The sequence below is a fragment of the Chiloscyllium plagiosum genome, unplaced genomic scaffold (genome assembly GCF_037043375.1).
Source record: "Chiloscyllium plagiosum isolate Xiang-an unplaced genomic scaffold, Cpla_swu_hap1 HiC_scaffold_16, whole genome shotgun sequence".
NCBI lineage: Eukaryota > Metazoa > Chordata > Chondrichthyes > Orectolobiformes > Hemiscylliidae > Chiloscyllium > Chiloscyllium plagiosum.
In genome coordinates, this window is record NW_028270154.1 from 19,779,279 (window position 1) to 19,851,367 (window position 72,089).

The 72,089-nt window shown below is 40.5% G+C and overlaps 1 protein-coding gene across 1 annotated transcript; it reads left to right on the forward strand.

Moving 5' to 3' along the window:
• Window positions 1-22,713: 22,713 nt before the first annotated feature.
• Window positions 22,714-53,779, forward strand: sparc (secreted protein, acidic, cysteine-rich (osteonectin)). Its single transcript, XM_043703238.2, has 10 exons — window positions 22,714-22,785; window positions 34,947-35,020; window positions 35,565-35,609; window positions 38,921-39,011; window positions 39,886-40,007; window positions 41,551-41,671; window positions 46,480-46,616; window positions 49,120-49,268; window positions 51,451-51,599; window positions 52,899-53,779. Exons 2-10 carry the CDS (start codon window positions 34,964-34,966, stop codon window positions 52,925-52,927), a joined length of 900 nt encoding a protein of 299 aa, XP_043559173.1. The 5' UTR covers window positions 22,714-22,785; window positions 34,947-34,963; the 3' UTR covers window positions 52,928-53,779.
• Window positions 53,780-72,089: the final 18,310 nt, after the last annotated feature.

The following is a 72,089-nucleotide window of genomic DNA, read 5'->3' on the forward strand; positions in this document are numbered from 1 at the left end:
TAAGGACCCCATATCTCAGGAAGGATGTATTGGACCTGGAGGGTGTTCAGAGGAGATTCATGAGAATGGTCCCAGGAATGAAAAGCTTAACAAATGAGGAACATTTGAGGACTGTTAGTTTATGTTTGATGGAATTTAGAAGGATGAGGTGGGGATCTAATTGAAACACAAAACAATACGGAGTGGCCTGAACAGAATTGATGTTGGGAAGATGTTTCCATTGGTCAGAGACACTAGGACTTGAGGACACAGCCTTACAGTAAAGGGAAGACCTTTTAGAACTGAGATAAAGCGAAACCTCTTCAGCAAGACAGTGGTGAATCTATAGAATTCATTGCCACAGAAAGCTGTGGAGGCGAGGTCATTGAGTATATCTAAAACTGAGATAGATAAGTTCTTGAGGATCAAGGAGATCAAGGGTTATGGGGAGAAGTTGGGAGCATGGGGTTGAGAAACTTAGCCATGATTGAATGGTGGAGCAGACTTGATGGGCTGAATGGCCTAATTTCTGCTCCTATGTCTTATGGTCTAAAAGAGAATTGGCATGCAAAATAAATGATGAAAATGAAACAAATTGCATTTAGGATTGCCCAGAGATTCTCATTCTAGCCACCATGCATTGTGACATCCCTTGACATAAGGGACGATCTGAACTTCTATGTAAATGAAATTCAAAACAGATTGATCATGGGATGCTCCTTCTTTATCACATGAAATCAAGGTCCACCACTTAACATGTGGATATTAGAGCCAGACAGGTTCAAGTTATGATGTAATGTCTTTGTACAGTTGAATAACTAACCAACATTCATTTTTAGGCTATTCGAATGAGGTGATTGGTATTAACACATTGCGTCAAAGCTTGTGGTTGATGGCTGCTGAAGATGGAGATGGGAGGAAAGTGTAAATTAAAATTATTGAAAAATATTTAAGAAATATCTCCATAATTTAGAAAAAATAAAACTCTTTAAGGATAAGAAAGAACTCTGGCAAATGAATATACTTGTTCAACAGTGCTGAGCTTAGTCGCCTCCTGTGAGATTCAATAGTGTGTCTAATTCCTTATGTGGTACCACCTAGAAGATCCTGTATTAACAACAGGCAAATATATATCGGTTCCAAGCATAATTATAAGCCAACCAGAGCATTCTTAGGTAGGAAACCACTTCCCATTCATTGCCAATGTTCAGAAATCTACATCCAAGTATAATATTTAAATAATTCCTGATCTAACCACAAAATGTTCCACGACTTTTAAAATTTGTTTCATTGAATGTAATCGCTCTACTGCTGTCACCTGGAAAATATAGCATTTTTAGATCTGTTTTCTCTGAACACTATGTTCCCTTATAGTGTGTACTATCCTTGTTTAGACTTCAGGAAGAAAAATCTACAAGTTATCTATTTTGGGCATAGTTTACAGAAATCATGATCTGAGCTAAATATTTCTTTGCAAACTGCACTTGTGCTGAAAAGGATTAAACCAGAATACGCATGAAAATTCTATTCCACCCATTAGATTAGATAGAGAGAGCCTATGGATGAATCTTTGACTTACTTATTAATTTTACATTGGTGTGAAGTATATGTTTCTCTGTTTCAATTCTTTTATCATGGCTTTGAGACCAAAATGAGCAATCTTCTGAGAAAACGTTATCATTTGCATCCAGATGCAGTCAGACTAGCTGTGCGTTGTCAGAATGTTCAACTATCTTGTATGTTTTGCTGTTCATCATTATTCACAAAAGAACATAATGCTTGCTACTTGATTTTCTGCACTGAGATGGATTGGTTTCCATGGATACTGCATTCTCACTAAAATAACAAAGAGGCTCATTGAAAAAAGGATAGTGTGGCAGGTTGCACAACTGACCCTTTACCTTTTGGATTCGAATTGCCAATTTAAAATAAACCAATAGATTTCCCTGGTGTCAGCAGCACAAGTAGCCCCTCAATAGAACTGGGTTGAAATTCCACCCAGACTAATAAGAAAGTCTCTTCTGTGTGTTGGCTGTAGATGTTACATATAAATGAAATTAAAGTCTGAGTTGCTGCTATAATTTGGAAGATCTTTAATTATAAGCAATCTTAATTTACTATAAATACATGTGTCTACAGTAGAATCAAATGTTTGGCTTGATTACAAAACAATAAATGCACTCTGCTATTTCATGTGTGTAGCCATTACTATATTTGATGTTAACTACAGATTATGTGTGCAGTAACTATAAACAGTATGATACATATTATCAATATGTATACGTCTCTATAAACATCACCAAATTGATCAGCTGGTGGAAGATGCCTGCCCTAATTAATGGTGACCATAAGGTCATAATTACTGTCCACTTTCTTACTTCCAAAGCATGCCTCATTCTATTCTGCAGTCACATAAGTTCAAGGGAGAGGCAAATAAACTATGGAAATCTCAGAAATAAAAACAGAAAGTGCTGGAGAAGCTTAGCAGTTTGGCAGCATCTGTGGGAGAGAAACAGAGCTAGCGCCTTAACTCCAGTATGGCTCTTCCACAGAAATTCAGAGGAAAAGTCATAGTGGACTCAACACATTAACTCTGCTTCCTTCACAGCAGTTGCTGCCAAATTCCTTGGATCTCGCCAGTATATTCAGTTTTTATTTCAGATTTCCAGCAGCTGTGGTTGTTTGCCAATTCAAAAATTTTTCTGCAACCCCGCCCCCAGCACTTAGCCGATCTGAACATTCAGAATATCACGTGGACCGAGTATTATTTCGAAAGATACCTCTATGTGGCGCAAACTCTGTCCACCTCAACAACCACTTCAGTCTCTGTTTCAAGGGAGCCAGAACCGTTGGTAGAATGGTATTCCAATGTCTTAGTGCACTGGAAGAAAAATCATACTGCCTAACATCCTTTCCCCATGTCTGTGTGGGTTTCCTCCAGGTGTTCCGGTTTCCTCCCACAGCCCAAAAGTGTGCAAGTTAGGTGAATTGGCCATGCTAAATTGCCCGTAGTGTTAGGTGAAGGGGTAAATGTAGGGGAATGGGTCTGGGTGGGTTGCTCTTCGGAGGGTTGGTGTGGACTTGTTGGGCCGAAGGGCCTGTTTTCACACTGTACATAATCTAAACTAATCTAATCTAATCTGATCCTTCTGTTTGTATTACATCAATAGAGCTAAGAGCGAATTGCTCCTGAGTATATTTCAGGCTTGGTATCATCTATAGAATTAGCTTAATATCTAATTCCTTTGAAAAAAATAGTTACAACAGCAACAATCTAGGTGCTTCACTAGAAAATTAATAAAGACCAAGCTCCATAAGGGAAACTTTGGACAGATGACTCAAAACTTGGCCAAAGTCTTAGGGAATGTATTAAAGGAGAAAAGATGTCTAGAGAGACTCAGAGGCTTAAGAAAGAACTTAGGGAGCAATGTCATCAAATCTGAGGTTGTTGACACACTAGAACCAGGCTTTTCAACATAAACCATTCATACACAATGATGTAAGTTCATCCATTTTTCAGTGACATTGCCTAGTCCTTTGAGAATATTATAATTTCCTGATTGTTGGCTTGTTCTCATCATTTGTTTCATTGATGAGCTAGGAGAAGCTATAAGTTACATAACCGGTCCAGAACATTGCTGCTGCCCCACTAATTTATGGGCTTTAGCAATTATTACTTGTTGTGTAGCAGAAAAAAAAACACCTTAACTTTTATCATTAAGACATCAAGTTTAATAGGATGACCGAGGGCATTATCTAAGGAAAGCAATATCTTCATGTCAATATTTTCTCTGGAAGAATATTCCTTCTGACCAGGGATGGCATACAGAGTAAAACATTCTTGAAAAAGAGCCCCTGTTTTCCGGGATGTCATATTTGAACATCAAACAAAACGCAGATGTTTTTTGGAATAGCCCTTCAGAGCAGTCGGTGCCTCCAATAGTGCAGCCTGATACACTGACAGTATTGTTGTAGAGGGAGTATAGCAAACAATCTCCATCAATTCGTGTCCAACATATGGGGAAATGAGATGAGGCAAATCTCAGTAGCGGAAATCTTAGGGAGCCATAAATCTAAAATCACTTGTTCTTACCAAATATGATACTCTTACCAGAAGGCATGTCCCAAATCAACTCAGATACCGTATTTCTTGTAAACCACATTTCTCTGAGTTGCATTTGAAAAAAAAATACTATGTACTTCTTCAGGAATAAAGTGAACTCCAGGAGACAGCTCATTCTCCTCAATGTTTTAATGAATCCACAAATAATATATTTTCATATATTTTCAGATTCATTGTTTAGAACTGATTATAAACTTTATACAGGGGTGATTTGACTAAGGGAGCATCAAATATCAATTCATTTTGAATAGTTTGCAGGTGTGTGGCCATTAGGAACTATGTCTAATCTGCTCACACATTGCACTGAAATAGAGGGAAAAAATATGCATCCTGTCAATTCATTGGGATACTTATCTGCCATGACATCCTTTGTCCACAACGTTAAGGAGTAATATGCAAACATATTATGCTAGCCAGGTCATTTGAACTAATTATTAATTTGAGCTGGTGAGGGGAATATTTAACATTTGTTAAAAATAAAAGCATAAGTGCTGAGAAATAGGGTGATAATCAGGAGAAGCAATTTGGGAAAATGGAAAATATGGGGAAGAGTAGAAAATTATTGGTAGATTTGATTTTGGGATCCTTGATAGGTAACTAAATAAAAAATCTTATTGTCATTATAAACTTACAATCTATCTCTCCTGCAGATGGATATTCCAACCTGACCTGACTAGTGCATATTTGCAGAACTAAGATAGTATCTATATGTATGCAGTAATTAAAGGAAGCATTATATAAAGTTGGTCCTAGTGTCTGGAATGTGTTTGCTTTTATCACTACTGCAGTCTCTAAAATAAGCTGGAACTAATCTGTCGTTCAGAACTCCCTAATGTCATAAATTTTTATAATTTAATAAGTATGTCCACACACTGGTTTTATGAACTGCTGTTGCTCAGCCATATTAATTGAGGTATATTTCTACATTTATAATCTATGTCTGACCTAGACACTCTCCTTCAATGTGATAGACAATTTACGCAGCATTGAAAAGGAATTCATTATGTTGAAAGTCATCGATGCCAAAACAAGCAATAGCACTACATGGTGTGCCAATTCAGGTTAAACTAGATCTTATTAACATATGATTCTGTTTCAATGAAGGACATCAACACTTGCAACAATATGTTAATGTGCCCAATGTGTCAGTGATAGGATTAATCTGGACAAAAGTATTCTGGGTAAAACTGAAAGAACTGCAGATGTTGTAATCAGAAACAAAAAAGAGAAATTGCTGGAAAAACTCAGCAGATCTGGCAGATTCTGTGAAGAGAAGTCAGAGTTAATGTTTCAGGTCTGGTGAGCCTTCCTCAGACCCTTCCTTGGAATGTTAACTCTGATTTCTCTTCACAGGTGCTGCCAGATCTGCTGAGCGTTTCCAACAATTTCTGTTTTTATTTTTGAAAAGTACTCTAGGATCTTGCACCATAAAATGAGATGGGAGCCCAGGTATGCCTTTATCAAGGCTTATATACAAACAAAATTGCATTTACTGTATGCCTTTCATGTCTTTATAAGGGTGTGAGTGACATGGGGTAAGATGTGATTTATGGCAGTATCAGATGAGAAATCCAGTAAGACTTACATTGACTTTGGGAACATCTCACACCATCTTTTATGTTTTTGCCAAGTGGAGTGGTGAGTTTCTTACTACACAGTGACAAATTGCCAATTAAAGAGGTCTATGGCTCATGAAAAACCTTATTAATGGTCCAGTTGTTGCATTAATATTCAGCTCCCCCATTTTCTAAACATGACAAACAAGCTCGATATCGGGTAGCCTTGAAACAGAAGTCAGAGTAGGAATTGGCAACTTCAGATTTGCTCCAAAAGACATCCCTGTTGGATTGCAGGCATTTGCCTTTCAGGGCAGACTCCCTGGACACCAGTCACACATTAGCTACATCTGCAGACCATGGAATCCAACATGTACCAACATCTACGATCCATTAAGGCATACCTGCAATCCACTTGCAGGATGCTACTGGATTTCAAAGCTATACATTGAGTTACGCTGGCAACTACTATTTTAATGATACTGCAAGGTCACTGTGTTCTCAGTGACATGCACTCAATTCATGGACTGGGTCAGACTGCATCTCCAGGCTCCTTGTTTGCTGTCATAATGCTCATTTCTTCTGAGCTTACCTGGATGCATCCTGAGCTTGTATGATCTTTCTTTTTTGCACTTTGTCCCTTCAGACAAAGCTACCAACTCACATAATTTCTGTCTTTCCTGGCTGCTTAGTGTGGACACAAAGCCACGAAGTTTGACATGGTTGAAAGCAGGCCTCAGTTAAGTTTAAGAGGGATAACCTTTGCTCTGCAAGTCTTGACACTGTAAGTTAAGGGCAGCCTTCAATACCAGTCCAGAAGCTTGAGTTTAGTTCGATTCAGAAAGAAAACTCACTAAGCGCAGCAGCAAGAATCCACCTATAAACCCAAAACATTAAATTCAGCCTTCGTTTTTCAGTTCTACGACCTATCATCAGGGCAATGACAAATTATGAGTAGCTGAGGCAACCCAATGAGATTTGGCTATCAAGCTCTCCACATAAAAGTGAACAAGCACTTGCCAAGCTATCATTATTGCTGTAATGAAAAGTTATACCACACTGAATTTGAGCAGCACGTATCACTTAGCCTCAGGCTCCAATACAGGTGTAATATTTGCACCTGCAAGAGATTGCTGACTTACACAGATCAGCCTGAGGTGAAAGCTTTGGTCCAGCCTCTGATGTTAAAGCACTGATAATCATAAGTGTTCCCAACAAATTAAAATTTCTGAGCTTCACCTTCCAATTCATAGAAAGACAGATAATGATGAGGTTTATGTCTACTGTCTGGAGTTTTCACAATCCAACTCACAACACACCTGCTCGAAACTTTTGGAGATGCACTGGTCAAAATGTTTAAATTTGAGGAATTGTGCTACGGTTTGCTCCGTTAGTACAATTTCTGTAAATTCAATTTCAATGCACAGTTCAAAAACAACAGGATCATAGAAAATGCCAGAACTTAAAAGAAAAAATGCAATTCTAAAGAAACGCAACACCCAATTCTGAGTGCATTGTTCCATTGTCTTAAACTGATTAACAAGGCCAAGTTTTAATTTTGTATTTACTCAAACCAAAACACAGGCTTTGGCTTTGTAATACAATGTGTGCAGAAACTGGAACAGCTTTAACAAATAATATTTTTCAACATAAGTGTGAAATTCTTGTGGAATTGGTCAGCATAGCATAAGACCCACCTCGCCAGAGAAACTATTTTCTTTTTTGCTCTGGAAAAACTCAGTGAAAAATTAATGTATAACATGTACAAATACTTAACTTCAGAAGCAATCATCCCAACACTCACAAACGGAGCTGCATCAAGACATTGTTTCAATGAGCTACATCACACTGCAGCACCCAAGAACTACAAAACGCAGAAGAAAAACATCTATACTACGTTTTCAAGAAAAATGGATACCCAATAAACACAATCTGCCAATTCCTCAGAAACAAACCCAAACAAGCAGACACAAAGCAACTTAAAACTATAGCCACATAACCTTACATCAAAAACATATCAGCAATGACTTCCAGACTACTCAGACCCCTTGGCATCATGGTAGCCCAACACACAAACATACCAACACACTTAAACAGAGACTAATGAACCTAAAGGATCTAATAGATACCACCAGCAAATCTAACGTCATTTACAAGATACCATGCAAGAACTGTCTGCATGGGTTTCCTCCAGGTGCTCCAGTTTCCTCCCACAGTCCAAAGATGTGCAGGTCAGGTGAATTGGCCATGCTAAATTGCCTATAGTGTTAGGTTTATTAGTGAGAGGGAAATGAGACTGGGTGGTTTACTCTTTGGAGGGTTGGTGTGGACTTGTTGGGTGGAAGGGCCCGTCTCCACACTGTAGGGAATCTAATCTAATCTAATCTAAACTGTAAAAAAACACTACATCGGACAAGCAAGCAGGAAACTTGCCACCAGGATACATGAACACCAACCAGCCACCAAAAGACACAACCCACTATCACTAGTTTCCATTCATACAGACAAAGAAGAACACCACACACATCTTAGAACAGGTAAAACAAAAACACGTATGTGAATTCTTAGAGGCATGACATTCTAACTAGAACTCCATCAATAAACACATTGACTTAGATCATATCTACCTTCCCTTGAAAAAAAAACCGGAAATGACATCATCCACCTTAAGAAACCAAGACTTATAAATACAGAGGTAAGACATACTCTCACTTCACCAGCGACTCACACTGATGATATTAACTGGTCATGGTGACAAAATGTCTGAAAAGAAATCTTCCAGCTCAGCAAGCTAACTTACATACTTAACATCAACCAGAGCTACAAGTCTTCTCAAAAATTGCGAACATGTATAATTCACAGAAATTTCATGATCTGTTGGATAAGGCTTCCATGTTGACATTCCTATGTTGAAAGGATGGTGCCTTGTGTACCTGTATACAACTGTTTAGTGAGATTTCACAAACAGCCCTCAGCATGAGGTAAACTAAAAGTGACCTTAAACTGAAATGATGAACGGGGGGAGTAGAGACCCACCCAATTTCTGGATACCTTCACTGTATTCATTAGCAAGAAAGGTTCAAATAAATGATTGACATTCGTTAAATGACCAGTCACTAGAAATAAAAAAAACAAATGATTGGAGATAGAGAGTGGTGCTTGTCAGGCAATCACCTTCTTTAGGAATGTAGAACACAGAACAATGTATAGTGCAACATAGGAGCAGGCTCTTTGATTTACCATGTCTGCATATAATGATGCTCTTCTCACTAATTCCATCTGCTTGCGCATGGTCTATATCCCTTTACTCTCTGCCTGTACATGTGTCTGTCTAAATGCCTCATAAACTTTGCTATTACATCTGCTTTTACCATTTTCCCTAGCAGGGAGTTCCAGTCATCTACAACCCTCTGTGCAAAACATTTTCCTTTAAACTTTCCCCCTCTCACTTTAAACCTATGACCCCTACCATTTGACATTTCCACCCTTAGGTAAGAGAGACTGACTATCCAAATTAACCATGCACCTCATAATTTTACATCAGTCTATCAGGTCGCTCCTCAGCCTCCGATGCTCCAGTGAAAACAATCAAAATTTGTCCAAGTCCTCCCTATAGCTAATGCATTCCAATCCAGCCAACATCCTGGTAAACCTCTTCTGCACATCCTTCCTAGGGTGTGGCAATCAGAACCATGCACAGTACTCCAAATGTGGCCTAACAGTGCAGCATGACTTACCAATGTTTATACTCAATGCTATGAGCCAACGAAGGCAAGCTTGCATATGCCTTCTTTACCACCATATCTACTTGTGTTGCCATTTTCAGGGAGCTATGGACTTGGACCCCAAGATCCTTCCGTATATCAATACTCCTCAGGGTCTGGCCATTTACTATATACTTTCCTCTTGCGTTTGTCCTCCCAAACTGTATCACCTCATGCTTGTCCAGATTAAACTCCATCTGCCATTTCTCCGCCCAACTTTCCAAATGATCTATATTGTGCTGCTTTCCTTTAGATGGGAGATAGTCAAGGGAAGATGGAGGACAACCAGATGAAGAGCTCGTAACAGTTCAGCTAGATGACAGAGCGCTTAATCACAAGCTTATGCAATCAAAATATTCTGTGCCAAGTGTCTGTTTGTCTTCTGGAATCAGTGAACCTCACTCAGTTGTCACACTTGTACACTTTCCTGTATATTTAGCTAATGCATCATATCTAAACTGTTCCTACTTAATAAAATTATTTAGGAATATTTGACTATCCATTCATGGATCCTCAACTTGAAATGTGCAGGTGGTACAAAGCTCACTAGCAACTGGAATTGGTGATTGTCTTTGGAGCATTAACTCAGCTAATCCACAAGATGTACTGTATAAAAGACTGAATACTATGAAATCATATTAGATTAGTTTAGATTACTTACAGTGTGGAAACAGGCCCTTCGGCCCAACAAGTCCGCAGCGACCCGCCGAAGCGCAACCCACCCATATCCCTACATCTACCCCTTACCTAACACTACGGGCAATTTAGCATAATTCTAACATAGAGTTATAGAGTCATAGATATGTACAGCATGGAAACAGATCCTTCACTCCAACCAGTCCAAGCCGACCAGGTATCCCATACCAATCAAAGTCCCACCTGCCAGCACCCGGCCCATATCCCTCCAAACCCTTCGTATTCATATATCCATCCAAATGCCTCTTAAATGTTGCAATTGTACCAGCCTCCACCACATCCTCTGGCAGCTCATTCCATACACGTACCACCCTTTGCATGCAAAGGTTGCCCCTTAGGTCTCTTTTATATCTTTCCCCTCTCACCCTAAACCTGTGCCCTCTAGTTCTGGACTCCCCAACTCCAGGGAAAAGACTTTGTCTATTTATCCTATCCATGTCCCTCATAATTTTGTAAACCTCTATAAGGTCACCCCTCAGCCTCCAATGCTCCAGGGAAAACATCCCAGCCTGTTCAGCCTCTCCCTATAGCTCAAAACCTCCAACCCTGGCAACATCCTTGCAAATCTTTTCTGAACCCTTCCCAGTTTCACAACATCTTTCCAATAGGAAGGAGACCAGAATTGCATGCAATATTACAACAGTGGCCTAACCAATGTCCTGTACAGCCACAACATGACCTCCCAACTCCTGTACTCAATACTCTGACCAGTAAAGGAAAGCATACCAAATGTCTTCTTCACTATCCTATCTACCTGCGGTCCACTTTCAAGGAGCAATGAACCTGCACTCCAAGGACTCTTTGTTCAGCAACACTCCCTAGGACCTTACCATTAAGTGAAAAAGTCCTGCTAAGACTTGCTTTCCCAAAATGCAGCACCTTGCATTTACCTGAATTAAACTCCATCTGCCACTTCTCAGCCCATTGGCCCATCTGGTCCAGATCCTGTTGTAATCTGAGGTAACCCTCTTCACTGTTCACTACACCCCCAATTTTGGTGTCATCTGCAAACTGACTAACTGTACCTCTTATGCTCACATCCAAATCATTCATGTAAATGACAAAAAGTAGAGGACCCAGCACCGATTCTTGTGGCACTCCACTAGTCACAGGCCTCCAGTCTGAAAAACAACCTTCCACCACCACCCTCTGTCTTCTACTTTTGAGCCAGTTCTGTATCCAAATGGCTAGTTCTCCCTGTATTCCATGAGATCTAACCTTGCTAATCAGTCTCCCATGGGGAACCTTGTCGAACGGTTTACTGAAGTCTATATAGATCACATTTACCGCTCTGCCCTCATCAGTCTTCTTTGTTACTTCTTCAAAAAACTCAATCAAGTTTGTGAGACATGATTTCCCATGCAAAAAACCATGTTGACTATCCCGAATCAGTCCTTGCCTTTCCAAATACAGGTACATCCTGTCCCTCAGGATTTTCTCTTACAACTTGCCCACTACCGAGGTCAGGCTCACTGGTCTATATTTTCCTGGCTTGTCTTTACTGCCCTTCTTAAACAGTGGCACCTCTTTTGCCAACCTCCAGTCTTCCGGCACCTCACCTGTGACTCTCGAAATCCTTGACCAAATATGCTTTCTCTGTCCAAGGTATAATTAGAAGAATATTGATCACACCATTTGATTTCATTTGTGTGCTATTTGGGAAAGCTATTGACCAGTAAAGAATGATCACTTAGTCAGAAGCACTAACTTTCTTTATACCAACTTAAAATCAAAATGCATCAAGGATAATCTTGGAGATGTTTCGAACAGACTGTTCTACATTCTTACTTAAAACAGTGACAAGTATGAGAATTATAAATACATGGTAATGTTTGATACAATTCCATCAAAAGAAATAACAATGTGAGTGTCTCATGTTCTATAAATAATAATCAGGCTATATTGCCACTTAATTCATAAGAAGAAGATCAGTAACGGAAGCTAACTTCCACTGTGCTCAGTTCAATCTAGTCATTTTATTTTAAAACAGAACAGACGGCAGGAGACCAAACATTACTTTAACTAACTCAGGTAATGACCACCTTTCAAACTCTGAGCATCAAAACCTCTGATTCAGTTTAAGTGAAGTCTCTAGGAAGGTGTTAACCTATAATTTGATCATCATTGGTTTTTATTCATATGCTTATGGCTTCTTAGCAGTATTATAGTCTAAGAAGGATGTCTTGAAGATTAGAGGTCTGTAGCTTTCATCACAAGTAATCCTTAAACCCTATCCAAAAGCAGCTGCATCACAGAAGCATCTAAAGAAAGTTTTAGGGTTCTCCTTTATTCTATTTGCTAAAGACTGCTCGTGTCCTCTCTTTGCTCTTCTTAACTCTCTCTTTAAATCCTTCCTAGCTGATTTGTAGCTCTCCATCGCCTCATCCAAAGCATCTTGCCTCATCAACACATAAGCCTCCTTCTTCTGGTTAAGAAGAGATGCAACTTCTGCAGTAAATCACGGTTCCGGTACCTTATCACTTCCTCCCTGCCTGACACGCATCAAGGACACGCAATTCCATTCCTTAAAGCAGCTCCACATTTCCATTGTCTGCATCCCCTGCATTTTGCTACCCCATTCTATGCATCCTAATTCTTGCCTAATCCGAGTTTGGTACTCTTGGATATAGATCCATTTGTATTCAGTAATGATTTGTCAACATGTACAATGTGCTGTTTCTAATGATCACTTTGTGCTTTACTGGCACTGTTACCCCAACTAAAAGGTTATACCTTGAAGAGCATGCACTGGGCTGTCTCGAATATAATTGAGGCTGTGAGGAATTCCCAATAGAAGGCTGATGTGTTAATGTTGTTTTGAATTCCATACTGGAAGAGGGTAAAATGGGTTAGTTTTGAACTTATAGCAAAAGAAAAAGATATCAAAATTATCCTTCAACTTCTGATTGAATGTCAAAGCTGAAGTGTGTATCTCAAAAATAGCTTGTTACATGTCTTTGGATTAGACTGTTGCGTGTTGCCAGGGCTCTAATTTGAAGGGGGATAAGCACTGAAGGACCAACATTTCCATCTGGCTGATAAAACTCTGAAGTGGCCTTGATCTGAAGTTGGAGCTGAAAATGTGTTGCTGGAAAAGCGCAGCAGGTCAGGCAGCATCCAAAGAACAGGAGAATCAACATTTCGGGCATAAGCCCTTCTTCAGGAATGAAGAAAGTGTGCCCAGCAGGCTAAGATAAAAGGTAGGGAGGAGGGACTTGGGGGAGGGGCATTGGAAATGCGATAGGTGGAAGGAGGTCAAGGTGAGGGTGATAGGCCAGGGTGGGGTGGGGGCGGAGAGGTCAGGAAGAAGATTGTAGGTTAGGAAGGTGGTGCTGAGTTCGGGGGATTTGACTGAGACAAGGTGGGGGGAGGGGAAATGAGGAAACTGGAGAAATCTGAGTTCATCCCTTGTGGTTGGAGGGTTCCTAGGCGGAAGATGAGGCGCTCTTCCTCCAACCGTCGTGTTGCTATGGTCTGGCGATGGAGGAGTCCAAGGACCTGCATGTCTTTGGTGGAGTGGGAGGGGGAGTTGAAGTGTTGAGCCATGGGGCGGTTGGGCTGGTTGGTGCGGGTGTCTCAGAGGTGTTCTCTGAACCGTTCCGCAAGTAGGCGGCCTGTCTCCCCAATATAGAGGAGGCCACATCGGGTGCAGCGGATGCAATAGATGATGTGTGTGGAGGTGCAGGTGAATTTGTGGCAGATATTGAAGGATCCCTTGGGGCCTTGGAGGGAAGTAAGGGGGGAGGTGTGGGCGCAAGTTTTGCATTTCTTGAGGTTGCAGGGGAAGGTGCCGGGAGTGGAGGTTGGGTTGGTGGGGGGTGTGGACCTGACGAGGGAGTCACGGAGGGAGTGGTCTTTTCGGAACGCTGATGGGGAGGGGAGGGAAATATATCCCTGGTGGTGGGGTTCGTTTGGAGGTGGCGGAAATGACGGCGGATGATACGCTGTATATGGAGATTGGTGGGGTGGTAGGTGAGGACCAGTGGGGTTCTGTCCTGGTGGCGGTTGGAGGGGCGGGGCTCAAGGGCGGAGGAGCGGGAAGTGGAAGAGATGCGGTGGAGGGAATCGTCGACCACGTCTTTGGGGAAATTGCGGTCCTTGAAGAAGAAGGCCATCTGGGTTGTACGATTTGGAACTGGTCCTCCTGGGAGCAGATGTGGTGGAGACGAAGGAATTGGGAATATGGGATGGCGTTTTTACAACTTGATCTGAAGTTGGGTGGGAATGCTAACAGCTCTAACAGGAGAAGGATGCATGTGTCATCTTAAGAAACCTAATAAAGTAGCTACTAAAGAGTGGGTTTGAGCTACCAGCCAATGGCAATAAACTGGATAAAATATTTTGGAGTAATCCAAAGCCTTTGAGTACTGGGAGGTGTGTTGGGGTGATTCGCAGCTCCACACAGACATAGTATGTATGAAAGAGGTTTTCAGCCAGAGGAAGCAATGCTATTGAATCTAAGTTCCTGAGGATGAAAATGTACTGAGGTTATTCTATAGACAATGCTGAAGGAAGATATAAAAGCAAAATACTGTGGTAATGAGAAATCTGAAATAAAAACAGAAAACGCTGGAGAAACTGGGTTGGGTAACATAGGTTGAGAGAGAAACAGAGATAACATTTTGAATACAGTATGCCTTTCCTTTGGATCAATGTTGGGTCATTCCTTCTCTCTGTCAAGAAAGGTCTGTTAAGGTAAATCACTTGTTGGTCGATTCTTAATCTTTTTCAAAGCTGAGTCCAAATGAATTTATTTAATAGATGAGAACTGCACATGTGATTGTGATTGGTTTTAAGATTGCTGCAATCCAGTATGTTCTGTGCAGAATATCCCAAGTGCTACTTTGTATGTAGCCCATCAAAATTCCCTTGAATGAGAAAAAATGAAGAACATTGGAAGAGACCAAAGTGGATTAAGCAACATAGACAACAGAAAGAAATATTTAGCAGAAGAACATTAAATTTTATTTCTGTAGCACTTCTAATTATGAAGTGATCAGACAGGTGGTTCTCAGTCAGTCATTATAGTTCTTACCTTGTTACTTGATCCATATAAATTGTGACCATCAATTATCACACCTGGAAAGTACTCTACCCTATCATTTACGCAGCAAATGAGAGGATATTACTGACAGGTAGTGGTGAACTTTATATTACCCTCAAGGAATGGACCCTCATAATATGGTAAAATTGACTGCTTCCTTCAGTAACTTTCATCAATCACTGTTTGCTACTAATTTTTATATAGCTGTCAAATTTGTGAAAGCAGCTCTCATGAAGCATTGCCATTTGAAATCAAGCAGAGGCATTTGTTTCCAAATGAAAATAAAAGTCAACATAACATTAGTAAGTGTTAGTGATTCAGTGGCCCTGATACAGATGCATTGTATATGTTTCAAGTGCTATTTGCTTTACTATGTGTTTCATACGCCATGTATGGGCTGTGTGATATGTGAAATTCCGTGTGTTCGTTGCAATTGTTTCAATCCATTCCTTGCGATCTCAGTAATTATGGTTATATGTTTTCTCAAATTCCTCAATAAATGAATCCTCCAACAAGCAGCAGAGTGGAATAATTCAATTACCATGGTCAGCAAATGTTTTCCTTCGTGGAAAGTGCTGTGCCTGATAACAAGATGTGAGTATAATAAGACTGGACAAATGATAATGTTGTATTTCCTCTATGGCCCCTCCAAAATGAGTAAGCTTGTTCAGCATAAAACATCAGCTGAGGCAAATGAACTCTACGTTGTTGTGGTTCTGTTCGCCGAGCTGGGAATGTGTGTTGCAGACATTTCGTCCCCTGTCTAGGTGACATCCCCAGTGCTTGGGAGCCTCCTGTGAAGCGCTTCTGTGATCTTTCCTCCGGCATTTGTAGTGGTTTGAATCTGCCGCTTCCGGTTGTCAGTTCCAGCTGTCCGCTGCAGTGGTCGGTATATTGGGTCCTGTCACCTAGACAGGGGACAAAATGTCTGCAATACAAATTCCCAGCTCGGCGAACAGAACCACAACAACGAGCACCCAAGTTACAAATCTGCTCACAGACTTTGAACTCTACGTGAAGATATGGGAAAATTTGATCAGGGGTTGTGCACAAAGTAATGGGTTTAAATCCTTCTTTTTCCATTTCTCTCCTTTCCTGAATGTTACATTATAGGTGCTCACATTTCACATTCACACCAGAATTCTCTCAACATCGGAATCAAAGTTGCCATCCATTTTGTGACCTTGAAGGACATATCTGTCAAATCTGATCCTTTTCTCAGCCAGTATAAGTACTTTTGAGGAAATGTTTCAAGTTACCAATTTAAAGCAGCAACACTAGATGATATTTCCTCAGCCAAGGACCAATGAAGTTAATTGCAGATGGTAATCACTGTCTCAAGAGAGATCAGTCTCATCAGCACAGAAATATATTCTGTTAAATATGGTTTTAATGTCACTCTGAGGAAATGTTTGCCCCAATACTGGTGGAGCTCAGGTATGCATTTACTGTCAGCTCACAATGTACAGGATATGCTAGCTCCTCCGATCAGTTCATTGAATGCAATATATGTTTCATTTTAAGCATGCATCTTCCTGGATAGAATATAAATAATGTGCTTATGAATACATAGGACTGCTGCATTCACACAGAACATGGCAGAAACAGTAGTTCAAACATTTACTCAATGAGATACCAAAACTCGAGCATGAGTAAACACACATTTTTTGTTTTATTCATTTGTGAGATGTGATTGTTGCTGGTTAGGCAGCATTTATTGTTCATTCCTAGTTGCCTTTGAAAAGGTGATGGTGAGCTGCTTTCTTAATGTCCTTAGAGAGAGAATTCCAGGATTTTGACCCAGTGCAGTGAAGGAACAATGATATATTTCCAAGTCAAGATGGTGGGTGGCTTAGAGGGGAACTTCCATGAGTTGAGTTGCCAAGTATCTGCTGCCCTTGTACTCCTAAATGGAAGTGGTTGTGGGTTTAGAAGATGCTGTAGATAGTGCACATCACTGCTACTGAGTGTAGGTATTAGAGAGAGTAGGTGCTTGCAGATGTGGTGCCAATCAAGAAGGCTGTTATTTCCTGGAAGGTTTCAAGCTTTTTGAGTGTTACTGCAATGGCATCCATCCAGGCAAATGGGGAGTATTCCATCACATTCCAGACTTGTAGATGATGGATAGGCTTTCGGGAGTCAGGAGGTGAGGTACGTGATGCAGTATTCCTAGCCCCTGACTTTCGTGCTCCCGCGAGGAGGTTGAGCAATTCATCAACTTCACCAACACATTCCACCCTGACCTTAAATTTACCTGGACTATCTCTGACACCTCCCTCCCCTTCCTGGACCTCTCCATCTCCATTAATGACGACCAACTTGACACTGACATTTTTTATAAACCCACCAACTCCCACAGCTACCTGGATTACACCTCTTCCCACCCTACCTCTTGCAAAAATGCCATCCCGTATTCCCAATTCCTCCGCCTCCGCCGTATCTGCTCCCAGGAGGACCAGTTCCACCAAAGAACACACCAGATGGCTTCCTTCTTTAGAGACCGCAATTTCCCTTCCCATGTGGTTAAAGATGCCCTCCAATGCATCTCGTCCACATCCCACACCTCCGCCCTCAGACCCCACCCCTCCAACCGTAACAAGGACAGAACGCCCCTGGTGCTCACCTTCCACCCTACCAACTTTCGCATAAACCAAATCATCCGCCGAAATTTCCGCCACCTCCAAACAGATCCCACCACCAGGAATATATTTCCCTCCCCACCCCTTTCCGCCTTCCGCAAAGACTGCTCCCTCCGTGACTACCTGGTCAAGTCCACGGCCCCCTATAATCCACCCTCCCATCCTGGCACTTTCCCCTGCCACCGCAGGAACTGTAAAACCTACGCCCACACCTCCTCCCTCACCTCTATCCAAGGCCCAAAAGGAGCCTTACACATCCATCAAAGTTTTACTTGCACATCCACTAATATAATTTATTGTATCCATTGCTCCCGAGGCGGTCTCCTCTACATTGGGGAGACGGGGCGCCTCCTAGCAGAGCGCTTTAGGGAATATCTCCGGGACACCCGCAGCAATCAACCACACCACCCCGTGGCCCATCATTTCAACTCCCCCTCCCACTCTGCCGAGGACATGGAGGTCCTGGGCCTCCTTCACCGCCGCTCCCTCACCACCAGACGCCTGGAGGAAGAACACCTCATCTTCCGCCTCGGAACATTTCAACCCTAGGGCATCAATGTGGACTTCAACAGTTTCCTCATTTCCCCTTCCCCCACCTCACCCTAGTTCCAAACTTCCAGCTCAGCACTGTCCCCATGACTTGTCCGGACTTGTCCTACCTGCCTATCTCCTTTTCCACCTATCCACTCCACCCTCTCCTCCCTGACCTATCACCTTCATCCCCTCCCCCACTCACCTATTGTACTCTATGCTACTTTCTCCCCACCCCCACCCTCCTCTAGCTTATCTCTCCACCCTTCAGGCTCACTGCCTTTATTCCTGATGAAGGGCTTTTTCCCGAAATGTCGATTTCGAAGCTCCTTGGATGCTGCCTGAACTGCTGTGCTCTTCCAGCACCACTAATCCAGAAATTACTTTTTACCCATTGTGTTTATGTGGCATGTCCAGTTGAGTTTCTGGTTAATAGTAACCCCAAGGACGTTGATAGTGGAGGCTTCATTGATGATAACACCATTAAATGTCAAGGATTGATGGTCATTTACTGGCGTGAATTAGCTTTTGTTTCATCTGATAAACCTGATGGAAATATTTTTCTCAAGTTATTATCTTTAATGAGCCATGGAAGTTGACTGAGTGAGGTGCTATTCCTATTTTCAGTTTTTAATCTGTGACTGCCTACCAAGCCTTTCTATTTTTTTCTTGACAAATACAATACATTTCCCTCAAGTAATCTCAAGTCAGGTAGAGGTAGAATACGCAGAACATAAACATATTAGAAAGAAATGCAACAATATGCAAAGTATGACAAAGAAAAAATAAACATTGCAATATGGAAAGCTACAAAGACTCAGAGAAAAGTGCTGTGACATAATCTGCAATGAAGAATCTGTAAAAGTTATGCCATCTCTCCACTGTTAAGAAGCATAATGCTAGAAATAGGCTTTTTTGGAACATGGTGATAAGATTTATGGCAGTCCTCTTGAAAATTTAAGTCGTAAGAGCCCACAGTGTTGGTGGTAGTATGTTGGAAAAGGTGTAGAATTAGCTAATGGGCACAAAACAGCAAGTGGGATAAGGGTTCTTTTTCAGGTTGGTGACCTGTGACCAGTGGAGTTCCATGAGGATAAGTGCTGGGACCGCAACTGTTACAATAAACATCAACGACTTGGAGGAAGGAATTTAATGTAGCCAAATTTGCAGATGACACAAAAATAGGCAGAAAGGCAGGTTGCAAGAGGGATACAAACAGTTTACTGAGAGATATTAATGGATTAAGAAATGGGCAAACTGTTGGCAAATAGTGTAAAATGTGTAAAAATGAAAAGTTATTCAGTTTGGAAGGAAGAACAAAAGAACAGAATATTATTTAAATTGAGCAAAACTGCAGAAAGCTGTCACACTAAGGGACTTGCAGTTACTTGTGTACTCAAAACACAGCAAGCTAGCAGCAGGTAATCGGGAAGGCTTTTTGAATGTTGGCCCTTATTTCAAGGGGATTGGAGTATAAGCATAGGGAAGTCTTACTGCAACTGTAGAAGCTGCTAGTGAGACCACAATGGAATATTGTGAAGAGTTTTAGTCTCCTTATTTAAGAGAAGATCCTATTTCTTTGGAAGCAGTTCAGAGAAGGTTCACCAGGATGATTCCCAATATGGAGGGATTGGCTTATGACCAAATGTTAAACAGGTTGGAACTCTATGCAACCTGTTGAATAGAGTTGAGAAGAATGAGAAATGAATTGATTGAAACATATAGAATTCTAAGGGGCTTGACATGGTAAATGCTGAGAGGATACTTCTCCTCATGGGAGACTCTAGGACCAGAGGGCATGATCTCAGAATAAAGGGGCAATTTAAGATAGGAATGAGGAGGAATTTCTTCTCTCAGAGGATTGTGAGCCTTTGGAACCCTTTGCTAAAGAGAGCTTTTGGCAAAGTCCTTGAGTACACTTAAGGCTGAGATAAATAGGTTTTTGTTCAGTGGGGGAATCAAGTGTTATGTGGAATGTGAACACAAGTGTCTGATCTGTCATGATCATATTGAAGAGGGAACAGGCTTTCTCATATTCCTATTTCTAAATGTCTAATAGTCTTAATTTGTCATGGATCTCCATACAGTTTTGAAATCTAACATAGCATTGAAGATGAACATGTTACAATGTATAGAATATAATTAATCATTGGATATAGTATATTAAAGGCAAGATGGTAGTTCATGGGATGTCAAACCATAGAGAGGGTCAAGATGGATCTATAGATAAATTTAGAGATAGTAGAGGTAAAATATGTGTTTAGAAATGATGTGGTACATCAGTGAAGAACAGAATAATATTTCAGAAGACATTGAATTCTGATTTGTCACAGAAAGTGAGAAGTATGTATCAATGTACTGGAAAGCAAGGAATGCAAAGCATAGAGAAGTGAATGTACTATACTTCTAATAATGAAAGCAAGATGTACTTTTTCACAAAAATGAGAATCAAAATTAGGATATGGGTGCTGGGTCAATTGAAATTTTCAAGGTCATCAATATGTTTTCTGTTTGTCATACTTATCAAGGATTATAGAGTCATAGAGATGTACAGCATGGAAACAGACCCTTTGGTCCAACCCGGCCATGCCAACCAGATATCCCAACCCAATCTAGACCCACCTGCCAGCACCTGGCCCATATCCCTCCAAACCCTTCCTATTCATATAGCCATCCAAATGCCTTTTAAATGTTGCAATTGTACCAGCCTCCACCACTTTCTGATTATGGAGCAAAGGAAAGTTACAGGTACATACCAACCATTTTCTAACTGAATGGTGGAACAGACTTGAGAGGCTGAATATCCTATTACTATTCCTTTAGATAGTATAGAAATAAGCAATCATCACATGTTTTGAAAGGCATAAACTTGAAAATGGAAATGAACAGAACTATCCAAATAGATGTTAGTAGACTTGGAATGAAAAACAGAATCCAGCCAATGGACGTAATCAGGCAGTGAAATTTACTGTAAGCAAGCATCTAATATTGGGCATTAACTAACAGTGGCTTCCACATTGGTCCTAAATAGAAATGGCTGTAAGTATAGGAGGTTTAAAAACAATCTGGCATTTATGTAGCATCTTTTGAAATTTAGAATAGGTCTTAGAGACAATTATTTGCTTTTGAACTATAGGTTGTCATGGCCACACGAGGTATGTCTTCATGGTGGTTAATTAACTGTGAATTTATACAACTTGTTTGTAGCCCACTTTTAGTTTCCAAATGTTTCAATTTAAAAATAACCTGTAGCACAAGATGCAAGGTTATTATATTCAATATTAATTGAATTTCAAGACGTCTCATAATTTTTTTCCTGCAATAAGTATAGTCTAGTCCCAAACTGATTCTGGGAGCCATTTCGTAAGATTCTTTGACCATTGGTTTTCTTTACAAAATATACAGCATTATAATTATGTAGTATAATAGGTCACTATAGTCAGTGAGTAAGGTGCCATTGGCAGTAATGAGATCATGTACATCTTTGTTTTTATATTGGTTGAGGGATAAACATTGGCCAGGACACGGGGGTAGACATCTTTGCTGTTGTTTAGTTCACTATGATGTGAATACTAAGCACACTCCATTGGGTATAATTTAATTAAAATTACTTTCATGACCTCGACAAATGCAAACCAAGAAACAGACAAGAACTCCCAAAGATTCGAATTGGAATAAAAGTCTATTTAAAAATAATCAGTTTTGGAATCATATTTTTTGCTTAAAAGTTCTACATCTTCATTTCAGAAATGCACAAAAAAAAGGCACATTCTTAACAAGCTAATCAGTGAATTCCATTGCAGGCGTTATGTTGGCTGGAGCATGTTTATCGAGGGTGCAGTTGAGAGCCACGTCTCCTGAGATAGACCGTGGTAATTATCTGCACTGCCTTCATCTTTGGGTTCCTTTACATGTAAATGTGAACCACGTAGAAATGCAGTTGCCACGTTGACAGTTCACCACCCCATTCCACCACCCCCCGCCATATAAAACAAATCCAGATGTTTTTTTCGTTCTTAAAGCACTGCCAGACTATCAGCTGAGGCAAAAAGAAACGATTACTGAAGTAAAGATGAGCCGCTGCTAATTAATTGATATATGCAGCTATCATTCACAAGCAGAAGCGGAAGTGCACTAAATTGAGCAGAGTCGTGCTGTTTGATGCTATAATGTAGTGTTACGGGAATAGTGCAGTAAATCTGGCCAAAGAAGGGAGTGGATAGATTGTTCTGGGCTGCGGTGGTGGGTGCATTCCAATAGCAAACTATGCATTTGAATTTCCAACCAGAACAATTTGAAGAGGGGGAGGGATAAAGAGAGAGAGAGGGAGAGCCAGCCCACCAGAGATATCATTGCTTCATTTCCTGCCAGTTTGCTCTAAAGAGTCGGTTTCTTCCATTCCCTCAGTTAGCCTGGTGCTCTCTCACTGCCGTGCGGTCTTCTCCTTTCTGAGGTATGAGCTACTGTATGTGTTTTCCGTTTGTTTTCCAAAACTAATCCTTTAGGATTTCTGCGGATATGTTCGATTCATGATCAATTATTACAAGTAAACCGCCTGTTTTGAGATTGCATCCTTTAAAATCTTTTTTCTGACGATTTGTTCTTTTGCTGCTCCTTATCTGTCACTTCTGCATCCCACCCAAACTGACTTACAATGTAGTGTTATTTAGACTGTCCTAACGGTTAACAAAGGCTTTGTTCCTAGTATTGGTCCATGGGCTATTTCTCAAGGATTTCCTTTGTTTGTGGGAAAAGTGCAAGATGCTCTTGGGTTTAGTATTTAGTCTACTCTTGGTGAAGTCGATCTAGACGCTACAAAGTTCTGCAAAGTTGAAGGATCTTTCTTTTCCTGAATATACTTTTACAAATATGTCTCTACGGTCGTGGATCCGATTGCTGAACAGGTGACTTGCCCCTTTTGGGGCCATTTACGTGTCTTTTGTTGCAGGAAAGGGAACTTTAACTGCGGTTCAAATCTATCTCCCCACCACCCAATACACAGACACTTTCCCTACCCTGAAGCAGGGAGAGTGATAGATTACATTTCACTACTATGTCCCAGTGAGAAACATCCGTGATAACAGTAACTGAGACGAAGTTGCTTTGTGAATGTTCCGAAGAAGAATAAACTAACAAAGGAGCTGCTCTCTCACCCCTTTCCCCGCGACACAACGTGACCACTCCCTTTGCGTTTTGTTTAATGGAAACTATCTTTACCAACTTTTTGAAACGCTGGGAGCCATTGATTCGTCTTGTTGTTAACACAACTGTGCAAGTGAAAACAAAACCCATAATTTTAATAAGGTTAAATGGCGCACTCCTCGTACTTATGTCATTGTTTGTATTTAATTCGTTTACTACAAACTGTATCTTCAATGAACCCAACGCGATTGAGAAATGTCCCGTTTGCAGTTTTGCCGGTTTTAAAGTAAATTGAATATTTTAAAAATATCTCGGAAAGTTCCTGATTTACTTATCACAGTTAAAACACAGATTCGTGTGACGCCGTCTTGTCGTAAGTCATGTTTTAATTGTACTCTGCACAAAGAGGGCTAACGGGAACGATTCCCCTTGGGTTCACCTCTAACTTGCATCATGCGGGTTAACAGTCCCACTGTGCTTTATGAAGTAAACAAGCTGGAGTCTGCGGGTTTGGGAGGGATGGTGGGGGTTATCTCTCCATGGTGAACAAGCTGGAGTCTGTGGGTTTGGAGAGGGATAGTGGGGGTGTCTTTGCTTGGCTGATGAGTGGAAAGGGGTTGGGAAGGTGATGGGGAGGTGGGTGGTTAAATCTCCAGATGTATCCCTGGCTGGCTCCTGTGTGTTGGCTGTGGAGTTATTTACAGCTGGACCCGCTCAGCAGGTGCAGACAGCTGGATATTGGCGGGGCGAGTTAACATCTGTCTACAGTTATTATTTTCCTGTTTCGGGTGGGTCCCTGTAGGAGATGGGGAAACTGTGTGATAACAACTTACTCCCTTCCTTCCACATAACCACACCCCCGTCTTCTTTTCTAAATGTATTCTCCCCACCCCACCCTCCCCCCAACAATGAATTTCCAATAACGCCCGTTTTGACAGTGCGTTTCTGAACTATCACGAGAGGGAGGGTGAACACGGAAAGCAATGGTCCTAATCGAGCAGGTTAACCATTGGGCTGAAGTTACTGCACCACAATGGCACACCAGTTAGTACAGTTTGAGCAAATATCGATGCCCATCCAATGTGTACGCTACACTAAAACACCATTGTCCAGCAGAGAACGGCAGATACTGGAAAAATGAAACGGTGCCAGTTTTTAGAGTCATAGAGATGTACAGCACAGAAGCAGACCCTTTGTTCCAACTCGTCCAGGCCGTCCAGATATCCCAACCTAATCTAGTCCCATTTGCCCACATTTGGTTCATACCCCTCAAAACTCTTCCTATTAATAAACCCATCCTGGCACCTTTTAAATGCTGTAATTGTACCAGCCTCCACCACTTTCCCTGGCAGCTCATTCAATACACACACCACCCTCTGCTTTAAAAAAAATGTTGCCCCTTGGGTCCCTTTTATACCTTTCCCCTCTCACCCTAAACCTATGCCCTCTAGTCCTGGACTTCCCCGCCCCAGGGAAAAGGCTTTGTTTATTTACCCTATCCATGCCCCTCATGATTTTATAAACATCCATAAGGTCACCCCTCAGCCTCTGAAGCTTCAGGGAAAACAGCCCCTCCCTGTAGCTCAAATCTTCCAACCCTGGCAACCTCCTTGTAAATCTTTTCTGAACCCTTTCAAGTTTTGCAACATCCTTCCAAAAGGAAGACCAGAATTGCACACAATATTCCAAAAGTGGCCGAACCAATGTCCTGTACAGCCGCAACATGACCTTCCAACTCCTGTACTCAATACTCTGACCAATAAAGGAAAGCATACCAAGCACCATTTGATGGAGAAGGTGGGCAAGTCTGGCAGTGTCTATGCAGAGCGGAAAACAGAGTTAACGTTTTGTTTCTGAAGAAGGGTCACTGGGCTGGAAACATTATTTCTGCTTTCTCTCGACAGGTAATGTCAGACCTTCTGAGTTTCTCCAGCAATACCTGTCCCTTCTTTTTTGTTCCTGAAACACCATATATGGGCTTGCGGAGATCGGAGAGGAAAAGAAATGAGATACAATTTTATACATCTTAAAGTTTCCTAACCCAGTGTAGTACATAAGTGCGCGAAGCGACAAGGCAAAGGATATTGTAGTTGTATTGGAATCAACTCAACTTTGACTCGATGCTCAAGTGCCTTAAATTTCGAAATTAATCGAGGTGAAATCCGATTTACTTGATTAGTATGGGAACATGTTTACCGAAAACAAACACAAGTAAATAAAGTCTAGAAAATGCTGGGGAATGGGCAGGAGAGGAATTCTGAATGTGGACGAGGGAACGTGGGGGCAGAGGTCCGAATTACTTCAGGTTGATCTCCCAGTCACCAAGTCAGAGCTGTTACATGAGCTGACTGCATTCCTTTCAAATTTCCTCCTCTCTTTTTGGCTTCACCATTTCAATTGGGTGCCCGGAGTATCGCTGGGAAATAGACCGGCTGCTTTGGAAGAATATCCTTGCAGATTTCGGAGACCTAGTCACCAGCGGCCGTATTAGTCGAGAGGCTCCATTTATTCTGTAGGTTAGGGCACAACCAAACATTCTGTACAGGACAAAGTGGGGAAGCTCGTCTCGGTATATTCCACAGGGGCCCTATTGGCTGATGAGTTGGTTATACAAGTTGCCCTGTGATTTAAACCGTGACTTTTATTGGGCAAGAAATTCAACTCCACCAGCTCCCACTCACTTCCGAAATGTGTGCAGATTACATTAGTTTGTTTTAGGGCGATATGCCGGGGGATGGCGAGGGGCGGGGGGTGGGTGGAGCGGATTTGGTCTGTGAGAGGTGAGAACACCAGGGAGGGAAAAACAAGGCTTTCCTGTCTGACACCACCAGATGTACTTAGTGGTCAGTACGCGGACTTTATTTAGATTCTGGATTCAGATACACCCACCTCCTCGATTCCCAAAGAAAATAAAGGCAGAATCCAAACCCTTCCGTCATCCCTGACTGAGAATCCTTTGCCTGCTGAGTCTCAGTTCTAAATGAAACAAGAGAACTGACAACATTATCTGTGTGTGTCTGTTTGTCTATGTGTGTGTGTCTGTGTATGTCTGTGTGTGCGTTAAGCTTCTCTATAATTGTGTTGTGTGCAATTCCAAATGTATTACATATTGGCGATGGTCACAGACTAGTTCCTTGTTCAAAACCTTAAAGGACGATGCTGGATGAAGAGTTTTCTGTGTATGCAAGAATATTTATAGTCTTTCCATCAGAATCGGAGACTGTCCACTTGCCTTAATGTTCCACTTCTAAACGGAGAGATCTTCTGTCTTGCCAGAGAAATTGGAACTGTCAGTTTTAGCTTGGCTAATTTTATCACCCCCCAACACCCATCCAGTGACAAATACCTTCACCACACAAAGTCTAGGTCTGAGAAAGTGCTGGTGGGATCGGTTTTTGTTGTTAGAATTCTTCCAAGAAGTTGAAGACATGTTAATGGGGGCTGGGGGAGCAATATTTGTGATCAGAACCTGACCACCAGTCTCTGGAAAGATACAGTACCTATCAACAAATACTTTTGTGTCTGAGTAAGGAAATCAGACCTCCTTATGGACACTCAATTACAGAGCATCAATCCCACCCCCAGGCCTGGGAGAACTAAGATCTGGAAGAATATTTTCTGATATTTTCATGGACACCAGTTCACATTATCTTCCAATTAATGGGAAACCTGCTTTTTATTGCCAATCCCGTCAATCTTTATTGAATAACATTCCAATTGAACTTTTTAAAAATAATTTAACATTATAAGATGCAATTTCTTTCATTACCAGTATCATGCTTTCATGAGAAATACCCACAAAAGAATAATCCAACCCATTCAGGAATGTGGCATGTTACAGAGAAGGCAACACAAAAGGTGCTTGGTAAGGCCTGAGGAGGTGCAATCACCCACTTCCTCCAAATATGGTTCTGCAATAGAGAAAAAAAAAATCAGGTTCAATGTTGTTTACATTATTTCCTACACGTAATCACACTTTCTTTCAAGACTAACAACTGCAAAGGTTTTCAAAGCATTATGGCAATCTAATAACAGATGGACATATGTAATTACACTGCACACACCTCATTAAAACAGCATTACCTACAAAACATGCCCGCAGGTAGGTATGATGAGTCATTAAAACTTCCAATAGGAAATCATGCTCATTTTTTAGGGCTAGCAATAATATAACAGGATAAAGTCCTAATTGATAGAACTTACGGCAATAATAAACACCAACTGGAATCATTGAATGCTTACAGTACAAGACAAGGCCTTCAGAATATTACATCCATGTCAGCTCTTTGTAAGAGAGCAACTCAGCTAGTTCCACTCTATCTCTCTTTCCCTGTGGTCCTATAAATGTTATTGGGATAGTCATTAAAGACCCCGTTGAAGCCCCAGTCTCTCACAAAGCATTCCAGAATCTAGCCACTCACAATGTGCACAAATTTTCTCATGTTACTTTTGTTTCTTCTGAAAATCACCTTTATTCATTCAGGGCATGAGGGTATAATTGGCTAGGCCAGCATTTATTGCTCATTCCATATCAGTTAAGAGTCAACCAGATTCTGTAAGTCTGGAGTCACCTGTCGGCTAGACTGGGTAAGGAGGCAGTTTCCCTTTCTAAAGGTCATTAGTGAACCAGATGGGCTTTTCCAACAATGGATTTGACTCTTAATTCCAAATTTTTATCTGCCAATCTATCATCTCACTTTAAATTTGTGGTCTCTGGTTCTGACTCTTCTGCCAACATGAACAGTTTCTCCCTGTCCCTATCAGTCAAGTCACCTCATTATTCTAAACACCTCCATCAAATATCTTTTCAACACTTCTTGAGGATGGCATACCCATCTTCTTCAATCAATCCACATAACTGAAGTCTCTCTTTATTGGAGCCATTCTTGTAAATCATTTTTCAGCACTCTTTCTAATGGGGTCATATCTTTTGTGAAGTATGGTGCCCAGAACTTTAAAAATGTCATCTAATTTAATCAAAATTTTATAAAACCTTACCATGGCTTTCTTGATTTTGTATTGTTTGCTTCTACTTACAAAGTCCAGATTTTGTTTTTCCATAATAAGAGAATTTTCAACTTGCCCTGCAACTTTCAATGATTTCTGTGCATACATCCTCAGGTTCACGTGCTTCTGTGCCTTCCTTAGTATTGTTGCCTTTATTTTACTGTTCATTCCTACTCTTCTGACCAAAATGCATCATGTCACACTTCTCTGCATAAAATTTCATCAGCCACATGTCCACCCATTCTAACAGGTTGGCCATACCCTCTTGAAGTCTATCCTCAGTTCACAACACTTGCAAGTTTTATACCATTTGCAATTTTTGAAAATGTGTCCTGCATATCTGTGCTGCCTTAACTTAATCTGCATTTGTCCAAGTAACCACTAAAATTAAATTGGCTGGTTTTATTCCAATACCTTTGTTTTTTTTTAAGAGAAATGCAGCATTTGCAACTCTCATTTCAACTTTAAACAGCCAGTCTCTTCTTATACTTTCTCTTACAACTTTTGTTTTGCTTTTCCTTCTCTGTCCTGTCTCCATTCAATCTGATTCTCACTTATACTATCAATCTGATATCTATCATATTTTCAGACATCCTTTCTTTACTTCATCTTTCTTACATCTATTCATCATCCAGGGAATTTGAACTTTGTTTATCCTGCCTCTCCCACATAAGGGAATACACCTTGACTGTACCTGAACAGTCTCCTCTTAAAGGTAGCTCACTGTTCAATTATAGCTTTGCTTGTCAATCTTTAATTCCAATTTACTTGACCTAGATCTGCAGTCTTGCCCCTGAAATTGGGTGCTTTCTGGTCTTTTTCACATGTTAAGCTAAATCTTGATACTATGATCACCACACTCTCTATATGTTCCCCATGGATACTTAAATCTACTTGTAACTAAACACATATTGTTCATATTATAAAAAGGATGCAACCTTGTTGCCAAATTCATGCCTATGCAAAGTAATTTTGGTTATACATTAAGGTGAAATTGGCAGTATGACCAAATTACCAAATGCCAGAACACCTCTGGCTATTTAGAAATTATTTTCCTTGCAAAATGCTCATGGTCCTTAAACAATGTATAAGTGTAATGCAGCAGAACTATCTCTCATATGCACACTTTTAAACAATAGTGCCATTAGATGTTGCTACAATACAAACTGAAAAAAAAACCTTGAGTTGTACAGTAAATGAATATTAATAAGGTATAAAATCATTTGAATTTGGTGAGGCTCTTTAAATAGTTCTCTAGGGTGTTTGGTCTGTGTGCTATTGAAGAACGTTTTTTCCATTTTTTCACCATATTAGTAGTGAATACTCATAGCTGTAAATCCAGGCATCATGATAGAAGCAGTTTCTGCACTAGTGAATATTTTGAATAAAAAATTACAGTCTGTGTGCTGAATCAAAAGTTAGACATGTTGAGGCATTTTATTTTAATTCAGCAAGTTAATGCTAGTACTCTGTATAGTACAGCTGTAAGCATACATTGCAATCCCACATGATATATTGAATGCCACCTTTTGATTTTAAACTGTTTTTGTGTGCTTATCATCCAATGCATTACTACTGTTAAACACTTTGAAGCTAATCATGAATTTCCGTTTTGATATGAAAGAATACATGAGCAGAATGTGTTATAAGATTAGCACTGACCATTTCAACAAAAGCAGAGTCATAGTAATGTACAACAGGGAAACAGAGCCTGAGGTCCAAAATGTGAAATGTATTTTCACATTATGTAGGTTTTGTGAGTTTTAAGTAATTTCTGCTCAAGCAGGGCATTTCTTGACTTTAGTGACACAATCGAATATTAATTGGTTCTTTGTGGCTGGGAGGGGAAATTGAAATATGGGAGAAGGCCATTGCCACTGCTGGACACCAGAACACAAGACAAACTGGGCAGAGTTGCATTTATTGAAACAAAGGCAAGTATCCTTAGTGTGGGCATCTTCAACCTTTGATTTTGAAATTTGTGTAGACTAATCTGACATTAGATATCACAGACAGCTTTAGGTAATGCAGTGAATGGATTACTGTCGCAATAGAAATTTTCAGGATTCCAAGTGCTATAGACAATAAGCTTTAGTTAAATGACCAATCTCAGCCATAGGCAGAAATTTGATCTCTCAAAAGTTTATGGGTTTAGATCAAATAAGACTCACACTTAATTTTCCTACTGGGGAAGTGCTACATGGTTGGAGGTATCATACTTTAAATAGGGCATTAAATCAATATCATGTTGACTTCTCAGTGGGCATAAAAGATCCATTGGCATTATGTCAAAGAGTGAGGAGTTATCACTGGTATCTTAATCAATTCTTATCACTCAATTAACATAACAAAGATAGAATATCTGCTTATTATCACAGTGTCATTTGTAAGAACTGTTGTGTGCTAATTAGCTTTTCAATACCCTATATTACAATGGTAACTACATTTACAAAGTAATTAATTGGATGGAATTAAGGAGTATCATAAACAAGGTAAGAGAGGTAGGAAATTTCAATTTGGATAACTATGAGGTGGTATCCATGTAAATTACAATATACATGCAAGCCTTAGTTTTAATTTACTGATTTATCTGCACTGTATTTACTAGCGACTAATCATATTCCTAATGTTCAGTATTTGCAGACTTTTTTTGATTTCCTCCCTGGCTGTATTTTCAAGTTGCAATTCTGTGGGAATTTAAAAAGTAAATGTGTTCACATAACACTTCAGTCTCCTGGGAAACTTCCAGTGTGCTTCAGAGGCATGGATTACCTCTTGAAGCAAGTCTACTACTTGTGCTTTGTAGCAAAACAGTGGCCAATTCAAATCCAACAATGTGGCACAAACAATTATGACAAATGCCAAGCAAAAACATCTTTGTGGCTTTGGTTGAGGGTTGAATGTTGCCAGCGGAAAGGATTCTCTGACTATTGAATAATGCCATGCTCAGCTGAAACTAAAGAGCAGATGGAGTCTTCCTTTAACAACTTCACATCTGTTCTGAAAGATGGCACCTTTGTGCCAACAGTACATCACTGAGGTACCAGACTGTGTTATGGGAATATACTTTAGAAGCATGATTTAAACAACCCTGAGCCAATAATAGTACCCCAGTTTTTAAATTTCAGTTTGTATAAATTCATTATTTTTAATCAAATGTGTGCCAACCATTGTCTATCTAACTGGGGTTAGGCGAGTGGTTAAAAACCTTTTTTCTAAATATGATGATAAAATCTTACAATTCTGTCTGAATTTGCACACCGTTCAAATCACTGTATTGTGAGCAAGTGATGCTGTCACTTTGAAAACGGTGAGTTGTTTTTCAACTATTTTATCTCTCTGCTGACAAGAGACACTCCGAGGGCCGTCTAACCCAAGCTAAAGATTAGTGCACAGATATGAGTACATATGTCCACATGGGTACTGTAAAGGATTGCGTTTGTAGTTAGGGAGAATTTTTGGGAACATTTTTTGTAAACTTTAACTAAAAACTAATATTGGCAGCAAGGATCGAAATGTATCTTTAAATGGTCAGATCTAATGTCCGTATTTTGATCTTCATTGGAAGAAAGATGCTGATTTTCAGTTACACGGAATGAATTGCTCACTGGATTTATCGCAGTGGGGTTCGAGAAACCTGTTTTGAAAATATCTTGAGCTGAAAGGATTTCCTGAAACCAGTGGATCTTTGCAGACGTGGCAATGAATGTTGCCCTCCACATGAAAGCTGGCAGAGGTTACTCTTGATGTCTTGTCTCCAAATATAGTTTGACGTTTTGCTGTTCCAACATAAACAGAGGCAGAGCTATTTCCGTGCGTGTGGTAATCCTGTCAGTGGAGCACATTCTCGCACACAAAGTGTTGGAATAACACATTACTGGACGGCACAAGAGCTTACATAACCGAAAATAAACAAGTCTGGTCTAGCCCACTTAAGCGAATAAAAACTACATTACTCCAAAACTGCACCCAGTCTTCATCCGAGATGTTAATCACGTTCAAAACAAACTCCTCTCACGGAAGAACATGGAATCAAGTGCTACACACAGCAGTCTGATTAATTTTTCTGTTTCTGGCGTTTGCAGCAACATCAAAGAAAGGGGGCCATAGCGGATTTCTAAGTTTAAAAAAAATGTTAAGTTCCCAGTCTTTGCACGGTGTCATTGTTATTAGAGAATATCTCTTGGTCCCTTCTCTCCCTACACAAAAAAAAGAAACGGTGCAAATTGAACAAAGGATTTTCCTAAATCAGGCAGAGAAAATACAATGGACAATGGCCATGGGATTATTATTTGGTACAACAGCTCTGATTCAGTCCTTAGCTAAACAATTAATTCCAAAATGTCTACAGTGATCCTCCCATAATACCCTTCCTTTAAAACGCACATTGGACAAGCAATTTTAAAATATATTTTAAAAAGCTTATTTTTGAATAAAAGGTTAATAAATGTATTTTTCAATACATCCACCGAAACCTGTTTGTATATCTGGGATATTCAACATGTATATTTGAGTCCTATTCGGGGTTCGGCACTTTTTTGTTTTAGCTTTTGATTATCTGGAGAGTCGAATTTTAATATCTAATGAATAGGAGCGTCGTATCTTAGCCTCTGGTCGGTAATTTTGTATGTTGTACATGGTAAGCTTTTTAACTTGCTCCAGTCATGGTCATTATGTTCACTCCTGCATTAGCCAAATAGCCATTTAACTTCAAACAGAAACGCTTTGTGAATTGAAGGGTTCCTGGCTGACGTGAGGCTAATTCACACACACACACAGGCACACAGTATTCCAGGAATAAAACAATGGAGTCATAAGAGAGGATTGCAATTCTACAATGACTTTCATTACCTTAATATTTCCCAACACAATCAAACCCAATAAAGATAGCCATTGCTGCAGGAGGGCACATCATAAATTTTTACTTAGCATAAATTTAACCTAGAATCACGAGATAAACAATCACTTCAGCCACTTTTGGAATACCATATTCCGTTCTGGTCTCCCTGCTATGGGAAGATGTTGTGAAACTTGAAAGGGTTCAGGAAAGATTTACAAGGATGTTGCCAGGGTTGGAGGGTTTGAGCTATAGGGAGAAGCTGAATAGGTTGGGGTTATTTTCCCTGGAGGATCGGAGGCTGAGGATGACCTTAGAAGTTTATAAAATCATGAGGGGCATGGATAGGATAAATAGACAAAGTCTTTTCTCTGTGATGGGGGAGTCCAGAATTAGAGGGCATAGGTTTAGGGCGAGAGGAAAATTATTTAAAAGGGACCTAAGGGGCAACGTTTTCATGCAGAAGGTGCAGCGTGTATGGAATGAGCTGCCAGAGGAAGTGGTGGAAATTGGTACAATTACAACATTTAAAAGGCATCTGGTTGGGTATATGAATAGGAAGCATTTACAGGGATATGGGCCAGAGGCTGGCAAATTGGATTAGATTAATTTGGGAAATCTGGTTGACATGAAAGAGTTGAACCAAAGGGTCTGTTTTTGTGCTGTACATCTCTATGGCTCTATAATCTGTTCATCCAAATCTCAGTTTCAGGCATCCCAATTCAAAGTTTAATCTCTGAGGATTTCTCCAGCACTGCTGCACTCCCTCAGTGCTGCACCTCTACAGAGGAACCTCGGTTATCCGAAGGACATGGGTGGGGAATATTTTGCTCGGTTAATCAAATTCTGGATAATCAAATGCCAGATAACGTAGTTTAGTCAAGCATTGTGACCTTGCAACCTTGCCAGATAATCCGATATTCAGATAATCGAATCCTGGATAATCGAGGTTCCTCTGTGTATTAATCTAGATTCTCTAGTCTCTGCATAGGGATTTAAATCCCCCCACCCTTCCACTGCAAGAGACAATACAGCCAATGCTGCTATCTGTCATAAACTGAAAAGTAAAAGAAAGAGATAAGAGATTTCAGAGTTCAATAGGGCCATACCAATATACATTAGAATAAAGGAATTGTTAGTGTATCATTGAGAGATGATGTGCAGCTTCTATATTTGAAAAATAAAAATGTTTTTCAGACTTTTAAAAAATAATTGAACCAAACAACCCATGAGAAATTAGAGACAACAATTTAATGTCATAAAGTTTGTAGCTGTCAGGGAAACACAGCAAGACACAATGGACAGGTTAAAGGGAATTAGAATAACTTCATTCTGAATCTGATAACTTCTCATCACCATTCCCTGGTCACAAAAAACACTTGCTATTTACCATTTCACACACACCACCCCTTTAATCTTCCCCTGTTTTCATCAACAATCTGATCTTCTATGTCCCACTGGTCAATCCCAATGCACTCTTGGGGAAAGAAATATCATTTTATTAATGTCTTTAAGATCAAAGTTCTTATTTAAACATGCCAATTATTAATTAACCTAAAATTAATGCTTGCATCTGTCTCTTAAATGAAATTCCTAAAGTAAAGCTCACTGTTTTTGGACCTTCTCAGATCTCAAAATACCAAAAATGAGGGCTTGGATCGTTCTTCTCTTATGCCTTGCAGGCAAGGCATTGGCTGCTCCTGTAAGTATTTTCTGCATTCATGTGTAATATGGGGCAAGTTGAGAGCTGTTGCTCTTTGATGTGTAGCGTATGAGATAAAGGATTGTGGAGTCTGAAAAAAGTTATTGCATAACGATGTGTTACCACTTGCCCAACTAAGTCAAAATTACTATTCAGAGTCAGACCATTAACTGGCTTTGCTGTAAAAGTTAACAAAATAGAAATCAAAGTGGCAATGAGCCCTTTGTGTGACACAAGCAGAACAATAGCCTTTTATTTTGCTACGGTAATGTGAATGCATTTACTAATCACAAGAAGATATTTTGGATGTCTGTGCTTAGTACATTCCACATCTTTTTATATTTTCAATGAAAAGAGTTTCCATAACCTTTTTTGTATAAATCACTGCAATGCAGTGGTTTTCCTGGCAAGACACATTGAGTTGCACTTTCAATGTGAGCATTGCAGAAAGACGTTTTGAAAGGGATTCTTTGTCATTGTGAAGAATGCTTGCCACCTCGTTGAATCTCTGGGTTTTTTTTAATCTTTCTTTCCAATTTTGCAGGAAGGCCTTGTGGCTGAAGTGGAAGTTGTTGAGGAAACAGAAGAGGTAAAAACGGACATTGGTACCATGATGTCGTCATTTTGCATTTAATATAGAGTAATTTTTCAAGAAAAAAACAAAAGAATTATAGAATTAATTGGGTAACAAATAATATATTGCTAGTCATTAGACAGTACTGCAGCATGATCAATAAAAACTGTTAGAGTTGGCAGTGAATATGCAGCACAATAGTTCCTTCCTTTCCTCAACATGTATCCTCATTTCAATTTACAAATTTCCATTTATTTGAGTCTTAATCTCAATTTGCTTCCTTTTTAAGAAAAGTTGCATTCACTTTAAATGTTAGTCTTAATATTCCAGACAATAATGTCTTCTGCAGTTCATTTATCTCAAGATTATGTGAGTTATTAATATGACAGGAAATTAATTTAGGAAGAAGCGGGGAGGAGGAGTGACAGGTGAGGTAACCCGCATTCCCTCTTCCCCCATTGAGACCTGAGGAGCTGCTTCCTTGTGTAGTCAACATTTTGAGGTGGCAGGCAGGATCTCCAGGCAGATCTTGGACCTTAGGGTAAAAGTTGGAAGTATCTGGTACAAGGGTGTTTTTCTTCATATTGGGTTCAATTCACCTTCCTTCCAAAGACTCTGAGTATGGGGGTTCGAGCTCAACCTGGGCTTCACCTTCTCTTCAGCCATGAAATCCCCTACACTTACCTGAACCTGGACTCTGGGTCATAGAAACGTGGATGACTGATTCCACTGACTCTTTTGGGAGGAATAAGCTTGCAGCACTCTTGGGCCAGACATATATAGGTACTTAAATGAAGGACGGAATTCCCATCTACAACCAATTACTGACCGTTAAACTGTTAAACGAGTGTGGAGTTGCTGTGATCATCAGAGATGTGAAGAGAGACTGGATAGACTAGGGTTGTTTTCCTTGGAGCAGAGGAGACTGAGGAAGAACATCATTGAGATGTGTAAAATTTTGAGGGGCATAGATAGGATAACAGGAAGGAACTATTCCCCTTGGAGGAAGACTCAATGACTGGTGACATAGATTTAATGCAAGGGCCAGGAGGATTTGAAGGGATGTGGAGAAGAAGTTTTTCACCCAGAGCGAGGTGGGAATCTGGAACTCACTGCCTGTATAAAAGGTGGAAGAAACAGAACCTCTCATAACCATAAGTCTTTAAATGTGTATTTGTGATGCTAAAGCATAAAATGCTATAGGTCAAGTACTGGAAAATGAGATTAGAATTGTTAGCTGCTTATCTCTGACTGGCACAGACCTGATGGGCTGAAGGCCCCTTCTCTGAGCAATAGACTTATATGTCGCTGAGAGCAGAAAGGAATTCCCTCCCCAAACCTAAGGTTAGGGCAGCAGCATATAAAAGCATGGCCACTAAGTGTGGAGCAATTAAAGTCTGGATTGTTCAAGAGGGCAAAAGTAAGGGATGTGGGTATCTTAGAGGGTTGTGAGGTTGTAAGATTTTATAGAGATAGAGATGAGTGGCATTTGAAAGTAAAGGTGGGAATTGTAAATTCATGGTGTTGCTTAATGAAGAACCAATGTTAGTCAATGTGTGCTGGATGATTGGGATTTGGTGCTCTTTAGAATATGGGCAATAGAGCTTTGGATAATGTCAAGCTTCAATAAGGTTTACATAAGTGGAATTGCTAAGAATATGATGCAATAATCAGTCTGGAGACAATAAAGGAATATTTGAAGCCCTTGGCAGCAGTTTAATATTTGTCAGCAAGAAAATTTGTGCTCCACAAGTGTCAAGATACTGACCACCTCCAAGAAGGACAATCTAATCATCTTCCCATGACACTCAATGGGATTACCATCCTTGAATTGTGGTCAGAATTGCTACTGGGGTCTTACCCTTGAAATTGAAATAAAAACTAAAGTGGACCAGCTCTATAAATACAATGGTTTGAAAAGCAGCTCCATTTTGCAATGAGTAATGTCCTGACTTCTAAACCAGGCCCACCATCTGCAAGGTACAACTCAGGAGCCTGATAGATTGGGGTCCACTTGCCTGGAAGATTGCAGCTCCAATAACACTTAAGAAGTTTGATCCCATCCATCTGTTTGATGGGCATCTTAAGCAGCACCTTTAAATATTCACTCCCTCGATCACAGTGGCCACAGTTTATACCATTAAAAAAAACACAACAGGAGTTCACCATAGATCCTTTGAAAGAATACTTTAAAGTTGTGACCTCTACCACCTAGAAGCACAAGCGCAGCATTTACATGGAACATGTCATTGAAAGTTCCCTTCCAAGTTACACATCATATGACTAGAACTATATCATTTTTACTTCACTGTTACTGTGAGTCAAAATCCTGGGACCCCCTATCTAACAGTCTTGTGAATGTACCACTGTGACATGGACTGCAACACTTCAGGAAGATGGCTTAGAAACAACTTATTTAAGAAAATTAGATATGGCAATAAATTGTGCCCTCTTCTGTGATGTCCATGTTTCAAGAAGGAGGGAACAAAGATGAGTTGATGCATTTTACACATCCCTTGAAAACTCTGTTTGTGCCACTGGGCTTTCATGATAAGCTGTTGTTAGATTTTGACACTGTTCCAGACATCTCTCTTATAACATGCAGATGACAACTGAAGCATTTATTGCTGAGGGCACAACATAGAATCCTGAGGTGTGCAGATGTAACAGTTGTGTTGACTTTCTGTGCTTTTTTTCAAATAAGGTTTGTTCACCTCAGGGCTTGAATTTAAGTGCTATTCAGATGGACATTTTAGTTAAATTTGCTGAATATGAATACATTGTGAACTGCTACTGGTAATGAATGCTGAACAATGTGATTTTAAGAGTCAGAGGTACTTAGCAGAACCTCTTAACACAGCAAGCAGTTCATTTAGTTTAGGCAGTACAAATACACAAATATGTACCATGCTATCTATACATGCACCATATACAAATAAGAATTAATTATTAGTATTTACAAGAACGATAAAGCACACACTACTACTTTTTAGTGAAGGGTTGTGTGTTTAGCTCATTTGGCTAGAAGGCTGGTTTGCAATGTGAAGTAATACCAACAGTGTGGTTTCAATTCCCATACTGGCTGAGGTTACCATGAAGGATTCTCTTTCTCAATCTCTCCCTTCACCTGAGGTGTGGTGACCCTCAGATTAACCACCATCAGTCATCTCTCTTAAATGAAAGAGCAGCCTTATGTTATGGTAACTTGACTTTACTTACCAGTTGAAGTGAATAATTTCAACCGTAATTAATACATAGAAAAATATTAATTGATTCATCAAGCCTGCCCACATAATGATGGTTAAAATATTATTATATTCAAATAGGCATTGCCAGTTGGAGCAAACCCAGTCCAGATTGATACAGGAGATTTTGAAGATTCTGAAGATGATACCAAGAAGGAAATTGAAGTTGAGAGTAAGTAAAATAGTGTTATGATAAACAAGTAAAATCATTGTTCTGTAACATCATTTTTGTGAATTTCAAACTCTAAATTGATCCAGTTCCACTTTAGACTTGAATTGGAGACTTTGAACTGTTTGGTGTGAGGATATTTGCATGATGATGCCTCTTCATTTTTGACTTTCCCTACCTTCCTATTTCCAACTCTCCCACACAGTGATGCTTTTCCTTGTATTGCATACTTCTGTCCAGTATTTTTCATTATTTTAACTCTAAATTTTCTTTATGATTGCTTTATGCATTTGAATACCTTTAGATCCAAGAAGGAGGGAATAAAACTATCACATCATACAATTAGCATAATTAAAATTAAAAACATCACTCTTTTCATGAAGGATTTTATTTGAGGTACAGCTATTTTCTGGACTAATGTTCCAGTTGGAATAAAGGCTCTCAATCAACTGTTTCTCCACTAAAGTAAAAGTAATTTCCATTGTAGCAGTCAATTATTTCTTAAGTAACTCCAAATCTTTCTCTGGACTAGCCTAGTCACAAATCTATTCCAGGTAATGTTAACCCTTTGTTTAAGATAACTTCTGGACATCGATCCTAAATTTTCCTTTCAATAGTCAATAAATATTCACCAAATCAAAGATGAGAACAGCTGGATTATTTGTATATATTAGTCACACACAGTACGCAATTTCAAAGTTGCTTCAGTTTCTTTGGTTCTCACAAGAACTTCCTGCAATTGTGATTACATTGAAACAACTTCTTGAAATCCAAAATATAAATAACTGGGATGGAAGTCATTCTGAGGACAATGGGCCTGATCATTCATCAAAGTGTTTGCTTAATGTAACTTTGAGATTTGACCATATCTTTCTAGACCCCTGTGAAAACTTCCACTGCAAACGAGGAAAGGTCTGTGAGGCTGACGAGAACAATGAGCCCATGTGTGTCTGCCAGGATCCATCAACGTGCCCACCCAGCTCAGTTGAATTTGAAAAGGTCAGGATCAAACATTTGCAAATAAGAAACCTTTGCTGTTCCTGAAAATTCTCAGGGGTGGAACAGATTTGATGAGGGACAATAATGGTTGAGGACTCATGCAATTACAAAATGGGGACTGTGAAAGACCTGATGCTAATTCATAAAGCTACATACATCAAACTGTGTTCCCTCGTCTTAACAAACAAACAAATTCTGAAAGGGGGTGTCCTGGCTGCTTTACAGCAACGATAAGGAGTCTGATGGCTGTTCAATTTGTTAGTGACATTTAATCTAGTACATTTAAGTTGTCAACTTTCATATTAAAGGTTTTGAACTAATATCAAACCTGCCTTTATGATTAACTTTTTTCACCTGATAAGATTTGCTTGGTTTACATGGTAATGGTCAGATATAGTATGGGAGAATAAGTCTGGATTTCATTACCCTATGTTCAAGACTAAATTCAAAGTGTCCAATTATTGGAAAAATGTTATATTAAATGATTTGTCAGAGTAAATTGCTAATAACTGTTTGGTTTGTGTTACCAAGTAATCTGCAGATTGTTGTCTTCAATGGTTCAGTTGTTCTATATTTGATTATGTGAGTTTGTTATGGCCTGAACTCGTAAAACAGTAAACAAGGCTGTAGAAGGATCTGGAAGCCAGTGCTAAAAACATAAGGCCACCATAAGATATAGGAGCAGAATTAGGCATTTGACTCATTGGGTAGGCCCCACCATTCGATCACGGCTGATATATTTCTTAACCCCATTCTCTTGCTTACTCCCAGTAACCCTTCGCGCTTTATATTTTCGAAACCGTTCCCCATTTAAAAAGTAGTCTATCCTCTCTTCTTCCTACCAAAATGCATAACCTCACATTTTCCCACATTGTATTCCATCTGCTGCTACTTTGTCCATTTTCCCAACCTGTCCAAGTCCTTCTGCAGACTTCCTGCCTCCTCAACACTACCTATTCTTCCACCTATCTTTGTGTCACCTGCAAACTTAGCAATTGTGGTCCAAACACTGATCCTTGCAGGACTCCACTAGTCACTGCTATCATCCTGGAGCATGGAGCAGGCATTTTAAAACACTGAATAAAACCTGTTACACACATATCACTGCATAGATGACAGTTTCTGAGATAGAAAATGTGCAACACTGATGACACCTCAGAACATAATAATAACCATGTGAACCAACTCAAAACCAGAAGTTTACTGTCATTATCTTACCCTGACATTTCCAATCTACCACTGTCTGAGTCTCACCTGGGGAACCATTTGGACTTGAGCGGTCAATGGGAACTGAACAGTTTCAGGTTGTGTACCTGTTTTGGACTCTTGCCTAATTTTATGCTCCAGAGTGCACCGTTGTTATTTAAAATAAAGTGTTACATCAAGAGCAACTGTCCTTATCGAAAACAACAAATGCTGGAGATCTCACCGGGTCAGGTAGCATCCATGGAGAGAGAGTAAGTGTCCTTATTGTTGATAGTGCTATTTTACATTGCTATTAAAAGCATTTAGTAACATTTCTGTATTTCATAACCTTCACCAGGTCTGTGGCACTGACAACAAGACCTATGACAGTGCCTGCCAGCTCTTTGCCACTAAGTGCACATTGGAGGGAACAAAGAAGGGCCACAAGCTCCACTTGGACTACATTGGACCATGCAAATGTATGTGACATGCATGGTTTTAGTGGACATTGTATATAAGGGGATGATAACATTTTAAAGAAAATTGATGTTTGCTGTTAATTGGTTGCACTATATTATCCGTATAAATTCTGTCAATGTACTTACCCAACTGGGTTGTTTAGTTCTTATTGCCAATCAGCATAACAATTCCAGACTTGAGTTATTTCTCTTCATGCTGGAAGTGGAGTTAAAACCATCAGAGAATATGCAAACTGCTGTAAAAGGGGTGATGCTTAAATCAGGATCTTTATTCACATGATTATTTGCATGATTAAAACTTTTGAACACATACCCTAAATATCTAAATTGATAAGTGTATTATTTAGGGTAGAACTGAGCTTATAAACCACAGAGGTCCCGGATTCAATTTAATTATACTTGGGCTAGCAGTGAAGAAATGAAAGCTGTTTACAAGTGTTCATATCAAGGTGAAATTATTGAATGACCTTTGTTCAGAAGAATATTGCTTGGACATCAGGTGAGGAAGCCTTCAGTTGTCTCAGGTGAATATCCAGTCAACACTCACTGTTTTGACACACGTACATCCCATTGAGCAAGATACTTGAGTCATCATTCAGAGAAGGTAATAGAAGATGCATATCATAGGGTCAGAGCCATGACGGCACAGAAGGAACATACTTGGCTCATCAATTTCATACCAACTCTTTGTTGAGAATTCTGGTCAGTCCTATTTCCCCTGCTTTATTACTGATTTTATTTCCCTCAAATACTCATTGAGTTTCCTTTTAAAATCATGCATCATCTCTGATACCACCACCCTCAGAGGTAAGAATTTCCATCATTGCCACACGCTTCTTCTTCACATACCCTATAAATCTCTTGCTCAAAACTTTAACTCTGTGGTCCCCTGTTCTTCTACAATCAGCTAATCGGAAAAAATTTCCTTCGCTTACTTTACTTAAACCTGTCACAGTATTGTACATCTGTCAAATTTTCTTCAATCTTTTCTACTCCAAGAAAAACAAAACCTGAGTTTCTCCAGCCTAAGCTCATAGCTAAAACCCCTCATTCCTGGAATCATTTTGGTAAATCTCTGCACACAGTCAAGTATATTTTCTGATATGTGGTGAACAGAACTGGATTCATTACTGTGATTGCTGCTACCATGCACCTTTAGAAAGGTTCTGCATAACTTCCCTTCATTTATACACAATGCTTGTACTTATGAAGTCCAATATGCCCATGTGTTTTGCTGATTCCTCTCCATATCTGTCATGTCATCTGCAAGAATCTTCTATGTGACGGTCTGACTTCTTTAGAACTATCCTATTAAGTCTGCACAGCTTCTCCATTTGTCTTCTGCCAAAATAAATCATCTCACACTTGTCTGTATTAAATTCCATCTGCTCTTGTCTGCCCATTATACAACCCATCAATGCCATATTGCAATAGGCTGTTATTACACCTCACTGTTTGCCACATCACCAAGTTTGTTGTCATGGACCAACTTTGAAAGATTATACTATTCCAACATCATCATTTATTTATATAAAGAAAAACGTGGCTCAGCACTGACCCTTGGCAAGCATCATTGTCTACCATATAAAAGCAAAATACTACTGACGCTGGAAATTTCAAACAAACACAGACAATGCTGAAGAAACTCAGCAGGTCTGGCAGCACCTGTTGAGAGAGAACAGAACCTGTCTGAAGGAGTGTTATATCAGACTCCGAACATTACGTGTATTTCTCTCTCCACAGATGCTGCCAGACCTGTTGTTCTTCTCCAGCAATCTCGGTCATTCTAAACTATCCACTCTTCTGGAAAAAAAAACCCCATTTACCATGATGTGCTGTTTTCTGTCCTGAAGCTAATTTTTTGTTAAGTTGCATATTAACCCTCCAATTCCATGAGCCTCACATTTGTTAACTGGCCTTTTGTCTGATACTATATTAAACAACACTTGACATTACCATGAAGATACCTTCTTCTTAAGCTCTCCCCTTGTCTAGGGTGTGGTGGCCCTCAGGTTAAACTTACCACCAGTCATTTCTGTCTCATGAGCGAGCAGCCCTATGGCCCTCTGGAACTGTGGCAGCTTTACTTTATCAAACAATTGCTTTAAATCCTTAGGTATCCATTAAAGTTCCTTCACTGTTAGCGAGTTTTGAGAAGATTTGTAGCTCAGGTTGGGATTTTGCATGTAGGTTTGCTCGCTGAGCTGGAAGGTTCATTTCCTTCACTGTACTATCCAGGTTTGTCAACAACACAAAAATAGGTAGCATTGTAAGCAGTTTTGAAAGATCCATGATTTTAAGGTTTGAGAGCTGAATGTTCCTCCGATGACCACAAGAATCACAACACCAAGAGGTTGTTTTACAGAAAATTTATACTGCATATCCTCAAATAATTGAATGAGAGAAAGGAATATATAACAGAAAGAAATAGTATTCTAGTGAAATATTGAAATAAATAGACATGTAGAATGAGTCTGAGTAGAAAGATGCTGGATGAAAACAAGAAAGAGAGATGTTTGCCTTAGATGCCTCCAACACAGTTGTACACAGTGTGTTATCCTCAACAATAGTTTATTCTGTATGTTCATATTCTGAGCACATTGCAAACATCTTCTGACTATAAAGATTTGAAATAGAGATTTATTCTTGGATATTGCAGAGGCTTTCATATTGTCAGCTTTTCTATTAAGCCAACAGCTGCCATGAGGCAAGAACAATGAATGAATGGAAGGGGAGAATTCATTTCTTTGAACACTTAGCACTGTAGCAGGTCCAGCCTGTCACTTTGTTCTGATAAGGAATACAACAATAGAATATAGAGAAAGGTTTATTACAAGAGTATACATAGAGAAGTATTGTTAAAACAGCAACCTTTAATCTGCTTTGCAAAGTGGACCTCTTCAAGAAAGCTGTACTAAACATTTTGCATCAGATCCATAAAAATAAACTGCCTCATTCCATGATTACTGTGACTCAGGGATTCCTTTGGGTTTGCCTCTAAGTTTGATTTCCCCTTTTTTTAAATTCATTCAGGATGTTGGCATTGCTGGCTGTTCTTGAATCATATAGAAGAGATTATAATGTGTAGGGATATTCATAGACCTAATAGGGAGGGATTTCCAGAATTTTGACCCAGTAACAATGAAGGAATGACAATATAGTTCTAAGCCAGGATGCCATGTGGCTTGGAAGATACTTGCAGGTGTGAGCTGAAAATGTGTTGCTGGAAAAGCGCAGCAGGTCAGGCAGCATCCAAGGAACAGGAGAATTGACGTTTCGCGCGTAAGCCCTTCTTCAGATTCCTGAAGAAGGGCTTATGCCCGAAACATCGATTCTCCTGTTCCTTGGATGCTGCCTGACCTGCTGCGCTTTTCCAGCAACACATTTTCAGCTCTGATCTCCAGCATCTGCAGCCCTCACTTTCTCCTCGAAGATACTTGCAGGTGACTGGCACCTCTATAAACAGATGCAAAATGCTTCAGGATTTAGAGAGTTGATTGCAGAAAATTATTTTCTAATTTAAATCATTCCAAATTGATTAATTCCTGCTTCATAACAGTAAATTTTTCATATTTCTCCTCCTCCCCACCATCGCCACCCTCTACTGCCCTCCAATCGTCAGCTGATGACACGAAGTCACTTTGAGTGAGACATCTTTACCATCACTTACCTCTTCCTCAAAATGCCATCTCTACCTGCACACAGTGTGTGTGTTTCTGCTGTTTGTGAAATCTTGCTGCGTGCAAAATGGCTGCTTGTTGCCTGCATAACAATCATTGCTTTTCAAGTAATTTATTGCGTGAAGCATTTTGAGAGACTTCTGAAAGATGTGATAAGCTTCAGGTTATGCAAGACTTTTATTGTTTGAATGTTGTACTGGAATATGCAATGTCTGTGGATAGGTGCATGTTGTGGGATGACTTACTGTTGGCAGTAATAACTCACTTGTATAGATATCTATTCTGATTGCTTCCCACACTGAGATAACTACTGCTTTCTATTTAAGGGAAGATTCGATATCTGTGGAGTAATACCTTATAAGCCGCAGATATTCCTTGGAAAACCATGCATCCAACATGTGAAATTTTGTGATGCATGTTTCCAACATGTGTTGAGCCTTACTGCAGATGAGGCCTTGGAAGTTCTATTCTAAATGAGTAGCTTTTGAATTCTGTATCTTTATAGAATGTTCCAGCGCAGAAGAAGGTTATTTTACCCATTGTATCAGTGCTGGTTCTTTTAAAATGCAATCAATTAGCCCCATCTCGCTGCTCTTACCTTATATATAAATTGACCTCCTTAGAATACTTATCAATTTCCTTTTGAAACTTATTATTTAATCTGCTTTCACTTACCTTTCAGACAGTGCAATTCAGATCACAACTTGCTTCATAAAAAATCAAATTCTCCTCATTACCTTAAATTTGAGTTTCCTAATTACTGACTATTCCACCATTGGAATTAATTTCTCTTCGTTTCTCTTAAAGCCTGTCAGGTTTTTGAGCATCTTTATGAAATCTCCCCTTAGTCTCTTCTGTTCTAAAGATAACCATCCCAGCTTCATTAATGTTTCAATGAAAATGAAGTTCTGCATCCTTGGCACCATTCTGTTAGCTTATTTGGCTGTGCAGTGTCTTATTGTCATGCTCCTCTGTGTATGTCAGTCTGGAACTGCTAGTTTTCCATCTGTTGACTCTTCTAGGTCTGGACAGAATGGAAATTAATTACTCTAAGGCAGAATGAAATGAAAGGAATACTTTATACAAGATTTTTAACATCTTTGACGTGATCTCTTTTTTTTTTTGTAGTCATCCAGGAATGCATTGATAGTGAGTTGGCTGAGTTTCCTCTGCGTATGCGTGACTGGCTGAAGAATGTTCTGGTGACCCTTTATGAGCGTGATAATGAGGAAACCAACCTCCTCACTGAAAAGCAGAAGATGAAGGCAAGAAAATGCACTTCATTAACTCATTAATAGCAAAACAATTAAAAAGTCAATTTTGTGTTTTTCTTTTTAAAAACAATCATTCATTCCCTCTTCTTTTGGTCTTTAGTTACTTGTATAAAATGTATAAAATAGTCCAGATAATCCTTACCCCTGTACCTTTGAAAAAGCAGCTGGCTTCTCTTTGATTATCTTCAATGATATTGTACCAGGTATCAGAAATTCTGCAGTGACAATCACATGGATTGTAGAATGTTAGTGTTTAAAGGTTATTTGATCTGTTGTGCTCCTGCAAAGTCACAGTCCCCCTGTGTGATAGCTCCAACATGGTGCAAGTCTTTGTTTTAGCATTTACAATATGGATATGGCCATATGCAGTATTCAGCATGGTGCTGTTTTCTAAGTATCTCTATATGAAGCACCCCAGGAAATAGTGATGTATTTCTGAAGACGCCCTAAAAATACTGATATTCTCAGCACACATGTGAGAGCACTCAAAATCAAATATTTACAGAGTATTACAGACATTGCTAATTTCAGTGATCATTGATATTTCCTTCCAGACTTCCTCAGTCTGGAGATTCTAGCCTGAAAACTTGTGCTGCATAGAAATGGATATGACAGATTATAAATTAATATGCATGCTAATTTCTCAAGCATCCACACCTGTCAATTCTCAGATTATGAGCAAGAGGGAATAAAAGTCAAAAAATAGGAAACATAAGACTATAAAATATTAGAGCAGAAGTAGACCATTCAGCCCATCAGGTCTTCTCTGCCATTCAATGAGATCATGGCTGATCTGATAATGCTGAACTACACTTGCCTTTTCACTGTAACCCTTGATTCCCTTACTGAATAAAAGCCTGTCTGTTTCATCATTGAATATACTTAACAATTCAACCTCAACAGCACTCTGTGGTAAAGAATTCCATGGATCTACAATGTCCAAATAGGCCATGCCCATTGTTCTTTTAATGACTTTGAACAACTGTGCAAATATCCACCTTGGATAGATTTCCAATTTTAGCATTATGTTAAAATTCTGCTTCCACAGAACAAGTCAAATTTTAACAATTGTTGGCCAAGATCCTTGGACTTGGAAAACCCAGAATTGAAATGGAGATGAGATTTGTCTTTGACCAAAATTGTGTTCTCGCTCCCTTTCTAACTCCACCATGATTGGTTGAATCTTCTCCAACTCCAATTTGGAACATGCTCTGCAACCCCAAATATACCTACCTATGACCTCCTTTGTTGGTTATCCTGCCACAGGCCTTTTAACTTTAGCAGTTGCTGGGCAGGAAAGAAATATAAGATTCAATTGTTAAATTTGGCAAGGGCCCCATGATCCCAGCCTTGAAAGACCTTCCCTGGATCATGTGCTTGCCTGGCATTCGACACATCATGAGGCTATTTGTTGATTCATGTTCAAGCTATTTCTTCTCTGAACAATCCAGAGATTGGGATGTGGGTCAAGTGCTGGCAAATGGGACTAGATTAGGTTAGGATATTTGGTCGGCATGGACGAGTTGGAATGAAGTGCCTGTTTCTGTGCTGTACATCTCTATGACTTTGTGGGTGGCACGGTGGCACAGTGGTTAGCACTGCTGCCTCACAGCGCCAGAGACCCGGGTTCAATTCCCGTCTCAGGCGACTGACTGTGTGGAGTTTGCACGTTCTCCCCGTGTCTGCGTGGATTTCCTCCGGGTGCTCCGGTTTCCTCCCACAGTCCAAAGATGTGCAGGTCAGGTGAATTGGCCATGCTAAATTGCCCGTAGTGTTAGGTAAGGGGTAAATGTAGGGGTATGGGTGAGTTACGCTTCGGCGGGTCGGTGTGGACTTGTTGGGCTGAAGGGCCTGTTTCCACACTGTAATGTAATCTAATCTAATGACTCTAAGTCCCACAGACCATCTGTGTCTCTATATATCTGAATTATTTCTTTCTTTCAATGCCCATCCAATTCCCTTTTATATCATTTATTATCTGTGCTTCCTCACCCTCCTGGACATTAAGGTCCATGTCATGACAACTTACTACACCGAGGTCCTTAACCTCTCATGCCCTCACTGCATCCCCAAACCCTTGATAACCCCAACTGTTGTTTCTTTATGCATTGTTCTGTTTTTGAATACCTTTACAAAACTGGAATTCCACTAGTTATCCAAGTCAGGCTATCCCTCCTGAGATAACCTGACTAGCATTTCCATTTGAGCTTCCAGTTTTTTACCGCAGTCATTTCTAACATTTGAATTTAGTGATTTGTAATAGCCACTTCCTCATTGATAGATTAGTCTTAAATTTGATCAAAAAAATTAATTAGGTGAAGAATTATGCAGGTTGGTAGAAATATCCCTTATTTGCATGTACTCTGTGACTGAAACAGTATGTACAGGTATCCTCCTTCTGTCTAGTTCACCTTTTGCAGTGGCGTTGTAATATTAAATTGGATGTAGCACTGTTGGCATCACTACAGCAACTCTGATGATTGTTGTCCAACAGGTGAAGAAGATGTATGAAAATGAAAAGCGTCTGCAGGCTGGAGAACATTCCTTGGACCTTCTGGCTCATGACTTTGAGAAGAACTACAACATGTTCATTTTCCCTGTTCACTGGCAATTCGGCCAACTTGATCAACACCCAGCCGATAAGTAAGCTTTGCCAGAGTCACCTGATATTTTTTGGTAGGACTTTGTTGATATCGAATCCTCTGTTTTATAGATGCCTGATGACCAATCTTGGAAAATCTTGGAAAATATATCAATTCTTGATATTTCTCAGTGATAAACAAATAGGAGCATAGGAGCAGGAGTAGGCCATTCAGCCCTTCAAGCCTGCTCTACCAATCAGTAAAATTATGGCTGACCATCCACTTCAATGCCTGTTTTCCTCCATGCTATTCCTGTACCTCCTCATGTCACTGATATTTAGAAATCTATGAATCACTACATTACACATACTCAATGACTGAGCTTCCTCAGTCCTCTGAGGTAGAAAATCCCAAAGATTCAAAACACATCAAAAACTATCAAAATATTCAAGATGGTTGAAATAAACTAATTTTCTTTTATTTGGTAACGGTCTGGCTTGGCCGTTGTATTTCAGTTTTGAATTTTTAATTTCATGTGCTAATCTCCAACTATGTTCACAGGACCTCACCTGTAGAGAAGAAGTTTGTGGTACAAATGAGTGTTCTCTGTGTCTTAGAGCACTTTATTGGCCATTTGTAAACACAAGAGCTGGTACTTCTCAGACCTGACCTCCAGATTTTAGTTACAATCTAGCCAGGATCCTATAACGCGTTGTTTTAAAAATAGAAAAAGTGTGAGTTCTGGGTAGTTACAAAGAGGAAAAAAAAGCCATAAAATTCCAAGATTTTAATAAATAACAATATGCTTTATTATACAAAGTTAGAACGGTAATAACATTTACACTACATCTAAATTTATATTCTGACATTGGGATAAATAGGACTAACAGACTGTGGTCAAACACCCCACAGCACATACCAAATTGCAAATGTGGCCAAGGCAGATCGCGTGACTTTCTCACAACTCCCCAAGATGTACTAGATCATCAAATCTTACAAGATATTCCAATTTCTTCTCTTTCAAAGACCTACTTTCAGAACTGTCTTAAGAGCAACTTCACCACAGATTTCACCAATGACTTATCATAGTTTGGTACTTTTCCCTTCTTTCCTGGGATGTCGCTCTCACAGATTCTTGAAAATGTACTGTAGTACCTGCCTGCAAGCACAACTCCAACTTTTTTGGTCTGACAGCTGGTAATGTCCCAATGTTGTTTCAAGCTCTGAGGTCTCAGCTGCGCAAAGTGAATATTTCCTGTGTGCTTTTTTCTCCCGCCCTGTCAGCCACATTGAACTATAAATGGCACGTGGCGTCATCCAAACACTCTCAGATCCTGAGCTACAAATCTTCACCCAAACTTTGAACTCTCAGATCCTAGCGAAGTTCCTGAGCTCTAATCCCAACGTGTAGCTATGTCTCTTGTCCCCTCAGATATCTCCTGAGTCCTAAAGGCTCAGAGCCTGCAAGACCAACTTATTTGGGACTCTTCCCTCTGATCCTGAGTACTTGATTGAATAATAGCCCAAACATAGTAACCTTTCTCCTCTGGCTCCAACCAACTGCTGAAAATTAACAGTTCAATCACCCTTGAATTATTTCAGTGACTTATTCAAAACATTGCAACAAGCTGCCTCTCATCTCCATCCTCACCTCAAGCTTGTTCCTAACCAGTAATAAATCTGGCTAATATTTTGGAACTGTCAAATATAGCAGTCCCTTGGAACTGTCTATTCTCTGAATGTTACAATATTCACAGATTGCTAGCGTGCACAATAAAAAATGGATTCAAATAGAGGATTTCAACACAGAAAATACATGAAAACAAGTTAGTAGCAGGAGGGAACCATATTACCCATCAAGCTTGTTCCTTCATTCAGTATGGTCATTCCCTATATTTCTTGATTCCCTGAGAGACACAAAAAAAATGCCTGTCCTGTCCCACCCTTAAATATAGTCAAAGATGGAGCAGCCACAATTGTCTTGGGTGGACAACTTCAAATTTTCACAACCCTATGAGTGAAGAAATGTCTCCTAATCTCAATCCAATAGATCAATCCCTTAGTCTGAGACTGTGCTCCATGTTGTAGATTTTAATCATTTATTGAATCACAGAGCACAGAAGGAGTCCATAAATTCATCATGCATATCACTGTATAATTCTTTAAAAATACTGTTATTCCCATCCAATTGCTTTGTTGTTAAATGTTGCAGCCTTACAAACATACCTTTGTTTTAAATCCAGATACCTTTCACACTCTGAGCTGGCTCCCCTGCGTGCTCCCCTTGTTCCAATGGAGCACTGCACCACTCTCTTCTTCCAGAAATGTGATGCAGACAATGACAAATACATCGCCCTTGAAGAGTGGGCCACATGTTTTGGTATCAAAGAGGGTGAGTATCTCAGGCAGTAAGAACAGAAACTGACCATGGTCACTTGATCTGGTTTACACCAGCAATTATTAGATTGACTGAAATGAGAAAGGTGATCAGGGAAAATTTTTCACACTGACAATTGCTTCATAACTTGAGGATATCATTTGTGAAAATCAATGTCTGGCAAAAATGAAAGTTTCAGCCAAACTACATTATAAAATCAGTAATAGTGATAGAAATAAGATGTCCATTTAAACAGGTAGTATTGGTAAGTTCAAGTGGGAGCAGATTGTATTTAAGAGAAAGATAGCAGTTTTCAGAAGGAAGAGAAAACTGAGTGTTATATTTAGATGAGAACGTGTGGCTGATACCAAGCAAACATTGACAGGGTTTAGAAGGTGCGCATCTAACACACTGCAGAATAAATGTCAAAATAAAAGAATAATATGAATACATTTCTATTGATCTTAATGGAAATTAAAATTGGGCAGATTTTATAAAGGGTAACTGAACTATAACACCACTTTTACATTTGGGCAATAGACCAAAAAACATCTGCCAGTGAGTTGCTTAGACCTCTATTTAAACTGGTGACAACTTGAATTATCCTTGAGTCAAATGGTATAAATATATGTCCTACACTCAGATGTTTACCTGCATAGTCCCAAGATAACATTTTGCTGGAGATGTTATTCTTTGGATAAGGTACCAAACCCTGTCTCACTGTTTTAGCGGTGTAATTTTAAGTGTAATTTAACAAAAAACTATCAAAGTAGAGCAATGTGTTCTCTCAGTTTCCTAGTCTTCAGACCAGGTCACAACAGATCACTACATATGGATTGGTCATTCATTTCAGTGTTGAGGAATGTTGCTGATACAATATGGCTGTCTTGTTTGCTAACAGAACAAATGAGTTCATTCTAAAAATAATTTATTACTTGAAGTTATAGGGGTTATTGTAAACTTAGGCTCATAAATCTGGTTTTATGGGTCTGACTCCCATTAACATAAACTCTCAGTCTTTCCTTTGAAGTCAAAGGATTGTTAGACAATTCCAATAATGGCCACTCAGCTGCCAATGAGAATTTGACTCTCTATTCAGTTGAAAATTAGCATTCTCCTCACTCGACCACCCATCCCAGCCTCCCACACCCGACCTCCATTAAGGCTTTTGCTATCGTAAGGACATAAATAGTTGCAGGTATGTTACAGTAAGATGTTATCTGCAAATATAAAATTGTCTTGTGTACTGTGATGCATTTGCTAGATATTTGGTCTGATAAATAATAAACTAATTTTAATATGTTTTTCTTACAGAGGATATTGACGGCAACCTTCTGATATAAATTCTTTGTTTCTACGCCTATGCTGCCCAGTGCTACCTTCGGGTAGTGGTGCTATGTAGAGTCTGACGACATTAATGGTGCTACTCTCATTTATATCTATACCACTGTAACACAGTGCATGTGCTTCTAATAATATCTTGTCAACAAAAAAGACAAACATTTTTCTTCAATTGTTAAAACATGATCATATCTTGTTTTTTTTTTAAGTGTCCTTGTCAACATTAGAGAGCGATTTTGCATGTGTTACCATAATGCTATCTAGATGTTTGCCCATGGAAGAAAAGAAACATCGCATATTAAATTAGCCCTTTAATGTCCAAAAGCCAGGAGGTTCATAGCTTCTGTTCTTTATCCAGGTAGACAATGATTGATACAGCTCGATGGCTGGGTGTTAGAGAATTAATTTCAGTATGCTGTTAAAAGTTGCTTTGGATTTGTATGTAAAGTAGGTGTACTAAGGTAATTTGTCTTGTAACTAAAAAAGATTGTAAAGCAGAAAGAGAGAACACACCAAATGTTAATGAGCATGTGAATGAATATGGAAAATTAGAATGTGATCGTACAGGTTGGAGAAAGTCTACCTCGAACAGACCCTTTTGCTATCTGCTAACACATGAGAAGCACACTTTCAATATTTCTTCTTTCTAATAAAAAAATTAAAACAAAATCTTTCTTTCATGCAGTTGAGATGTTGGAAGTGTTTTATTTCACTGCAGAAACCATACATATTCCAACTTTTGTATCTTTGGTACTTTGTACCTGGTCAGGGAACTAAAATATTTTGTTAAATGCTTCTTAACTGTTCACTGTATAATGCAATAAAACAACACTACAGTGCTACTATACATTGCATACCCGTGCTTCTTAACTCCATGTTATTCAGCGCAATGCAACTACAAATTACACTGCAGCACAATCGTGGATATTAAGGTTATGTAACACAATGTAACAAGCTCTACTGTAAATTATAATACAACCAATGCAAAGTGACAATGTAATAACTGTAATATCATGAGAAGTGCAAAAGTGTGCCATTTAGCTCTTCGACTAGGAGAAAGTAAGGACTGCCGATGCTGGAGATCAGAGTCAAAAAGAGTGGCTCTGGAAAAACACAGCCGGTCAGGCAGCATCTGAGGAGCAGGAGAATTAACGTTTTGGGCATAAGCCCTTCATCAGGAATGAGGCTTGTGGGCCATTGGGGGGGAGGCTGAGAGATAAATAGGAGGGGTGTGGGATTGGCGGGAAGGTAGCTGAGAACGTGATATGTAGATGAACGTGGGGGAGAAAGTGATAGGTCGGAGAGGAAGGTGGAGCGGAAGGGAAGGGTGATGGACAGGTCAAGAGGGCAGTGCCGAGTTGGAGGCTTGGGAATGGGATAATGTGGTGGGAGGGGAAATGAAACTGGTGAAATCCATTTTGATCCCACATTGGTCCCAAGGTGGAAAATGAGGCATTCTTCCTCCAGGTGTTATTTGGCAATGGAGGAGTCCCAGGACCTGCATGTCCTTGGTGGAGTGGGAGGGGGCATTGAAGTGTTCAGCCATGGGGCAGTGGGTTGGCTGGTGCAGGTGTTCCAGAGATGTTCTCTGAAACAATCCGCAAGTTGGCGTCCTGCCTTTCTAATGTACAGGATTGGATTAAACGGATACAATAGATGACATTGGTAGAGGTACAGGTAAATGTTTGTCGGATGTGGAAGAATCCTTGGGGGCCTTAGTCGGAGGTGAGGGGTGGTGTGGGTGCAGGCTTTGCACTTCTTGTGATAGGGGAAGGTGCCGGGAGTGGGGTGTGGGCTGGTGGTGTTGCGGGGGGGGGTGGGGGGGGGGTTGTGGGGTGCAGGCATGGATTTGACGAGGGAGTCATGGAGGGAATGGTCTCCGGAACACTGATGGGGTGTGGAGGAAATATATCCCTAGTGGTGGGATCCGTTTGTCGGTGGTGGACGTGGCAGATGATGATGTGATATATACAGAGGTTGGTGGGGTGGAAGGTGAGGACCGGGGGGGGGTTCTGTCCTTGTTTTGTTGGGCGGGGTGGAATTTGAGGGCACAGGTGCGGGAAGTGGAGGAGAAGCACTGGAGGTGGGAGGGGAAATTGCGATCTTTGAAGGAAGCGGCCATCTTTTTTTTAGATTAGATTACTTGCAGTGTGGAAACAGGCCCTTCAGCCCAACAAGTCCACACCGACCCTCCGAACAGCAACCCACACAGACTCATTCCCCTACATTAACCCTTCACCTAATACTACGGGCAATTTAGCATGGCCAATTCACCTAACCTGCATTTTTTTTGGACCGTGGGAGGAAACCAGAGCACCCAGAGGAAACCCACGCAGACATGGGGAGAATGTGCAAACTCCACACAGACAGTTGCCTGAGGCAGGAATTGAACCCGGGTCTCTGGCGCTGTGAGGCAGCAGTGCTAACCACTGTGCCATGCCATAAAGTGGCGTAAGGTGGAATTAGTCATCCTGGCAATAGATGCGGCGGAGGCAGAGGAATTGGGAATAAGGGATGACATTTGTACAGGAGGTAGGGGTGGCTGGAGGTGTAGTCTAGGTAGCTGTGGGAGTAAGTGGACTTGTAGTAGATGTCCATGGTTATTCGGTAGCCAGAGATGGAGATGGAGAGGTCCAGGAAGGGGAGGGAGGTGTCCAAGATGGTCCAGGTGAATTTTAGGTCAGGGTGAAAGGTGTTAGTGAAGTTGATGAACTGTTCAACCTCTTTGTGGGAGCACCTCATGAATTGGTTGAACTGGTCCTCACCCTCAACAATTTCTCCTTTGAATCCTCCCATTTCCTTCATGGGGCAACCACATGAGCCCCAGCTATGCCCCCCTCTTCGTCAGGTATGTGGAAAAGTCCATCTTCCGCAGCTAGACTGGCACCACTCCCCACATTTTCTTCGGCTACATTGATGACTGTATTGGTGTCACGTCGGACTCCCAGCAGGAGGTTGAACAATTCATCAATTTCACGAACACCTTCCACCCTAACCTCAAGTTCACCTAGACCATCTTGGACACCGTCCTCCTCTTCCTGGATCTCTCCAACTCCATTTCTGGTGACCGACTCAACATGGACGTCCATTTCAAACTTATTGACTTCCACAGCTACCTGGACTACATCTCCTCCCACCCACCCCCCACTGCTGCCCCCATAAAAATGCTATCCCTTACTCCCAATTCCTCCACCTCCACCACATCTGCACCCAGGAGGACCATAGAGTCATAGGGTCGTAGAGATGTACAGCATGGAAACAGACCCTTCGGTCCCACCCATCCATGCCAACCAGATATCCCAAGCCAATCTAGTCCAACTTGCCAGCACCCGGTCCATATCCCTCCAAACCCTTCTTATTCATATACCCATCCAAATGACTCTTAAATGTTGCAATTGTACCAGCCTCCACCACACCCTCTGGCAGCTCATTCCATACACGTACCATCCTCTGCGTGAAAAAGTTGCCCCTTAGGTCTCTTTTATATCTTTCCCCTCTCACCCTAAACCTATGCCCTCTAGTTCTGGACTCCCCAAACCCAGTGAAAAGACTTTGTCTATTTATCCTATCCATACCCCTCATAATCTTGTAAACCTCTATAAGGTCACCCTTCAGCCTTCTGGATAGTGAGGAGGGCTGTTGTCGGCTGCAAAGGGACTTAGATATGATGCAGAGCTGGGCTAAGGAGTGGCAGATGGAGTTCAAACCTGTCAAGTGTGAGGTTGTCCATTTTGGAAGGACAAATAAGAATGCGGAATACAGGGTTAACGGTAGGGTTCTTAGTAAGGTGGAGGAGCAGAGGGATCTTGGGGTCTATGTTCATAGATCTTTGAAAGTTGCCACTCAGGTGGATAGAGCTTGTAAATAGGCCTATGGTGTATTAGCTTTCATTAGCAGAGGGATTGAATTCAAGAGTCGTGAAGTGATGTTACAGCTGTACAGGACTTTGGTTAGGCCACATTTGGAGTACTGTGTGCAGTTCTGGTCGCCTCACTTTAGGAAAGATGTGGAAGCTTTCGAGAGGGTGCAGAGAAGATTTACCAGGATGTTGCCTGGAATGGAGAATAGGTCGTACGAGGATAGGTTCAGCGTGCTAGGCCTTTTCTCATTGGAACGGAGAAGGATGAGGGGTGACTTGATAGAGGTTTATAAGATGATCAGGGGAATAGATAGAATAGACAATCAGAAACTTTTTCCCCGAATACAACAGAGTATTACAAGGGGACATAAATTTAAGGTGAAGGGTGGAAGGTATAGGGGAGATGTCAGGGGTAGGTTCTTTACCCAGAGAGTGGTGGGGGCATGGAATGCGCTGCCTGTGGGAGTGGCAGAGTCAGAATCATTGGCGAACTTTAAGTGGCAATTGGATAGGTACATGGATGGGTGCTTAAGCTAGGACAAATGTTCGGCAAAACATCGTGGGCCGAAGGGCCTGTTCTGTGCTGTATTGTTCTATGTTCTATGTTCTATGACGCTCCAGGGAAAACAGCCCAGCCTGTTCAGCCTCTCCCTGTAGCTCAGATCCTCCAACCCTGGCAACATCCTTGTAAATCTTTTCTGAACCCTTTCAAGTTTCACAACATCTTTCCGATAGGAAGGAGACCAGAATTGCACACAATATTCCAACAGTGGCCTAACCAATGTCCTGTACAGCCGCAACATGACCTCCCAACTCCGACATTCAATACTCTGAACAATAAAGGAAACCATACCAAATGCCTTCTTCACTATCCTATCTACCTGCGACTCCACTTTCAAGGAGCTATGAACCTGCACTCCAAGGTCTCTTTGTTCAGCAACACTTCCTAGGACCTTACCATAAAGTGTATAAGTCCTGCTAAGATTTGCTTTCCCAAAATGCAGCACCTCGCATTTATCTGAATTAAACTCCATCTGCCACTTCTCAGCCCATTGGCCCATCTGGTCGAGATCCTGTTGTAATCTGAGGTAATCCTCTTCGCTGTCCACTACACTTCCAATTTTGGTGTCATCTGCAAACTTACTAACTGTACCTCTTATGCTCGCATCCAAACCATTTATGTAAATGACAAAAAGCAGAGGGCCCAGCACCGATCCTTGTGTCACTCCACTGGTCACAGGCCTCCTGTCTGAAAGTCAACCCTCAATTCCACTCCAGAACATCCCAGATGGGTTCCTACTTCAAGGACCACAATCTCCCCTCTCACGTGGTCAGCAATGCCCTCTAGCATATCTCCTCCACTTCCTACACCTCTACCCTTGAACCCACCCCTCCAACCGCAACAAGGACAGAACCACCCTGGTCTTTACCATCCACCCCACTAACCTCTGGATGCAACAGATCATCCTCCACCATTTCCATCACCTACAGTCATACCCCGCCACCAGAGATATATTTCCCTCCCCACCCCTTTCAGCATTCCTCAGAGACTATTCCCTCTACGATTCCCTCATTAGGTCCACGCCCCCTCCACCAATTCACCCTCCACTCCCAGCACCTTCCTCTGCTACCACAAGCCTGCGCCCACACCTCCCCCCTCCAAGGCCCCAAAGGATCCTTCCACATCCAGCAGAGATTTTCTTGCACCTCCACACATGTCATCTACTGTGTCCGTGGTTCTCAATGTGGTCACCTCAATATGATCTCCTCAACTTGCGGAATGTTTCAGAGAACATCTCTGGGCCACACGCACAAAACAACCTCACCACCCTGTGGCCAATGACTTCAATGCCCCCTCCCACTGTGCCAAGGACATACAGGTCCTTAGCCTCCTCCACCATCAAATCCCAGCCACCCAACAACTGGAGGAAGAACGCCTCATCTTCCGCCTTGGGACCCTCCAACCACACAGTATCAATGTCAATTTCACCAATTTCCATATCTCCCCTCCCCTCACCTTATCCCAGATCTAACCCTCCAACGCAGCACCACCCTCTTGAACTGTCCTATTTGTCCATTTTCCTTCTCACCTATCCACTCCACCCTCTACTTCAACCTATCATCCCCCCAACTTCATCTACCGATTGCATTCCTAGCTATCTTCCTGCCAGCCCACACCCCTCCTATTTATCTCTCAGCCCCTTGGGACCCCACCCAACCCATATTCCTGATGAAGGGATCCTGCCTGAAACATTGACTCCCCTGGTCCTCGGATTCTGCCTGACCAGCTGTGCTTTTCCAGCACCGTACTTTTTGACATGTAGCTCTTCAAGTCTGTTCTGCCATCCATAGATGCTGGCTGATCTGTAACCCAATCTCATATACTGGTTTTGCCTCAAATCTCCTAATATCTTCAGCTAACAAAATGGTATCAATCTCACTTTTAATATTTAAAAAGAAAAATACAAATATCTGTAATCCTTTGAGTATCGAAGCATTTCCTAACTTCACTCCTGAAAGAACTGTCTCTAATTTTTTAGTTATGCTTATTTGTCTTAGCCTGCAAAACCACGGCAAGTTATTATGCATTTGACCATAAAAAAACAAACTGTAGGTCATACACTGTTGTTCTGTAGGAAAGCAAATGTGGCTTATAAATGTAAATTACAAGCTGTGCTATCCTTACCATTGTATTCTCAGCAAAACAATACAATATAAATTATGTCTGACACAACCTGAGCATTACATAATTAAAATTTACAGTGGGAAATAGTACAAATTATATTGCAAACAATATAAGCTCGACATAATGCTATATAACATAGGTAAGATCTAATATACTAATACATCATCTGGCACAAATAAATTTTGAGACATAGACTACAATGCCAGGGGGTTTTGTCATATGCACTGCATACAAACTACAGCATTTGAAGATGCTGTGTAATGCTAACTGTAAAATTCACAGTTCAATATTGTATACATTGTAAGCCACAGAACACAGTTTAACAGAAATTTCAGCATAACATTAGATATTAAGGTGATAACTATGTATGTATTCATAATTTATATCATTCAAACCACACATGACTGTATACAAATGGGACTGGACCTATACTGCATAAATAGGGCTACAAATCTTCTCATGCAAATTGAACTGCAAACAAATCAATAAATCATCTGTTGCACCACAAGGTAGGTGTACAAAGAGGCAATGAATTCCAGTTCAGAAGATAGTGAAAATGCTGAATGAAGAATATGAAGATTTTATGTACGTGAAAACAATATGAATGGCTTTTATGGAACAAGTAACTGCGTGTTACTTTACTACCACTTGAAAAGTCCTGTAATGTGGAAAACTTTCAGGAGGCACTCCGCAGTACCGTAATCAGATAAAACCAATGGCAAGGCAAAAAAGATGATGAAGGTGGGTGGGAGGGATCATTCTGTTGGGAGGGGTCTGGTGAGTAAAAACTATCAAGCTATTTTCAGAAGGGTCTTAAACAATGGAGGAGGTTGAGGGAGGAAATTTAAGAAAGTTTGTCTTAAACATCTGATAGAATAGATATATAATGGGGCATGCAAATGTCTCTCTTCATTGCACATCTTGAGCTGACTCTTACCATACCTTGGCAAAATGTCATTTTTGTTGAGTTTCATGGAGGGTTTCTTTTTGTGAGGCCATCATGAGCTTTCTCACACTATCAACCCAAACCATCCTCATTAACAACCAATCATGCCCTTATTGGTATCCCTCTAGTCCAAGGTTAGGCTGATTCTAACACTCACAATCGTCAGAAAGACTCACCACTGCTGGATATCCTAGAGTAAACGGTCACCTGTGGCACTGCTGTCATATTTAAAAGGCTATTGATGAAATGACTCCATTGAAGTCATTATCCTGTCACCAAGTCACCCCTTATTTACACATGGACAATCCTTGCCTCCAGTATTGCCTGTTCAGAGTCAGCTATCAGAGTGGCAGAATCTTTGACAATACTCTTTTTATCTGTCAGCCAGGGGTCCCTGATTAGGTCAGATTAACAGCCCCAATCAGGGAACTCATATTCTAGGAAGTCCAGCTGGCTGACCTCATGACAATCACTGTGTATCTGGATAAGGGCTGGCAGTCTGGGGCTGTCTCTATGGTTCATGACATTTGCCCCAGAGAAGGGGAAGCTGATGCCCAGCTCTGCGAACAGAGACCGAAAGGTCCTTCTGGACAGGGTAATGCAAGGGAGGAGCCATTCACTTCCCCCAGGACAGGCCCAGGAGGCTACGACACCATGGAGACAGTGAGGTCTGCAGATGCTAGAGATCAGAGTTGAGAGTGTGTTGCTGGAAAAGCACAGCAGGTCAAGCAGCATCCAAGGAGCAGGAGAATCGACGTTTCTGGCCAGAGCACTTCAGCACAATTCCTGCTGTCGATTTTCCTGCTCCTTGGACGCTGCCTGACCTGCTGTGCTTTTCCAGCAACACACTCTCAACTTGGCTATGACACCATGCCCTGCCAGCTTGACCCAGATTTGCCATACTTGGTCAGTGCAGTCTCAGCTGTGTAGAGGACTCTACAGTCATATTGGGCAATGGATCAATACGCCAATGTCCTTCTCCACACCACAACACAAATGCCATTGGATTCTCTCTGCACTCTTAAGTTCACTCTATCTCGGCCCACGCACCAAAATTCATGTTCTGCCATTCTCATAATTGCCTACAGCATCTACTCTACTTGCTATTTTCCACCAAATTCCACAAACAATGCAAGACCATTGTGCTGCCTATTCACTCACTTGCCATACTGACCACCTTTCCCCCACTTGCACCAGCACCAGCACCAGCACCAAAGTTTGTGCCAGCTACTTAGACCCCTCTCAATCCTTCTACTTCTCTCATTCTAGGAGAAATGTGGTGCTTAATAGGATATAAAGAGTCAAGAAGGGTTGCGGGGGTTGGGGAGCAGTGGGGGGGCCTGGACATTCAGCTCCTAACCTGCAGCAAGGAGAGGATCCTGGTGCTGGCTACCCCAATGACTGTGCCCAATCCCCTGTGCTGGTTTCTGGCATTTCCATTCACTTACAGTGTCAAGACCCTCTGAGTGAAGGCTGTCTCCTTTGACTTGAATAAAGTCTACTTCACTTCAACTTTGAGACATGGCCATTTAGTTGAAGCTCATGCAGTGTGCATGCTATATCAGCTGCTGACACCTGGTGTGGGTATAATACTGACATAGCATGGTGTCATACAGCAATATGTCCAATGATTTGATTGATGACTGCTGACAAACTGCCTGGCTTTGTATCTGCACTAAAAGGCAAGGCAAGACAGAAACACTAAGTCTGTTCGCTCGGGTTAAGATGCAAGGTGCAAAAAGGCAAAGTAGAGTTGATGTGACCTTTCAAGCGCAAACAGAACTGTGAGTGCACTATGAAAGACAGCATTGAAATGTGGAAGCATTTGATGCAGTGGATGAGAGATGTGCTATGTTGATACAGAGAGGCTGGCACATTCCAGATGGAAGCTTTCATGAATGTAAGGTTCACGTGGCCACTGCCAATGGAATATGCCTTGAGATGCAGCTACCAGGAGTCCAAGCAGTGAGTTGGATTCACCAGGCACCTGCCCTGAGGTTCATGTTAGGAATTCTTGTCATCCAATTCCCATCCAGTGTGTGGTAGAATCGGAAATTGGGTGTTAATGAGGCGAGATCTGGTAGCAATAAAGTGATAATGAACAATAATTCCTGTCAATAGGATTTTTGCCACTCATTAGCGAGGATCTATATTTTAAAATTCAATTTGTTCCTCCTGATGCCAAGAAATGTCTTTCCCAAATTCTCCCAGATTTCTCACCATAGCCGATATTATTCAGGCATGGTTAGATTCTGCCCCTTTCTTCAGGGATGTTAGTAGATTGCCCTTTTGACTGCCAGTCTAGTGCAATATCTTATCTTATCAACAACATGGAACTACAGAAACATATAGCGCAAGAGGAAGCTATTTGGTCCTTAGTGGCAGTGCTAGCTAAACATACTTAATGATCTGTCTTAGTCAGACAGAAGGTAAATATTAAGTTCACAAATCTGCATAGTATCTGTAATGGAACACAGTGATAGTTAATATTTTAATTAATAACAGCTGTAAAACCTGATATTAATATTGTTCCAAACAATAACGTGTTGGCTCTCACACAACAAAGATCCATACTCATTTCATTACATTCATGGTAGTGGGAGTGACAGCAAGTCCTGATTAACTTTATGACAAGCATCATGCTTTGTTTCTAAAGCCAGACATGATTTGTTTGCTGCATGAAGTTATCTGTAAAATCCAAACAGTACTTACAACACAAGCACATACAGGATTTTCCTGATGATGGGCTTATGCCCGAAATGTTGATTCTCCTGCTCCTTGATGCTGCCTGACCTGCTGTGCTTTTTCCAGCAACACACTCTCAACAAGCAAAATCATCTCCAGCTCAGGCTGCGTAACTAATGTTTTCATCTTAACTAAAGGCACAAAACTTTTTCAAAAGCAAATACTTTAGAAGCGTAAAGAAGAGTCATTTGGACTCAAAGTGTTAACTCTGTTTCTCTTCCTGCCAGACTTGATGAGTTTCTCCAGCACGAATCCTTTGTTCCTTCTGCATTCTCATTAATACATTTACTTCCACAGGGACAACTAATTACAAAGGCAATTCTGTTTGCCTTTGTAATTAAATCTCTTACAATTAAATAATTTTCCAGCTAATGACCGTATTAGCTGAACAGGGTACAAGGGCTCCTTTGTCAGTAACAGTGATCACCTATTGAAGATCACCCTAACATGGTTTACAATGAAAGTAAACCCACAGCAACCAAGAGTTTCAACAATTGTTTTACTGACACTGCCACAAGGCAATGCATTATAACTCTTCTGAAACAAGATAAGGAATCTGAAATTCAAGCATACTAATGAGCAGCAATAGTTCAAGGGGAATTCTTAACTGTATTTTCACAGAACATGTGTTTTCTTCCTTTATTGCATAAAGCAGTCTCACACTAATCTTTGCACGTAACTAGCAGCTGATATACCATACAATCTTAGTTTAGTTGTGCCCATGGAAGTGTCATGAATAGCAATTGCTATTGTTCTTCGTGCAGGTTTAAGTCAGCAACTCTCCAGTGTCTGTTTATCTAATCTTGAAGCAACATCCTAGAATAGAATATTTTGAGTGGTGGAAAATTCCATGCTCTGGATTGTCACTGCCAAGTTTCTTCCCACCACTATCCCATACCTCCTTGCAAGTGGTCAGTGTTCATTTGTGAAAGAATCCTGAGTTCACCCAATGGAGGAAATTTTATGTTCCCTTGCCGACCTGAAACAGAGCTAATAAGTAATTTAAATGTTCCACTTACCCTGCCCTGGAGACTCCATGATTGAGATTAACTACAATGTTCATCTGTCCCCGACTTAAATAAGCAGCAGAACCCTACACTCAGGCCAGCTGAGATCCTATGTTACAGTATCACGACATATTTACATAGTGCTTTTCATATAGTAAACTATCCAAGGTTAAAAATCACACAATACCAGGTTATAATCCAACAGGTTGGATGATAAACTAGTGTTGTACAACTTTTAATTTTGCACACCCCAATCCAACACCACACCTTCAAATCATAAACTATCCAGAGCTGCTTTACAGAGTAGTTGGAGACAAAGGATAGACACTAAGGCATATAAGATATTGGGACAGGTGGTCTCAAAGCAGATTTTAAAGTGTATCTTAATGAAAGAAAGAGGTTGAAAGGTGGAGCTGTTTAACGAGTTGAATATATACTGATAGAAGTGACAGAGCAATGAATGTTGGGTACATGCAAGAGGCTTGAATTGAAAGACTGCACCAATCTTGGTGACAGGGCTGTCATTTGACACATCATGTTGTAAAATGTAACTCTCTATCCTGACAGGTTACTTGACTGTTCAGACATAACAACTCTGAGAAATAATGAAGCAATATTGAAGACCCCATATTTAAACACCAATGTCGTTACCAGGTTTGGTGGAAATACCAGATACAACTATCATCAATACACCAGTTAACAATATATTCCAGAGTCACAAATCTGTAATAAGAAATTGCACATATGATTGTCTCACACCAATGATATTTTTCAGAAATCAACCAAATTACCTTTCAAAAACACCAACTTAGTCTTTGCAACAATTTTTGTATGTTTCATTTTAAAGTACAATTGTCCACAAAGACATTTCATTCTTTGTTAAAGCATGAAATGGGAGGTAGTTTTGATGTTTTCAGCTGCTTTAAAATTCTTTAAGCACTTCCGTCACCATGGATACTGAAGACACTATTAAAATCATTATCAACAACACAATGCTAATTAAGAGTGGCACGGTGGCTCAGTGGTTAGCACAGCTGCCTCACAGAGCCAGAGACCCGGGTTCAATTCCCACCTCGCAGGCAAGGTGGAGTTTGCACATTCTCCCTGTGTTTGCTCCGGTTTCCTCCCACAGTCCAAAGATGTGCTGGTTAGGTGAATTGGTCATGCTAAATTGTCCATAGTGTTAGGTGGATTAATCAGTGGGTAAATGTAGGGGGCTGATTGCTCTTTGGAGGGTCGGTGTGGACTTGTTGGGCTGAAGGGCCTGTTCCCACACTGTAGGGAATCTAATCTAATATCAGCTTCACTTCAGATCACACACATTTCAAGGACCACAAGATAATGAAATAATTGGTGTCCCACATATTGCTGACTTCTAATAAGATGTTATTTTGGAGAATGAAAGACAAAGTTCCTTATTTTCATTCCTAGATTGGATGTGCAGAAACAGGAGAAGTTTTGAAACTCTAAACCCCACCTTTAAAATCACCACCATTTTTGGTTGGGAGTTAGTGTGGGGTGGCATGGTGAGTTGGAGGTCAGTTGGGGCTACACAAGAGCTAGGCAATGATAACTTTCAACAAGAGACGATACAACCATTGTCGCTTTACATTCAATGGCACTATAGACACTGAATCTCTCACGGTAAACATCCTGAAGGTTAACAGTAACAAAAAGGTGAATGAATCAGCCATATGAATATCGTGGCTACAACAGTACCTTGGAATTCTGTAGTGAGTAACTCGCTGCCTGATTCCTCAATGCCTATCTGCAATTGACAAGTCAGGAGAGTTTCAGAATGCATTCCATTCACCTGAATGAGTACCATTCCAACAACACTCAAGAACCTTCATCCCATCCAGGTTAAAATACCTTAAACTTATTCCATATTCAATGTGCAGTGACAGCAGAGTTTACCATATCCAATTTGTACTGCAATGACACACCAGGTCTCCTTTGATTCCAAACCCATGAACTCCAAAGGACAAGGGCAGCAGATGCATAGGAAGACTGCCACTTGCAGGTTGCCTACCAAGCCACACATCATTCTGACTTGGAAATATATCACCATTCCTTCAATAGCATTGATTTAAATTCTTGGAATCCACCCGCTGCCCCCCACCCTCATTACCTGCATGTGACTTTACCTATGCAATATGGACATTCTGCAGTTTGGAAAAGCAATTCACAACTTCCCTTTCATGAGCAATCAAAGATGGGCAATAAATATTGGTTCTGCCAGTGATGCCCACATATGATGATTGAATACCAAAAGGAGTAGGTATTGCACAGATGAAAAGTCAGAATAAGCAAAAACCCGACACAACTCAGTGCAGCCTTTACAAATTTAGTCATTTCAGTTTACAGTGTCTTTTAAGAAGCTGTGGGCTGGATTCTCTGTTGATATTGTTGTAATGTCCTCATGTCTCTTCTGTTGTTAATTCCCTGAAAAATTATATTTCTTCATTTTCTTGAGTTAAAGTTCAAAATTTTCTTTCAAATGGTTCATCTGAAATATGAATAAATTAATGTCTTTGATTTCTACCATGTTCTCTACTGCCTTGATCCCATTCTGAGTTCTACACTTTTCTCTCTCCATCTTTAAGGCTGATCCTCATGCTCACTTCTTTGCCTGAGTTTTGTGGTTTTCCCCCCTGATAATTCTTTTTTCAGTGCAGTACTCTTTGATTTGGACTCATTAAAGTGTCTTTTTACATTCAGGCCATTCAGCTATTTGGGCAGCCCTTACCACTTCCATTCCACCTTTTACTGGATCGTGCGTAGTCCTCAGAAACCCAGGTTCCTCTCGGAAAAACTCAGCAGGTCTGGCATCACCTGTGCAGAGCAAAACACTTCAAGTCCTATATAATTTCTTCTGAACCATTCTCCTCACTATGTGTTCTATCTTTCTTGCAGTTGCAATATTCTCAGTTTTAATTTAAATCTTTTCTGGAATTTCTATAATTCTTTCCATCTTTCCCCGATTTCTCCATTCCTCCAGTTTACATATCTTCAGCTTATCAAGTTGCCTTATTTCACTCCACTCATCGAAAAAAGGATTAGTAAGATTTAAAAATCATGTATGAAGGCACAGAATAGACCACCGGTGCACTTTGGAAGCTAGGAGTCATGGAATTGAGAATTTTATTCTTAAAGCACAAGTACATAAAATATGATTGTGCATTTATCTGTTATCGGTTAATTTATTTATTTGTTTTCATCTGATCTGAATGGCTCAACATGTCAGATAGCATACATTATCAATTTATTCACTAGGAGATTTGACACATAATTAATTCCATGTACCTGAGATGATACTAATGTGAACTTCCCTGTGAACCATTGATTGTTTTAACATAAATCACCAGCTGTGATTTCGTGCACACAATCAACAAACATGAACAATTTCCTGAAGAAGGGCTTATGCCCGAAACGTCGATTCTCCTGTTCCTTGGATGCTGCCTGACCTGCTGCGCTTTTCCAGCAACACATTTTCAGCTCTGATCTCCAGCATCTGCCGTCCTCACTTTCTCCTCAAACATGAACAATAGTCATGGTAGCTTTCCACTGTGCCAAAGCATTCTGAGGCTTATTCTGAAGCAGTGTGCCACAATTAACTATGTAAACATCTCCAAAACAACTCAAACTGAACTAATCTCTCCCACTATCTTTTCTATTAGCCAGCACTAACACCATATTCTCTTCCATGACCAAGCAAAGCAAGCACTTACATAGTGATGGGTGCTATAGCATGCGGGGTCATTCTGTACAAGAAAAGCCATCACACCAAACTAATCATGATATTAAAAAGCTATTTTTAATTTGCAAATACATCACATAAAATGTACATATTGGATTTCGAAATAGAATGTTGGATAAGATGCTATGATTCATGGTTTATCCACTCAGAGAGGAAACCTTTATGATTAGCAACAACTTTATTTTGCATTTATTTAACTTTAATGGTATCTGCAGAAACATTCTCCAAGTCTGTTTGCCATAATCCATGCATTAATAACAGACAGCGACTAATCTCTAGACCAGTGATTCTTTTGTGTAAGGTGTCGTTTCAATCAGTAAACTAATTTCCCTGTTGAGCCTTCAAGTCCCGAAATTTATCAACATTTGGAAAAGGCACAGATGAAATAAAATCCAAGACATCTAACATTTCTCCAGTAAAGATTTAGATTTGTAATTTAGAAAGTAGCATTTATTGCCAACATTGAAGCCAAAAACCTTTTTAGATTCTCGAATTTCCTTTCAAGAAAATAATACAATAAATTACTGAAAAAGTCCCAAACTCCACTGTTACACAATGCCTTTCTAGTTAGCAAAGCCTATTGTTTTGCAGGCCTAGCTGAACAGCACTTGTTACTTACAGTTGTTAAAAAAAATCATATTCAGACTTTGAAATTATTTTTCCAGCTCCTTACTGCCAAAGAAATATTGCATTTGTTTGATTTTGTATTAACTTTCAAATCAATTGACAACCAAGTAACAAAATTGTAGTTTGGCTCTCACTGCATCCTACAATATAGGGCAACAGAATTGAACCTGAGAAGAAGAAAAATAATAAGAAAGAAAGATTTGAAGTTTTTTGGCATATTATGAACTTGCAAAGGCATCAAGTCACAGCATAGCTTAATGTCTCATTTGGAAGATTAATCTCAATAGGAGTTTCGGCTGAAATTTTGTGCTCAGTCTCTTGGGCAGGACTTGAACTTAGAACCTTTTTACTCAGACATGAGTGCGACTATCTGAGCTGAGAGTCAACACAAACTAAAATGATTTACAGGCCATTGGCTGGATTATGCTGCTCTACAGCAACTCACTGGTTACAACAGACAATGCATTCGTGTTGGGACTATTTTACCTCATTTCATTGTATGGTATTAGAAACTAAAAACAAGACTATACTATTCAGTCACACAAGTCTGCACCATTTTTAACTAGGTCATGGCTGATCTGTAGTTTAACATCATTGATCGGCTTTAGCTCCATATATCACAATTCTGTACCTAATAAAAATCTATCAACGTCAGTGTTGAAAACGTAGTTTGCTCCGACATACTTTGAGGCAGAGAATTCTGTGTGAGGAAGCATGAGCGTGTCCTAACTCCACCCCTCCCACCCCGCCACCTCCCCACCAAATGGACTAGCTCCAAGTTTCAAATTTTATGTCTCTTTGTTCTCAATTCCCTAACTGAGAAAATAGTTTCATTTATATACCCTATTAAATCCTTTTAACATTTTAAACAATCTGATTGCCCCACAATATTCGCTATTCACAGATCATGGATAGTAACATTTTTAGTTTCATAATGGCTCCTCAAGTCAAACTGTTTTGAAATGTGGAGAACATTTCTTAGGAATGGAATGGGAAAAATGCAGGGTGGTTACAGAAGATGGATGAATTTATCTTGTAGCAGCTGGAAAGAAGATTGCCAAAACTGAAAAAGATGAGGGCTAAAGACAGAGTTATTCACATTGCTGAGCAGCAGTCACGTCATGAGTCGTCAAGGTCAAATAGAAAAATGGTCCCAAGGAAGCAGGAAAACGTTCTTTAATCCTGACAAAGGAGTGTGAGATGAAGGAACAAATTAGTGCAGATGCTGGAATCTATACTGAAAACAACAAATGCTAGAGATCACAACGGGTCAGACAGCATCCATCAGAAGAGGGAAGGCTAACGGTTCAAGTCTAGCTGACTCTTCATCAGAATTGAAGTGAGGTGTGGAGGGGACTGCATTTATGCAATAGTTTTGGGTAGGTGGAGGAGTTGCTAGGGGTAGTGGGTGTAGGGTTCCGGTAAAGAAAAGTTCATAGAATTCTGAAAAAGTGGAGACAGGCCATTTCGCCCAACAAGTCCATATTGATCCTCTGAAGAGTAGCCCACCCACACCGATTCCCCTATCCTATTACTCGACATATCCCTGAGTAATACACCTAACCTACATATGGAGAAAGGGAGGACTGCAGATGCTGGAGATCAGAGTCCTGGTGAAGGGACTATGCCTGAAACGTTGATTCTCCTGCTCCTCGGTTGTGGCCTGACCCACTGAGTTTTTCCAGCACCACACTCTCGAACCTAACCTACACTTCCCTGAACACTATGGGCAATTTAACATGGCCAATTCACCTGACCTGCACGTCTTTGGATTGTTGGAGGAAACCAAAACACCCAGAGGAAACCCACATAGACATGGGGAGAATGTGCAAACTCCACATAGACAGTCGCCCGTGGCTAGAATTGAACTCGGGTGCCTGTGCTGTGCCACTAAGCCACTTTGCTGTCCCTAAAGATGTTGGTAGTTCAGATGAAATGATTGGAATGTGAGAATGGCAGACGTGAAACATCTGTAAGTGAGATTGGAGGGGAGGACATGATAACAACCTAAGAGTAAAGGAAGAAAAGTGCACATTTTGAAGGTATTGAACTCAATACAGGTATTAAGTCCAGAAGGCTATAAAGTGCTGAGTCTGAAGATGAGAAGTTGTTCCTCCAGTTTGCGTTGTGATTCACTGGGATACTACAGCATGCCAAGGACAGATGAGTGGGCATGCGAGTAGGACACTGTGTTAAAATATCTGGCTACAGGAAGGCGGGGGTGCTGCTTGCCCACAGACCGGAGGTGTTCCGCAAAGCAGTCACCCAGTCTGCATTCGGTTTCTCCAATGTAAAGTAGGCTACATTGGGTGCAGCAAAACGATATACAAGGTTGGAGGAGGTACAGCTGAAATGCTGCTTCACGTGGAAAGATTGTGAAATGAAGGTTGACAAATCTTTAATTCGGTGGAAAGAAGAAATGAACAAAATGAAGAGGATAAATGGTAAAGTTGAGAAACAAAATAAGTGTTGAAATAAATGTGGAACTCAGGGCTGAACTGATCAGTGTGTGAAGAATTCAGTTGTCTAAAACTTAAAATCTTCAATTGGCATCAAGGAGGAATGGATAGGACCAGAAGCAGCTTCTCAAACAAGTGCTCGAAGTACAAAAAGGAAGACATGGATGAAAGAGGGAGTCGAGATTTTCCATTGAACAAGTTTCTTAATCATAATCACTAATCAGTTGGTTCTGCTGGAATCAGCAAATGCAGAAATAGCTGATGAGAGCAGACCTGTTCCATGGTATCAAACCATCATTACCAGAGGGGATGCAATCGTTTGATTTTGCAGCCTTGCATTTCTGAATGACTGCTCCTGAAAATGACCAATCTTCTTCCTATGTAAAAGAAAGTAAAAAAACGAGAATATCATTTGAATTATGAGATTGAGTAAGATAAACCTGCAGCCCACAATGGTTGTAATAACATGTATATGCAGCTAATTATTTTGCGTACTTACAGTGAATGTGTGTAAAGGTGTGTGGAAAGAAACATATTCAGGAGAAGGTAGGTGATGAGAAACATATAACATTAAAAGAGAATGGTCAACACTTAAAGGCAACCTGTCAGAAAGTCATTATAGATGTCAGACATGCTTTGCCTAGAGCATTTTAGGATTGTTTAGCTGCTTGTTCTCGTCTTTCCTTACCTATTTGTAAAGCTTTCTCAGGAATTGAGTTACCGTGCCATTATCATTCAGACATATCACATCCTTCATACAGGTTTTGTGAATCTCAGTCTGGTTGTTCCAAACAGATGTAAAGTCATAGAGATGTACAGCACAGAAACAGACCCTTCGGTTCAACTTGTCTATGCCAACCAGATATCCCAACCCAAACAAGTCTCACCTGCCAGCACCTGGGCCATACCCCTCCAAACTCTTCCTATTCATATACCCATCCAGATGCCTTTTAAATGTTCCAATTGTACCAGCCTCCACCACTTCCTCTGGCAGTTCATTGATTCTCTTTTACCTTCCAAGTCTGTAACAATGAGGGTTTTGTACAGTGCAACTGCCTGCTTGAAAATGTGGCCA

Coding starts and splice junctions, on each gene's coding strand:
- sparc (XM_043703238.2), top strand. CDS start 34,964: ATGAGGGCTTGGATCGTTCTTCTCTTATGCCTTGCAGGCAAGGCATTG. Junction 35,021..35,564: donor GCAAGGCATTGGCTGCTCCT/GTAAGTATTTTC, acceptor CCAATTTTGCAG/GAAGGCCTTGTGGCTGAAGT. Junction 40,008..41,550: donor GCTCAGTTGAATTTGAAAAG/GTCAGGATCAAA, acceptor AACCTTCACCAG/GTCTGTGGCACTGACAACAA.